The sequence below is a fragment of the Podarcis filfolensis genome (assembly GCF_964270895.1).
Source record: "Podarcis filfolensis genome assembly, chromosome: 2".
Lineage (NCBI taxonomy): Eukaryota > Metazoa > Chordata > Lepidosauria > Squamata > Lacertidae > Podarcis > Podarcis filfolensis.
This window is the reverse complement of record NC_139605.1, coordinates 38,182,259-38,254,347: the sequence shown is the minus strand read 5'-3', so window position 1 is coordinate 38,254,347 and position 72,089 is coordinate 38,182,259. Positions and strand designations below refer to the sequence as shown.

General features: G+C 44.3%; 1 protein-coding gene across 3 annotated transcripts; it reads right to left on the bottom strand.

Annotated features, from left to right (window-relative positions):
- Nucleotides 1-45,345: 45,345 nt before the first annotated feature.
- On the bottom strand, nt 45,346-70,525 carry KLF15 (KLF transcription factor 15). Of its 3 annotated transcripts, none has more exons than XM_083602783.1 (3): nt 70,180-70,525; nt 56,930-58,018; nt 45,346-48,491 (listed from the first exon to the last, which is right to left on the bottom strand). In XM_083602783.1, exons 2-3 carry the CDS (start codon nt 57,961-57,963, stop codon nt 48,323-48,325), a joined length of 1,203 nt encoding a protein of 400 aa, XP_083458909.1. In that variant the 5' UTR covers nt 57,964-58,018; nt 70,180-70,525; the 3' UTR covers nt 45,346-48,322. The 3 variants fall into 3 exon arrangements, with proteins under 3 accessions (XP_083458909.1, XP_083458910.1, XP_083458911.1); XM_083602784.1 differs by lacking the exon at nt 70,180-70,525 and adding an exon at nt 61,574-62,675; XM_083602785.1 differs by lacking the exon at nt 70,180-70,525 and adding an exon at nt 59,701-60,452.
- Nucleotides 70,526-72,089: the final 1,564 nt, after the last annotated feature.

Below are 72,089 nucleotides of genomic sequence, written 5' to 3'. Positions count from 1 at the left end.
GGCCTAGGACCATCCAATGGCGCAAGGGCTATCCCACCCCATGCGCATAGGGAGGGTTTACTCCCAGCCCACAACGTCATCTCCACAGGAACGGGAAATGGCTTTATCAATTACATGAAACCCCCAGAGTTGGGGCACCTGCAGCTACAGACCAGTTAGTCCAAGGTACCATCATACGTTTTGGGTTTAAATCAAGGAAGCAGAGGGAAAGTCATCCTGTGTGCTGTTCTCTAAAGCAGATGTCTATGAATTGTTTTATTTTTAGGTGGGAGAGTTTTAGTCCATTTAAAACTGGCATAAACCTGAATAGCAATGAGAGGAAATAAAATGGGCCATTAGATTTATAGGCATGCAGTTTCTTGGGTTCCTCCCTTTGAGATCATCAAGCACATGCCAGTGATCCAGAGATCGCCCCGCTCCATTGACTGTGCACCCCTGAATAGTGAGGGATGCCAAACAAGCTCTCTTTATGCTTGGGAAGGCTCAAACCTTTGACTTTGAGGAGGCTCATCGTGACAATACATTTGCCAATCAAGCGGCGGATATGATATTTAAGCTGCAATTGGGGACTGGGGAAAACTGTAGGCTTCCAGTGTTGTTGGACTCTAACTCCCATCATCCCTGACCATTGGCCATGCTGCCTTGGAATGATGAGAATTGGAGGCCAGCAGCATCAGGACAGGTTCCCAATCCCTGCTTTACACACTTACTTAAGAGTAGGGATGGAAGAGAACTTCAGTTCCCATTCAACAGCAAACCTATCTAAAGTGCACTTTCCAAAACACTATGTGAACCAAAACACAGCCACACTTAGAAATTCACACTTCTTTGGATTTTGCAATGCAGTTCTCTAGCCAGGTAATGCGTACAAAATGGCCGCTCATCCGGTCAGAAGGTTGCGGTTGTGCAGCAGCCCCACACAGCCCCAGAGGGCCAAATGTCTTCGCCGTGTCAGCCAGCTGTTGGAACACCTCCCTGGCCAACCGCCATCCCGACGTTCAAATGTGCCCTATCAGGGGCAAGCTGAGGGGTGGAGCCTGGAGGAGGATAAAGGCCAAATGCACAACCCTGCTTAAACATCAGCCCTCTATATGGAGGCTGAAAATGGATATATACCCAGTGCTTGAGCCAAAGCCTACCTACATCTGTAACCAATAAAAGCTGCAGACAGAATGTTGCTTTTGGGGGGGCACTGTGGGTGTATATGCAAATGCATATACTAAGGTGAAGTGTTGGGGAGATATGCTTTGCAAAAATGTGTGTCTCAGGCAAAACTGCCTAACAAAAATGTGTGCATTAGGAGAAACCCACACTAAGATGAATTTTTCTTCAAAAAAGAATTTGCAAACTGATGTGGAGAATGGAATTTAAGATTGAAAAAATAAGAAACAACCATTTTGTTCTGTTTGTTCTGCAAGAAACAAGGAACTCATATTAAAGTTGATTCATAAATGGTGCTGAACGCCACACAGACTATCTTACATGAGTCCTGGTTCCTTGCCAAAGTGTTGGCAGAGGATGACAAGCCCTCGGGATGGATTTGCACGTATGGTGGAAATGCCCAAATGCTTTGGGGATACAATATGCCACGAAACTAGAACTTTTATAACATGCCAGGTGACACCTTCTCCACTCCTTGTTGTATTTACAGAGGATGACACTATCGTAGCAAGAAATTAGTTGGACCCTCTCTTATTGAGGGTCACAGCTGCAAATTTCTGGAGGGATTTGGCAGGAGATAATCTGGATTATTAGTATGCTAAATAAGGTTTGGGATATTGCAGTACTTGAAAAATTGACATTCAAATTAAGAGTCTTTAGAGGCCAAAGTAAAAGAGATAAATTTATTTTGGTATGATATGATTTTGTGACACATTTTAATGTACGGGAACTTGGATTCTCCTCATCTCCAGCTTTTAAACAGATATGTATGAGCTGAATTCTGTCAGTGCTCACACTTCCTTTACGGTATTTTCTGGTTTTTTACTCCTATTCCCTGAAATGGGGAAAAAAATGAAAGGAAAAACCTTTTTAAAAAAATGATGATGATGATGCTGCAGGAGTTTGTTTAATGCGGTTACCTGAGTAGATCACTTAATAAAGATGTTTATTGTGCACCTACACAGAAATTCAACTTTAATCCAAATTTTATTTGTTGTGATTAAGTTTTGTCTTTTTTATATTAAAATGTATCTTATTTTCCTGCATGTTAAAAATCAATAAAAAGTTATTTCAAATAAGAAAATATGAGAAACGGAGTGAAAGCAACTTTGACAGAGTCTCCCATCCCTGCTCAGGAGCAGGCCCCATTGAACTCAAATCTGAATTGACACACGTAGGAAGGATTGTGCTGTAACATGCTAATGCTTCCAAAGCCTGCCTGATAAATCCTGCCCCCATCTTCCTCAGTTGCAGTAATTTGTGCACACTGACAGACTTTCTTTATTCTCCTAATTTGCTTGTTGAGCTGATATTTCACAGAACCACAGATAACTCCTCCAAAATCTTTAACAGCTGGGGCGAAGATTCAGAGAAGGGGCCCTGTATTCCTACAGTGGGGCAGCCAAGGGCTTACGCAAGTTACTTTAAATGGTCTTCTGGGATTCTGCCTCGCCAGTTCAAGTGAAGTGGCAGACATCCCTCTACGTGTGAGGAGAATCAGCCCTCGCAAGAGGCTGTTTTGTTTTGTTTCCCTCCCTTGCGTCAAGTTCTTTTGAAATCCTTTATTGGTTGGCTGTCATACGTTGTGGAGTCCATGTTTCATCCCTAGAGGTTGTGCTCCCTCAACATACAGCAGTTCTCCCAACCAAGGCTCGTATCCCCTAGTCTCCTGACATGGTCCCCCAGTACTCCGAAATATAATGCTTTGCTCTTTTCTAGTATTTGAGGCTGATGCTTTACCACATCGCCTCAGCTAGACACTGTGGCTACAAAAACACAAAATAATCTATACAGGGCCTTAGGGACTCCTCCTCTGGAACAGAAATACTTTTTTTTTTTTTTTAGTTAAAGAAGGCTTAGGAGCAGTGTGATCAATCCTTTTCTGTGACTGGTTGCCACTGGGAAACCCTGGAGCCTCTTAAAGCAAACTGTTCATTGTCCATGTGAAACTGAAGTTCGTACATTAGGTAAGTGCTCTCTCACTGCAACAGCTGGTGCAATAGAATCCTCGGTCAGCTATAAGACTGGAGGGAGTTTATTTATTTATGTATATCCATTTCTGTGTTGCTCTTCACTATCACTATTTCTAGGGTAGTTCACAATTTCTGAAGATATCACGAACCTGTCAGACATGTTTTTTCAGGACAAAGCTACACCTGCTGAAACTGCCCCTTCTGCATGATTGTTAGATGTGCATGAGCCTTCTCCTTTTTTACATCTGGCCACTCTAGTAGTGCGGGTGGCACTGTGGGTTAAACCACAGAGCCTAGGACTTGCCAATCAGAAGGTTGGCAGTTCGAATCCCCGCAACGGGGTGAGCTCCTGGTGCTCGGTCCCTGCTCCTGCCAACCTAGCAGTTTGAAAGCACATCAAAGTGCAAGTAGATCAACAGGTATTGCTCCGGCGGGAAGGTAAACGGCGTTTCCGTGCGCTGCTCTGGTTTGCCAGAAGTGGCTTAGTCATGACCCAGAAGCTGTACGCCGGCTCCCTCGGCCAATAAAGTGAGATGAGCGCCGCAATAGAAAAGATACATACAATTTCAGGACCAAGGAAGAAAAAAAGAGACATGCAATATAGCCCACTGCTGTCATGAGCTCAAAAGCATGGATGAAATGCCAGAAACTGGTAAAGAGGTAATCCATAACACGAAGCAACCATAGCTTCCCAAGGCGCTGAAAAAGAATGCTTTGAAGCCCCAGCAAAGTATTGAGAGCAAGAATTCTCAATTCAGTGTTGATCATTAATCAGTTGGTCCTGGTCCTGTTCCAGTTGGATCTGTTTGCTCGATTTTCAACTTAACATGATCTGTTTATACCCACCATCCAATCATTTGCCACACTTGCAAAATTAAACCAGACTCCTCATTAGCCAAGGACGGAACTTGGCCTTGTAGCCAAAATTTTGCATTTTCGAGACTCATGTCTTCTTTGCTCCAACCTTTGGGCTAGACGTCTAGCTGATATATTTAGAAGCAACTTTCCATGAACCCCGACTCAAATGAATCAGTGTGTCCAGTGTTAATGAACTTGGAGAATTACTGCTCTGCAGACAGTTCCACTGGCAATTGCAAAATGGCCTTTTCTTTTCACTTTTGGAAATTTCACAATTGCCACTTTGACAAATGCCAAGCTAAGAGTCGGTATCTTGCAACACCGCTTATCAGGGCAACTGAAAAACACATCTGCCGCGTCATGCCCTTCATTGAGCCACCATGCTGGGTCGTGGCCCAGAGTTTGTCATGGAATAGCCAAGATAAACAAAGTGAAAGCAGTATCTCTGTATTAGCTAGGACCCATCGTTGCGCTTTGAGAGCCACTTATAAGAATTTAGCAAAAACTTTGCTCTTTCAGCAATCTTTTAAGTTGGTGCTTAAGCTATTGAGTATTATTTATTGGCTGGTTTTTAAATTCCCCATTCCCAGAGCGGCTTGTAGTTGCAATTGTGCAGAGCTCCAAAAGTTTCTCTCCAAATTGGGTGAATGGGTGGTTCAGTGTATGTATGAAGTGATGCGCAATTGGGCAAAAATATCCTAACTGCACATGTACATTAATGGGGTGTAAATTGGCAGTGACTGACCAGAAAGGAGAATGTGCTCAAGTGATGGCCAGCTCAATGAAAATGTTTGCCCAGTGTGCAGCAGCTGTGAAAGAAGGCAAATCATATATCATTAGCAGTGGGATTGAAAATAAATCTGTCAGTATCCTAATGCTGATATACAAATCTGGTCAGTAATGGTCACCACACCTCAAAAAGGATGTTGTAAAGTTTGAAACACTTCAGAAACGGGCTGCCCAAATGATCAGTGGGATAGAGCAACTCCCCAGTGTGGAAAGGTAACAATATTTGGGGCATTTTTGTGGCAAAAAGGCAAGAAAGGTTGGACCTGACTGAGGTATATGTGATTATGCATAATCTGGAGAAAGGGGATTGGGAGAAGTTTTCCTCCCTCTCTCTTAATACTAGAATTAGGGGGTCGTCCCATGAAGCTGAACATTGGAAGAAGAAGGTCAGACAAAAGATGGTCAGACATATAGTTAAACGATGGTGATTTTTCCCACTAGAGGTAGTAAAGGCCAACAACCTGGATGGCTTCAAAAGAGGATTATGCAAATTAATGGAATGTGTAAGGCTATCAATCCCAACAAAACTTCTGGAAAACTTCTGGGCAGCAAGGTCTCTCTCATGCCATTTTCAAGGCACTTAAACTTGTCTGTCTACACAGCATAATGTTAAAGTCGATAAGGTTGTGCACCAGATCTGACTGCAAACCCAACCAAACTGAATGGATTCAGGTCGACCAGGGATATCTTCTGGAATGGCTCTCCTAACATGAACCCTTAGATCATCACCTGAGCCCCTTCTCTGGATCCTTCCTCTGAGGGAGATTTTGAGGCCTTTTTAGTTGTGGCTCCCCATCTACGGAATGCCCTCTGCAGTGAGGTCCATCTGCTGCCTTCAGTGGCATATTTTCAGTGTCAGGTAATGACTTTCCCCCCAGGCCTTTGACAGACTGAGTGGAGTTTGCCTTGCTATGTTGTTAGTGTGTTGCCAAAGAATCTTATCACAGTTATGGTGGGTGGCTGTTTTCTGTTATATATATATATATATATATATATATATATATATATATATATATTCCAGGGGTGCCAACTTGAAGAAAATGTCGGAACAGGAAATGATTTATTCACTAGGTGTCGGGGAGTAGAAATGTAGACCATTATTAGTAGCAGTATTCCTGTTATTATTGTTGTTTTATTTGGGTAATGGCTGCTTGCTAAATACAATAAGCCAAACTGAGCTGAACAGTGATTTGAGGGAGGGATGTTGACATAAATAAAAGCATTTGGTTTCCCCGTGATTATTCTGTGAGTGCTGCCTGGGGAAGCAAGGAACTTAGAAGAGCGGGAGGCTACTGGCATCCTTCCCAATCACTTCCCAAACAAGTAATTAAAACCAATACTTAATCCTCTTCTTTTCATTCCTGTTTTTCCTCCCCCTCCCCCTCCCTGTCCCGTTTGTGTTAGTTGGGTTTTTTATTTTGCAAATATTTAGGAGAGCTCAGTATAAGGTCACCCTACTTCTGTGCTTTCTTGGTTCACTTGCAGAGCTTTCTCTGTGATCGATTTGTTCCTTTCTGTTTTCCAACAAACAATAACCTGCTGCTGCTGCTGCCAGTGGCAGAACAGGCCGATCTGGCGCCTGGGGCAGCGCACTCCCTACAGCTGAGCGGGAGGCGGTGGGCAGACCGTTTGGGGCAGCGTGGAGCCTGCGGGTGCCCAAGCCACCGCATCACTCCCCACTGTGAGTGCCACCCAGCATTTTGTCACCACCTCAGTGGGGACACCTGGGGCGGACCACACCTACCCCGCACCCCTTGCAACACCTCTGGCTGCTGCATGTTACTTGTTATTCATTTCCAGTTGCTGTTTTTTCCTCTCCTGGCTTTCATTGGCTTGTTCGAAGTCTCAAACTCCTCTCTTCAGTTTAAAGGTGCCAAAGATTTCATTACGCTGAATTCTTGCTGTCCAGTATTATCAATATTTTTATTACAATTTTCTCTGCTTCCCCCCTCTAGGCTTGATTCTTCTCCTGCCCTTCAGATAAACCTGGTCCCTTTAGTAAGTTCCCAGTTGCATAACCAATTGCTACTCAGTTTACCAGAGGCACCTTCCTCAGGTTTCAGACTGAGTGCTCAGAAAGCACTTCGGGGGAGCTTCAGTGATTTCAGTTTAGCCCAGCCCAAAATGGCAACATCTGTCTTTGTGGGAGAACCACGGCACCTGTCATTCTGAAAGTTGGCAGGCATCATCCCTTCAGAAGGGGCAACCATGCCTCCAAATAGCATCAAATTCTGGAATAAAATGCAGTTGTTCAGCTAAGCAATGTGTGCAAAAATGCATGTGCGGGGGTAAAGTGTGCCTATAAACGTGTATATTACAGAAAAAGGCATACAAAATGCATTCTGTTAGGGGGAGTCACTTTGAGGGGAGATGCATATATCAGGGGGAAATGCATTAAAATGTATATATTGGGAGAAATTCTCACTAAAATGCTTGTGAAGTGCATGAATTCTTTTTTTAAAAAAATTGCAGACCAATGTGGAAATGTGGATAACTGAACTTAAGATTGGTAAAATGAGAAACTGAAGGAAACCAAGATTGACAGATTCACTCACCCCTGCTCTTGGCTCACCACAGTTTCAGTCCCCTTCATGCATACAGTGCAAATAGGGTGTTGTCTACACCACAGTAAATCAGTCATCCAGCACATCTTTTCTTTATATTCCAGCACACATATATTCTTTATATGTGTGAGAGAATTAATCCTGCATTCAGAACCTAGAGAGATCCTACTATTGGTACAAAGTGTCTCTAACAACCACACTGGGAGCACTTCCTTCCTCTTAGTACATTTCAGGGATCTGGACTCGCTCCATAATCCAGAAATCACTTACTGTCAGAATGCGCAGTGGAGCATGAAGCACCGAGAGTTCCCACTTTACAGCAATAAAGCTGCAGTGTGCTCACAGCATATTTACTGCTGATTCTCTTTTTTTCTATCCTTCCTGCAGCTCCATCAATGACCCCTGAAACACTGACAGTCAAAGAGACAGGTCTCTAACAGGGTGGCCTTCCCTGAGCAAGCATAAGCAGCCACAAGCTTGCAGAGTCGGAGTGTGCCTGGAGAACTTTAACCCTTGGATTCCTGCAATTGTACCTGGTTTGCCCTGCATATCCTTCAGAAGCAGTGTGCTGTCAGTACTTAACAACTCAGTAGGTTTTAGCTCCACTTGACATTTCTACATACCATGTAGAACATTGTGTCTGTTGACATAGTATCTGTTGACAGGGGGGGGGCTAACTTGCACTTGTTTTTGCATCCTACGAGCACAGTTTTACAGTTCTGGGAAAGTGTGGGTTCTACATGGAAACATCTCAGCAAAAGGCAGTGGAAGCTCTTCCCAAGTACCCTGAGTCTATGGTAGAGCATGCGTGTTGCATGCAGAAGGTTTCAGGTTCAGTCCCTGCATCTTTCTGGGGGCAAGGATCAGGTTGTACATGGCAGGTAAGACCTCTCCTCAAGACCGTAGAACAGGCATGTAGAACCTTTGGCTCTCCAAATGTGGTTGGACTACAACTTCCACCATCCCTGCCCTTTGGCCATACTGGCTGATGGCAAATGGAGGGCCAGAGGAACCCCACAACTGCATTTGGAAGGTAGGGGGACCGTTTTCAACCAGAAGGCTGCAGTCCCTTCTCAACAAACTTCAGAAAGACACATATCAGAGGTGAGTTGGTACAGAGGTTAAAAAGAAGGTGCAAAAATGGATGTGACTTTTACATTTGCCTGCCAGCCGTTCATACATTACAGCAGGGTTTTCCAGCTGTTTTTGGACTACAACCATCATCCCTGGCTAGCAGGACCAGTAGTCAGGGATGATGGGAACAGTAGTCCAAAAACAGCTGAAGACCTAAGTTTGGGAAACTGTGTTAGAGGTATCTGCGTCCACCCATCTCTCCATCCTGCATCCAGGCAAGCAAGAGAATTGGCTTTGTACACACTATACCTTTAAGCACATTTGAAGCACATTTCACCCCTCAAAGAATTCTGGTTGCCTACCACAAAGCTACAAGTCCTAGCAACCCTTAAGGAACAGCAGTACCCAGAATTCTTTGAGTGGGGGGAATGGGTTTCCTATGTGCTTTAAATACATAATATGTACACTATATGTTTTGATCCTCAACCCAGTATTCAGCAATGACAAATGTCCTTGAGCCAGCATCAAATCCAAGACTCACAGCACAGAGAGGAGGTGCACATTTTTACTAGATTCTGCATTACTGCTTAGAAATCAGGCGGTTTCTGTGGTTTCTTTCCTTCCTCATATTGACACCATTGCTTGTTTTTCTAAGTAGGAACGGCCACGCCATGTGTCCCTTTTGGCACGATATGGCACAAGTTGTCCCTCGACTCATGGCATTCTCTGAATTTGCTGCAAAACAAGGCCTCCCCCCCCCCATTGTAAAAGAACGTGTCAGAAACAAGGGCATTTTACATAACACCTTTTCTGCTAGAACAGGCTTTGAAAACTGCACAGGGATGATGTTTCAAGGGCTCTCTTATTAGGGTATATCGTGCTGAAGAAGAGGATGAAGCAGCGCCTTCTCTTTCTGGAACCTCTTCCTCTTTTCCTAGAAATAAGCTAAGTCACATGCACTTGTTTTGCTGCTCTTCAGGAATTCCAGTTCCTACTTTGGATAGATTGTAAACAAGGAAACCTGATCCCTCCAAGGACATAAACAGAGAGGGAACAAGATGTCCATAGAAAGATACTGGAGTGGTTTCAAACACCACACTGCTTTGTATTTACATATGCCATAATTTCATACCCAGTTGCATTCCTAAATGCCTTGCAGAGAGAGGAGGGAAGGAGAGGCAGGGCTGGAGGAGAAAGAGCCTTCAAAGCAGAAGACAGAGATTGCTTTCCGAGGCACTGCAAATGAATGGTGTGTGTCTGTACTTGTGCCTTTAAGAACATGTGTACATACATTTCTGCAGGCATAACATCTCTGTCAATGCTGCTGCAAAGGTTATTTATTTTATCTGAACCGTCCTTCCACAGTTGACAGTTCCACAGCACTTGACAAAACGAGAAGCAAAGCAATAATGTACAACATCAAACCCAAATGTGGCAGAAAGAGGAACGAGTGAAAACACAGTAGGTACAAACAGATTACAAAGAAAGGGCAAGAAAATGAAAAGGTCTTTTTATGGAGTTGAAATGGCACCAGAGTAGGCACAAAGCTCCTTTGGAAGAGCCTTCTGTACCCAGACAAGCTAGTGAAACAGTTTCAGCAGGGGCACAATATGGCCCTTCACCCCCAATTCTTGTTAGCAGATATGAGCACTGCTTTTTCCTGGTTTTCAATTCCAGTTCAGTTTCACCTGCACCTCAAGTAGACTAATAGAATTGTAGAGTTGGAAGGGACCATGAGGATCATCTAGTCCAACCCCCCGCCCAACGTGGGGTTCAAACCCACAGCCTGTGTGCCTAGATAAGAACTTACAGTGCTTAAATATTGTTCCAAAATGGATTGTCTTCAGGTTAACATTTCTTCATTTACCTTTGACTTTCTGCTCTTGACCTTCATTAGCAGGCCAATAATGTGAAGTCACGTTTTGATTCAACTTGTGGCCCTCTTCAGCCGTAGACCTTCTAATGTGGCCCCCATGTGCCAGAAGGTTGTGGACCTCTGCTGTAAAGCATCACAAATGTAGTACAGAATGATTTGATTCCAGCACTCTTCTAAAGCTCTGGCATGTTATTTGGCTGTTGCTGGTCATTTGCACATCAGCGCTTAGCTGATACACAACCAGTTTTTCAAAGGGTATCAGTCTGTGTAAAGACATTGCATAACTGACCTTGCAGCAGGTCCTCGCTGATGCAGAAACAAGGAATATTCTCTCCCTCTCTCTCTCTCTCTCTCTCTCTCTCTCTCTCTCACTCTCTCTCTCTCTTTCTCTCTCTATGTGGGATGAGTTTATAGCCATTCAAGTTCCAAGGGAAAACATGTAGGCAGTTTGTGCTAAAGGCCTAGAAACCACAGGAATTCTGGGTGGGTCTTCTTGTTTTGGGAGCCCTGCCAATGTATTATGGTATGCAATGCACTGTGCAGGATCAAATTTTCTAGACTACAGTCTGGTGGCAAGAGTCATATAACAACAAACAATTAACATCTAATGTTCCTGTAACTTCATATTGATAATGGTTTTTTTACTCGGATTTGGTGTACATGTTTTCTTTATAGAAACTTTAAATCATGACTGAGAAGCTGAGAACGCCTGGGAGAACAGTGAAATTCAGGGGCAAGAATGGAAAACTCCTCGGCACACCAAGCTTATGGAATAACAGTGCTAGACAGAAGCTCTCATACAATTCTTGCATTGCTGTTGTGCCATGTTTATGTGGCAAAGCTCCCTGCTGCAGGGGAAACGTTTGTAACAATATGGTTGAATGGACAGACAATGTGATTGTAAGGTAAAGGTAAAGGGACCCCTGACCATTAGGTCCAGTCGTGGCCGACTCTGGGGTTGCGGCGCTCATCTTGCTTTACTGGCCGAGGGAGCTGGCGTACAGCTTCCAGGTCATGTGGCCAGCAGGACTAAGCCACTTCTGGCGAACCAGAGCAGCGCATGGAAACGCCGCTTACCTTCCCGCCGGAGTGGTACCTATTTATCTACTTGTACTTTGATGTGCTTTTGAACTGCTAGGCTGGCAGGAGCTGGGACCGAGCAACGGGAACTCACCCCAACGGGAGCAGTGGGGATTCGAACCACCGACCTTCTGATCGGCAAGTCCTAGGCTCTATAGTTTAATGCTGCTAGTCCTCAAGTAGGTAAGGAAAGGAACCATATCATCTGCACATCTTACAGGGCCAACCCAAGTTATTTTTGCTGCTTGAGGCAAAGGACAAAATGCTCTTCCTGTTTCACATATAGAAGGCAACTGGATTGGCAGCTGAATCTCAGTTCAGCACTGGCATCTGAGGAGAGCAGACTGGTTAAGGGTTGCAGAACAACCTGGGGGGGGGGGGAGAGAAATCTGATTTAGTTGGCACTGAAAAGCAAATCTTTCCAGTTTGCACTTTCTGAAACAATATGCAAACCAAAGCACAGCCATCCTTCTAAATTTGCAGCTACCCTAATTTTGCGATGCAGTTCTCCAACCAATGTTTACAAAAAGGCATATGCGTACTAGGAAAACGTGCACTAAAAATAGCATACAAAATGCATTATATTAAGGGAAATTGCTTGCAAAAATGTGTAAATTAGTCAAAACTGCAAAAAAAATGTATTTATAAGGCAAAAATTCACACTAAAATGCTAATTCATTTTTATGAGGATTTCTTATTTAAAAAAAACAAGATCACAAATGGCTGCAAAACACGCAGAACTGAAATTAAGATTAGAAAAATGGGAAACAGAGAGAACTGAAATGGACAGTTCCTTCCATCCCTAAGAGCAAGTCCTGTATCACACCCCGTTCTATCTCCTCCAACACCTCACCTTTGCTCTCTGTCTGCCTGAGGCAGTTGCCTTATATGTCTAATAGTAGGGCCAAGTGCTGTGCAACACCTCCTGGTATGAATTTGGCTTAGCTTCAGCCCTGTACTCTTGGCCACCCATGATGGACTTTCGATCCTGAAGCAATGCTGCAGCAAAGATTCTAGCCTCCACAGAGGGTCAGTGGGAAGCTTTATGCTGCATATGCATTGTCCCTTGCTAGTTGCTGTTGTTTAGTCATTTAGTCATGTCTGACTCTTCATGACCCCATGGACCAGAGCACGCCAGGCCCTCCTGTCTTTCACTGCCTCCCGCAGTTTGGTCAAACTCATGCTGGTAGCTTTGAGAACACTGTCCAACCATCTCGTCCTCTGTCATCCCCTTCTCCTTGTGCCCTCAATCTTTCCCAACATCAGGGTCTTTTCCAGGGAGTCTTCTCTTCTCATGAGGAGGCCAAAGTATTGGAGCCTCAGCTTCACGATGCATATGCATTGTCCCTTGCTAGTATGATCTCTCAATGATACAACTGTACACCTTTTGCTGGCACGCTCACATTTGCCCTTCAGAGCAGTGCTAGATCACTGGAGCTGATTGCGCCGATAAAGTTGTGATGGATGATGATGCAACACTGCTGAGTTAAGACATCTGGGAGTGGTTAATTGCCTCCCCTTCCCATCTGGACCATTATTTTTCTCTGTACCAAGAATGTGCTCTGCACTTTTTTTGCAGCTCCAGTTCATTCTTTCAATTGGTGCTAGCATCAAGATATTTGGGGGAATGACACCATCATTTTTGATTGCTCGAACAACAGTCATGGAAAGCACACTTTCCAAACATTGACAGACAAGCCAGGAGAAAGGCTGAAATGTTAGATTCTTTTTGGTTACATCTCTTTTTAAATAGATGCTTTCTCTCCACCTTCAGTACTACCTATCGCAGATGAAGAACACATTTATTGGTAGCAGGCTGAATACTTGGATGGACGGGCAGATCAGTCTGTTTCTTTCTCCTGTCCATTTCTCATCTGTTCACTCATACGCTCATGGCATCCCATTTCCACAACAATCTGCAATAAGAAAATCATCAGGCTGCGTTCTTAAGATCTGTCCTCCTGATCCAAATGTCTGACTCTCATCTTCAACCTCCCCCATTCCTTGAATCTATTTACAAACACACACATGTATGCACATCATATCCTACACATTTACGTGTATAAAGCCTTCAAAGAAGTAAGAACCCATACCGAAAGGTGCTGAGATGTGTGTGCATATAGTCACAGCATGATTCTATTGAATGAAGAGCTCTTGAGCATATTTGTCCCAGCTCAAGGACTAAGCCCTCAAGGTTAAGTACTGAACGAGAAGGATTCTGAACAGTGCTGCTATATTCTTTCACTCGGTCAGATGCCAGTGAATGCTCCAGTCCCTTCTTGACAGCTAATACATTGTACAGGGCCATTTCTTACAGAGTATACAGTAATACCTCAGGTTGAAGTAGCTTCGGGTTGAGCGTTTTCGGGTTGCGCTCCGTGGTGACCCGGAAGTAACCGAATGTGTTACTTCCGGGTTTCGTAGCTTGCGCATGCGCAGACACTCCAAATGACGTCACGTGCATGTGTGGAAGTGGCAAATCGTGACATGTGCAGCTGAGCAGACATGGGTTGCATTCGCTTCAGGATGCGAACGGAGCTCTGGAACGGATCCTGTTCGCATCCAGAGGTACCACTGTATATACATTGTGGGAATTTCTATGTGAAAGTGTGAATGGGCGTCAGTCAGATATTTTTGAAAAATAGCAATATATTGAAATCATTGGAGGAGTTTATCAGCTGTCCTAGATTGGGAGTGGGGAACTATGGTCTGGTGGGCCTTCCCCAAGCCCAAAGGCCAACTATGGATAGGTTGGTGGAAGCACCGACATATCAGTCACCTGACGTCATGATGATGTCAGGAGCCTGATAGGTGTGAGTTTCCAACCCTTGTCAAAGTTGACCTCTGGGGTGGGGGAAGGTTGTCTTTCAACAGCGGACTCTCTCGTAACACTAAGTCTTGTGGGAATCCAGTGAGGATGAATGTTGGAAGATTCAGGTCAGATAAAAGAAAGTACTTTCCCCCCAGCCATCAGTTAAATTATGTATCTTGCTCCCAGGGGATAGCCACCAGCCTAGACAGCTTTAAGAGGGTTAGACAAATGTTAGTTGCTGGAAACCACAGGAAGGGAGAGGGCTCTTGTGCTCGGGTCCTGCTTACAGGTTTGCCATGAGCATCTGGTTGGCCACTGTGAGAACAAGATGCTGGACTAGATGGGCCATTGGTCTGACCCAGCAGACTCTTCTTAAATTCTTCTTACCTCTTCACATACTCCCAAACTGGTGAGTATTTGATTGCATCTTAAATCCCCTTGAACTCTGAAGGACTTTCTTCTGAGTAAGAATGCTTAGGATCACACTGCGCAAGAGTCAGTACTCTTGGAAATAGCTTTGTAACTTAAACATCTAGTTGCCATGGAGATCTTTGATCTCTTTGTGAAGCCAAGCATATATCAGGAGTGGCTGGTGCAAAATGTAGGAGTTGCTGATGGGCGGAAGGGAGATGTTAGAGCCAAAGTTAAGCATTCTATAATCCAGCTGATTTGGAGTGAGTGAAACATGTCCCGTTGTAATCGACAGGACTTAAGAGTGCTTAACTTTGACTGCATTGTATAAGAAGCAAGAAGAAGGCTGAATTGAGAAAGCGAAATTTAGGCTCTGGAGCAAAGCTGGAAAAGTATGCGGTGTTTGTTTAAAGAATTATATGGTGTTTCAAGTCTCGTTGAAGATATCAAACAATGCAGCAGAAAACTGGCAGCAATTCAAGCAGGTGTTTGACTTGTTCATGAAAGCATGTGGTCGTAATGGAAAAAATGTGTACAAAATATGGTTGTATTTTAAACTGTAGCTGGCCCTGCAAGATGTAATTGCTTTGAGATCATTTTCACGAGGCTGCTAAGAATTTGTATTGGCATGTTTGCGTGTGTAGCTTTTGGTACAGCCTGTTCTTGTAAGCCCTTATGTGTTGTTGGTGCAGCAAATATTAAAGATCCGACTGTAAGATCATAAGCGGAGGAAGAAAAGTGATGTTTTTAAGGAGAAAAGCGGACCATTATTTGTGAAAAGTTAATGAGGCATTTGAACATGTGGAATTCCATTCAGGAAACTTGATCAATAAGCAGAGTGTTGGAACTGAAACCATAGAGTAAATTTTCAACTGTGACCATCTTACACATTCTTTTATCAGAGATCAAATTGCATTTGCCACTAGTAAAAAAAATTACGTGTGTGTGTGCGTTGTGCAAGAATTTAATCTGAATTTGGAAAAGGCATTCAGAATCTGTCAGGTTACAGGGCTGAGTCAGCAAGGTTTCAGATCTATGAAGCAAAAGAGGTGACTACCAATGAGTCATGAGTGAAGCTTGCAGTGTCTGTAAACCTGGGACCTTGGAGGCTGTCATCTTGAGTATTTGTGTGCTTCAGCCCTCAAGAGTCTGTTCTAGACATTTGCTTGGGTCACCGTTCTACAAGGTGTATGCAAATTAACTCATCGACGCAACAAAGTACATTAAAATGATGCATTTAATAAAATGTAACAATCACATTGCAAATTGCCACGGGAGCGGCAGTGATGGCAGTGATCAGTAGCGTCATGTGATTAAATTTCCAGAACTCACGTGGAGAACCATTTCAACCAAAGCAGTTGGTCACATAGAGCTGCTTCCCTGAACATTCCCTGAATGTTGTAGTGTCCTTGAGAGGTTGGTGGTGTATGTTTCACAAGCCACATTTTATGTGTCGTCATCCCCATGCAACACCAGTGTAAATGTGGTGTGCTTGTCTGCTGCCATCAAGTGTGCACCGTTGCATCTGATAAATCACGACTTCCGGGTTGGCGCCTCCGGCAATGGCAGAGCTCCTCCGATCGGGAGGAACTTGCTCCGTGGAAAGCAGGGTCTGACCGCCACGGCGAAGGTGGAGACCCTCTGAAATCACAAGCGGGAGAAGCTTGTGAACTTGGGATTCGGCTGGCACCTTCTGCGCCTCCCCTACTCGTGGGGAAACCCTGTTTTGGGGATCCGGAGCGATGTGGGGTGAGTGACGCGGTGCTTCGATCTGACTGCTTCTTTCACGGAGTGAAGCCGCATTGCTGTTGCCGGAGAGCGCTGACTTTTTCCTGTGGACAATTGGATTTTAAACAACTACCCATGAGTAGAACGGAAAATTGGATCTTTAAATACCTTAATTTGGCACCGAAACGGGGAAGGTCTTAAACAGGAAGTCCTTCCTCTTTTGTAAATAGATTGAAGCAAAGACGTTATAAGCTAAAGTCTTTGAAAGCTTTTGGCAAAGGATTAAATTTCCATCGGTTAAAACTACAAAACCCCCCTTGGAAGCAGGAGAAGAGGGGGGGAATTTTGGACTTAGCGAGCCTGCAGGAGAGAGTGAAAAACCAAATTACCACTGCTCTGAACCTGGAAAAGGGCTGCCAGAAAGCGTGAAGTTTTGGGAGAGTTCATTGACTGCGAACAGAACATTTTTGACAGCTAGTTAAATAAGAGAAAGATACTGTTTCCATTGTCCTCTTCTGCGTTTTAAAAGGAGGAAAAGTAACTGAAACTATCTTTATTGCTTGAGTTGTGTTTGAAAGGATTGATACAAGTGGAGACTGTTTTCCTCTAGAGGGAGCCTTTGAAACTGTTACAGGAGTGTAACTGGGGAATCGCCACCTGCAAGATAAGAAATTGTGAGAACCAGAGATTGACCTTGGACCATTTAAAATGTTGACAGGAGAAGCCATTGTGACGGTATTATGTAAGATAAGCTATTCGCTGGAACAGCTTCATAAGAAGACGGATGACATGTCTTTTAAAATTGACAACTTGGAACAAAAAGTGACTAATTGGAGACAAAAAGTGAGCACCAATACAGAAATAATTCAGGATTTGGTACAAGAATCTACTTTGGCAGGACAAATTGTGGAGGAGAAAGAGAAAGCTGTGGCTGTTGAGCCTAAAGTAATACAAGCGGGATCCTCAGTCTTACAGAAGCAAATTGAGGATTACAAGTTGAGGCCTTCTATGATTGAATCTAGAAAAAGCCAGATTTTGAGGATTGGATCCCGGCTTGGACGGAAGAAGGAAAGTTGGAAAGATCCCTCTATGCAGGGATTAACTGACTTTTGGGACATGGACTTGGGTCTGGAGGAGATTGGAGTTCTGGGGGCCTTTGGATTTGGAGGAATTTTGAAACATGTCATGAAACACCTCATAGACCTTAGCTTCAACTATGGAAACTTGGCTGACCTGTCCAGAAGGAATAAAAGCATTGTTAGGTTGGAGCCTTCCCGAGATCTGCTCTTTGGCATTAAAGAATATGAAGAAGATCTGCAGAAGGGACCTGGAAAAGAGTTAAGAGCCTTGGACATAAGATCTCCAGGTTGATGGACTATATGGAATTGACGGAAAGGACTGGCAGAATCCGAAACCAGGGAGAGGAGATGGTGGAAGAAGATTGGAGAATTTAAAGTTTATATATAGAAATACTGTAAAATTAATGAGTGATAGAAAAATGGTGGCAAGAAATTTTATGGCCTTAGCAGAAATGTTATAAGGAGTTAAGCATATATAAGTATTTTAGTTTTAATGAAAAATAAGGTTAAAAAATATGTTAAGATATTTATAATATGATAGAAAATAGAGAAAAATGGAAAGGATTTGCTGAAACAATTAATAGAAGTGGAATACAAAAAGGGAGGTGAGAGGAAGTCGAGGAAACAAGGGAATGAAAGATAGAGTATGGAAAAGGTGTGATGTATGTTTTTAAATGGTTTTTGTTTTGTTTTGTTTAGGGTTAGGGTGGGTTAGGGTTTTGTTTAGTTTAGTTTAATGTGTTTAGTTTAATGTGTTTAGGTTGTGTTTTGTATTGTTTATATATTGTATTGTATTGTTTCTTTTCTTTTTTTGTTTTTCCTCTCTTGTCTTTTTTCTTTTTTTCCCCTTTTCTGTAATCTTTAAAAGTAATAAATATTATTTTTTTTAAAAAAGCATCTGATAAATCACATACCCTCCACCCAAAGGAATACTGCTGCTGATAGGCTATTGTTTTTTCCCCAAACACACATACTGTGTACTGCACATTGCTTCAGCTCAGCTTAAGAGCACACACCAATGAATGTGAATCTGGAGGTAAGTATAAAACATTTCAAAACCTCTCTTCATTTTGTATCACTATAAAGCTCATAGAAAAGTGTGGCTGAAATGGTAAGACAAGAAATAGCCCCTCATAGTGAAAAAGCTCTTTCTTCCTAAGATATGACAGGAGTGGGGGAATAAACTTTTATAGCAAGGATGGGGAACCTCAGGCCTGGGCGGGGAGGGGGGATGTGACCTCCAGATCTCTCTATCTGGCTCTTGGGAGTCCCCCTACACCACACACTCTACTGAGCCAGACCCTTACCATCCCTGCTTTGCATCTTCAAGTTTTTTCCCCTAGCTGGAATGCATCGGATAACGCTTCTTGCTAGCCTGGTTAGAAGACAGAGAGGGATGCTTGTGTTTGTGTACGTAACAGCCCTGTTGTACAAAGGTAAAATTGTGTCTTTAGCACCACCCACTTTGCTTCTGGCCCCACCCACCACTGAGATTTGGACTCCAAGTGGTTGTCAGGAATGGAATGTGGCCCTCTGGAGGAGGTGGACTCTCCTTCATTGGAGATTTTCAAGCAGAGGCTGGATGGCTATCTGTCATGGATGCTTTAGCTGAGATTCCTGCAATGCAGGGGGCTGGACTAGATGATCCAGCTCTACTATTCTCTGATTCTATGATATATATCTGAACAAAGTTGGGAAACAGTCAACAATACATTTGTACATAATAACCTTTCATTTCCCGTCATGTGCTCATTAACACAGTTTGCAGAGCTAGCAGCCACCCCCTGCTCCAGCTTCAGATCTTCCACAGTTCACCAGAGTCACATGTATCGTTGTTGACTTTGGCCTCCAACGTGATGCCGCTGAAGCGTGGGCGCATCTCAAGAGACCCATTTCTAGGAAACCGATGTCCTTCACCCTTGGTGTCCTGCACACCACAGTGGAGACCTTAACCCTTTCATCAGTGTTGTCCTTATTTACCTGACCTTTAGTAGATGGTATATACAGTATTGAGAAGAGTATTGAGCAGACAGAAGATGTGTTGTTGTGGAGTGGGTTTATCTTATTTTTTAAAAAGCAGATTAGTGCAAGTGTACTGCTTGAGCGCTCTGGTTAAAATGAAAATCCTTCTAACCAATTATGGGGTCCAAACAAGACAGCAATGGAGAGTCATGGTTCCAACTCAATGAACTGAGTCAACTGTTCCAGGACAGTGAGTTGTTTGGCGGAACTAAGTAGGAATCAATGTACATTGCTGAGATTTTTTTCCAGAGGTAAGGAACTTGGTTGCCCAATTCCTATTAATTTTAACTGGATTAAAATGTCCCAGTTCCCTTGTGGAAACATCAGCATAGAAAGCATTTTTTAAAAAGAAAAAAGAGCAATACTGTAGGCCCCCATAGGAACAATTTAATGATACAATGATAGATTAGCATGAGATTGAATCCACTGAGACATCAGTGGCTACAGTTCTACTACAAGTTATACATATGCATGCAAAACTCGCCGCAGCCGAGCAAAACAGGCCAATGAGTGATGAATTTGGCCTCTTTCATTATGCAAGCATTCTGAAAAGGGTTGTGTGGGTCAGCATGTGAAAGCAACGGTGGAGATACGGTAGGCAACACGTATCTGAACAACAGACCCAAAGGTCTTATTTAAAGCTGCAAATTTGCAAAATTATTAACTATTGCTGTAGGAGTTTACGCTAAAGGTTGAGAATGTATACAAGAGAAAGGAGAAAGAGAAATAAGAGCCTCCTTCTTCTGGGAACCCATTAGAGAAAGGAGGATTTCATCTAGAAGCCTGGCCTTTATTCGTTTTTTAAAAGTTTTACACATTTTGCAATCAGATAAAGTATGACAACGGGCAGGAGATTGGTTTTTTCCCCTCTCCCTCACCTCATATTAGTCCAGTGATTAAAAACCAGTTTTGTAGAATTTTTCATGCCATAAAATCACATAGCTAAAAAAGTCCACAAGGCCAGCTAACTCAGTGCTGTACAGCAAAGCAGGGTGCCTCAGCATCAATGCCAACTATGTAGATTTCTATATGCACTCCTCAATGGGCACTTTTAACAGGGTGTGATCCAAACCACCATTATATGGAAGTTGATTTCATTTTTTTATGCATGTTTTTCTGCAAGAGGTACACTTATTAAAATTAGATCCATCAGCTCTGACCTGCCATCTTACATGGCCATTTACAGGACTACAGCTAACTACAATTCGCATATTGTTTTGCGCTTCTTTCCCCTTAATGATGGCGATAAAGGTACAGAATCCCATATCTTTTCCCCAGTGGGTGGGAAAAGTAGCTGAGGGGAGGGGTAATTTTGACAAATGGTAGGAAAGGATTATGCAGTCTCTCTGCTATTCTTTACTGATGCTTCCAGGGCTGCTTTTCAGTGGAGGAAAAAATCCTGTCAAGGTAGAGAAACACACAACTGTATGTAACACACAGTTTGGCCTAGAGAATAGCTTTCTTGTCATGACTGCCAAAATGAGCAACCACCGCAAGCCAGCCAAACTATTGGAAATTTCTTGCCACTTAGTTTAAACCACAGTTTTCCCATTTGTCATCCTCACTGGCTTTCTATGTTCATTCAAGAGTGCAGTCCCCCCCCCCCAACATATGGTATTACTCTGCCTGGAGCACAATAAATTGATTTCTCAATAGCAACTACAGTTACAAAATACCAGCAAAGAACAATGTGTTAAGACACGGACTACAAGATGCTCTGCCTTAGCCACCGATTGCACCTTAGTGGGATTCCACCCCCCACCCCCCACCGCACGCTCTCTAAGCATCATTTACTCGCCCTTTTGAGCAATTTCCTTGTCATCAGTGATTGCATTCGTTTTTGTAAGAGTTGGAGCTGCAACATTACCTTCCTGACTCCTAATACAGATGTGCCTTCAGCCCTTTTTCTGTGTGGTGCTGCTCTCATTGCAGCAGTGGCAAGGCGGGGGCAGGAGGAGAATATCCCCTGTAATGGAAGCTCTCATAGATGGACACAGATTCAAAGGGGATGTCAGAAGTAATAAGCATGTGCTGATGATGGAGCCAATCCAGAGACCAGTGAATTCACAAGAGGAAGCTCCCACATAATTTGGCCCAAGCTAGTGCTTCATTTTGGCTGGGGGGTGGTGGTTTAGTTGACATAAGAGTTGAGAGGCCTTGTCACCATGACTGTTGACTTTGGGTTCAAGTCACTGGTCACTATATTCAAAGTTTGGAAATAATGTTCTTCCTCACTGCCACTTCTACATAATACATAATGGTGGTCTTGAGGATTAACACATTTGATGAGAAGCTCTGGGTGCAATGGTACTTGGGTTTGGTTTCCTTTGCTTGAGGGAGCAGTTCTGTACTATTTGCTCTGTTTTAAGAAGCAAAACAAGAAAAGCATACATGGAGACACAAAAATATTTATTCCCAGGGCCAGATTTAGGTTTGATGAGGCCCTAAACTACTGAAGGTAATGGGGCCCTTATATGTCCAGCTTTCCTTTGTCAACAACAAATTGTCACTGTTTTCTGTGTTGAATATATGCTATATGGTAATTTATGGACCAAACAGGTATCTAAAGTCATTTGCACATAACAAAATATGTATTTTATCAAAGTAATTGTTGAACTGAAATACAATTAAGAAGTATGTTAATGTTGTTGTTTAGTCGTTTAGTCGTGTCTGACTCTTCATGACCCCATGGACCAGAGCATGTTAATAGTGAGATACAATTAAGAAGAAGTATATTAATAGTGAAATAATTATTAATAACTAACTGTATGTAGGTTTTATTTTATTTGTTTTTTATCCTATATTTTGGAAAAGTACATCCAGGTTTTTTTCCTAGATGCTGTGGAAAACCTTTTATGCATGAGCAGCACCAAATCCACAAAAAACTGAAACGCAGAAGAATCTGACCCCTCAGGAATGTTACTCAGAAGTAAGCTTCACTGAGCTCACCAGGACTTCCTGCTTCTGAGTAATCCTGTGCATAGGACTGAAGCCTTATTCTTCACCACATGTACACTCTGTGACACATCTGTCTGAAGGAAGCTCTGTGGCCATTGTCTTCCTATTATTTCAGAGCGTTCTTACTCTGTTGCCATACATCCAAGCCTGCAAACAGACTTATCTGCCGTAACAATACAGCAAAAGGATATACTGACACACAGCTTGTCATCAAGGCTGTGCTTCATCAGCAACAGCGAGGGAGTTCAGAGAATGTGATTGGTTTAGCAGGAGGGTTGTGCAAGGAAAGTGAGGGCAAAGAACGCATGTGGCAACTTCTCTTTAAGACGATGCAGAAAGCAAAAGGAGAAAGGAAGCGGGAAAGGGAGCTGTTCTAGGAGGTTATATGTGGTGTGTGTTTCAGGGGCAGAGCAATACGCAATCAAGCCACTTCTTGATGAAATACTCTAATAAAGAGGGTAAAGTGCCAGGATGTCCATTCAAGTTGCAATCGCTAGACAATTACTTTTGTGACACTGTTTATTTTTTTTGGACAACTGCAGATTTTCTCTATATGGAAGGATTTCTATTAAAGGAACACAAAACCGCAGGTCTGTCCTGCTTGTGGGGAATGATATAATGATCCCTAGTGCTGGTCAGCTTCTTGTAATTGAAGCAACACTGTATGGCATTGTTAAATCCCAAAGTGTTTATATCTAACCCTTCTAATGTTTGTGGAAGCTCCTTCAACTTTATGCTGCCAACATCTTCTCATGGTGGTGAACATCCAGTCCCCAATGCTGCAGGTTTCAAAAACGAGAGCAGCCGGGACCAAACTGGCAATTGGGCATTTGTCTCGGGTGTTGACCTTGTGGAAGTCAATAAACAGTTTGCTGATGGGCACTCCTGTTTCTCTTGAATGCCAAGGACGACTGCATAATTTTTTTGGAGGCTGTTTCTGTCAGCTGGGGTTAAAAGGGGATAAAATGCTCTATGGCTTTCTGATATTAATGGGATATATTTTCCAGGTTCCTTACCATCTCCACAGAATGAGGCAAGAGGGAAGAGAGATAAAGGCATTCAGTTCTCCACATTCATTTGCAATTTTTCACACAAAAAAGTCCTCATGAAAATTCACCAGCATTTTACCCCAATCTGTCCTAATACACAATTTTTTTGTATACAATTTTGCCTAGGATACAAGCAATTTCCCCTCATAGAATGTATTTTTATATGGTACTGTCACTAATGCGGGCATTTGAAGGGAAGCTTTTCCAAATACACAGATTTTTGTCCACATTTCTGGGTTGAAGCGCTGCATTTCAAAAGTCAGAGAAATGCAAATTTAGGGTGGTTGTGTTTCAATTAACGTATCGGTTCAGCAAGTGTGAGTTAGGTAGCTCTGCCTTTAAGTGCAAACTGAGCCAATTTTCTCCCCTCAAAATGTCTTGAGACCGCCCTGCGGCCTACTTTTTCCTTAGCTGCTTCAGCTCCATACCTCAGCTCCCACCATTGTTTCTCTAGGTCCTGAAGTAACCGAAATGCAGCCTGCAGGTCCCTTCTGATTTGGATCGTCTTCCTAGTTAGGATCTGCGGAGAGCTATTATGGAATCATGAAGCTTTTATGGAATTCTTTTAGAGAAGACATGGTTCCTGTTTTCTACAATCACATAACTAGCTTTTCGTTGCCTTCTAATTCAACACACATGGAGAATTTTGCACAGTGACAACAAAGTGTGTTTTGTTCTGTGTCACCCGATAAATAATTCGCCATCAGAAGGCTTGGATGCTGTTCTTAGAGTCGAGGATCATTGTTCCGCTCGGTTCAGGAAGTTGGCAGCCTTCCTTTTCCTTCTTCCCAAGAGAATTGGGTCACTTGAAACACTGAGTAACAGTCAGCCTAGTACCCCCAACAAGATGTTCACAAAATGCCGCTGACTGGCGGGGAGGGAGAGGAGAGCGGTGGCTTAATTTGCTATTCGGCAAATGTTTACAGACAGCAGCTATTTCTTATTTTTTGCAATAGGTTTGTAACTGTTACTGCTGCATTCCTCCCAGTCTTATCGCTCGTAATCATAACACAATCACTCATGTGATTAGTGCCTGGCTAAACGTCTTGGGTTTTGATGGAGTAATATGTGTAAATATGTGTAAACACCTGTCTGAAGGAGAAGTCTAATCACTGCAGAAGTTGACATGCTGTTACACCGGCTGTTTAACACTATTTAATAGATATGCCTCAAAGTCAAGGCTGAACTGTCAAATCTTCACGGAACCTAGGGTCTCCTAATGCTCCCAAGGAGCTCATCTTAAATCTCAAAGTCAGGCTTATCCACCTAGATTCCCCCCCCCCATTCCAATCCCTCTCCTTCATCTCAAACAGAAGCGAGTTCTCCCCCTGTTCCGCTAAACATATGAACAGCTACTGCATATTACATGAATTATGACCTGCATTATTGTATATTTAATATTATATGCACACTGACGCGTAATATTCTCCAGGTTTCCCAGGGCAAACAGCACATAATCAGATACATGCAAAATGAATACACAGGGTGGTAGCCAATTAAGTTTTACTCAGAGTAGACCCATCGAAATTAATGACCCTCTGAGTAAACCTCTGCTGAATACCACCCACTTCTATTCACATTCTTCTAAAATTACGCAGCAGAAATATGGCACAGCATGGGGCTTGACTCCTTTATGTGGCTTTTTTTCATATAATTTTGCACATAATTAGTCAGCCTTTTTATCTATAACTGGCAGAGTGACAGATAAAAGCATATAATCAAAATGGAATGGGTGTCGGTGGGTGGTAGCCAGATAGTATCAAACAGCATTCAGGTCAAATGGCAGCAATAACAGCAGCAGCAACAACATATTCATGTGGCAGCAGGATATCACCAAAAAAAGGTCCGAATGAAATTACCAGGGCAGGGAGTTCCAAAGACTCTCTGATTTAAATGACAAACATAAGTCTGGGTGGAAAAAAAGAGAGGTTCTACTGTGTTTTCATATTTCGTTTTTCAGAAACTGACCTCTCCTCTTCAGGGTTCTTGTTTTTAATCAATTATGTCTATATCTTTTAAAAACAAACGCCTGTTCATTGTTCTTTGATAGACAATTCGTGATCCTCTGTGCTTTGCAGTGCGTTTCTAATGTGGCTGTGGATTTCCTCAGTGTGCTGAGTTAGAGGCCGTATTTTGAATAAATCTTTTATCCGAAATGTAGCCTGTTCCACACAGTAGGCATATTCATTAGTATCATTGACAGTATACATAAGACTGGATATACCCTGGTGCTTTAGATCAAGGGTGGCATGGTTGGACTTCAGTTCCCATCAGCCTCAGCCAAAATGGCTGATGGTTAGGGGTGATGTGTGTTAGTCCATCAACTTCAACACAGAATGCCGCCGTGGCTGCTTCAGATGCTGCTGGTGAACCAACAATTGCGCTCTGTTGCATAACGATATCACAAATGCTAAGTCACTTGGCAAGTATTCTTACTTTTTCTTTTCTTTTTTTTACATCAAACATGCAAGTTAGCATATAGTTTTGTTTGTTTGCATGCCGGCTTGGGCCCCTGGTGAGCCTAGGAGGTGATATTGTGCAACAGTTGCGTTAAAACATCCAGTACATTTCTGATAGCTCTGGCTCTTGTTTGCCAGAACAATTGACTCTGAGCGCAGACACTTATCGGCAAAGGCCTAAACAAATTAACTTTATTATTTTTCGCTGACTGAACGTCAAGGTCTTCCAGGGCTGCGGTTGCTGTAGCGACACAAGGGCGCACGCATTAAATGATCAACATCAATGCCAAAGCTATCAGAGTTGAAATGGCCAAAAGTTAAATGTTAACTTCAATCTTCTGTTTGCTTTTTTTTAAAAAAAAAAAGAGGGAGAGAGAGAGAGAGTCCAGATTCATTTAGTTATCAATTGCTCGATGGAACCACTTTGGAAAGAGCTGTGGAAAACATGACCATAGGAATTTTTATATGAACGACTAACCGCTGACTATACTACTCAGGTATCTTCTCTGTGACAGTAACCAGATACTGCATGGCAAGGTGCAAAAAATAGCCATAATGGACTGTTATGCAATAAAAATGAAACGTGAGAATTATGACAGCTATGCCCTATAGCACAAGCCGGGGATTTCATAATGTTCTATCTTAGGAGCATTTCTGTGAGGGATTTGAGAATGACAGCTATATGAAGAAACATAATCCCTTCCTTATCTTCTATGGAGGCCTCACATCTTCTCAGGATCAGTTGATTACCTGCAGATCCTGCTAAGCGAAAGGGCATTGCTGATGTTTCCAGCACCATATGGTGTGCATTGCTAGAGCTATATGCACGGTAAACAGTTAGGGACACTACCAGCACTGCTATAACCACTGCTAGCACTCCCATAGCGCTGTCACAAACTTTATCGTGCATACAGCTCCATCAATGTGCCGTACATGGCAAGGTAGCTGACAGGAAAGGGTATAGGTTCATCCTGGGCTTGTTTGCTTACTCAATAATCGAAAGGCCTTTCATCTCCTGATTCTCAGGGTTATCATTTATTTAGAGGCAGTTGCAGCCTCATTGCAAGGCCATGTAGAAATCCAAACTTCCCCCCATACAAAATCAGGGTCAGCAGCACAGGGCCAATCAATGCTTGCGCACTGCAGTGTCATGTAGGAATCCAACCCTTAATAAGAGATACATGAAGGTGGTTGGCACCATTTTGAAGGGTGTGTTTTGTAAGCCTCCACACATATGCTGAGTGGTTGCCTGCTTTCTTGTCAAAGACCATCTCTTAGTCAGTACAACGTCCATGGAGATGTCACTCCACGGTATTGTCAAGCTGAGGGCTAAGCCCCATACCACACCTTGACCATTAGGTCTATTTGCGTGTGAAGCTGGGTCCTCACAAAACAAGATAGTGGGTTATTCTCATGTTAGGTTTTGTAGTTGCCTCCTCTGAAGGAGGAGGTTAGTAGTTTATGGGTGCTCCTTGCTCTAGCATTGTCACTGGTAGCAATGTGAGGTGAGAATATTATCCGGAGAATATTCTCAAGAATATTCCCTGCTAGAAAATTCTCCAGAGAACATTCCCCACAAACTGTAAATTCTGTGTTGTCTACACAGCTGCTTTAAATGTACACACCTCATTAATTGAGAATATTCTCCAAAAGATTATTCTCGAGAATTTAACATCACTAGTCACTGGAACCCAGGAGGCCTCAGTGGCAATGCCTGTTTCCACGTACAGCTGGTTCACCAGGGGCTGAAATGGTCTTGTGACACTGGTTCATGATCTCAAGTAACTTCACATTTAGACTACTGCAATGTGTACTGCGCAGGGCTATCCTTGGAGACAAGCAACTCACTTAGAGACTTATAAACAGGCCATGCTGGTCTATGGCCATAATAAAGAACTGAATTGGATTGGATTATAAACAAGCTGGTGGCAGTGCTACCTAAGGGTCAGTACTGTGGATGTTCCCAGATGGTTCCTGACAGTAAGGTCATAAAAACCAGCTTTCCATCAACTCTGATAAAGCAGCACTATTTGAATTAGTCTGCAAACAATCTACAATGCAAAATAATTTGTGGAGAAGCAAGGCTGTGAGACTCAGCTTGGTGCAATTTAGCTTACACTGCTGAGTAAACAGACCAGAGCAAAGGCAAAAGCCAGCTTTCTTCAGTGGGAATGAGGGAGATGTGCCTTTTAAGTCAGGTGTCCCCACTTAGAGAAGGAGGGTTGGAAAGTATGCCTGTTCCAACCTAGCAGTTCAGTCCAGCATTTTTAGGCAGTCTGCTGCCAACGCCCATCAGTTTCAAATCAAGAAAGAAAAGAGAGGTCTTCCTTCTGCTGCTGTGGTACTCTCCTCATGCCCTGTCCATGGTTCTCATTTTAGCACTGCACATCCAACACGTTCAGCTTAGCAGCCCGACAAACAGATGTGCCCTTATCAGCTGTTGGCTCTTCCTTTTCTCATAAAACTAGGGAGAAATGTTTAGCTGATAAGTTATGAGACCACCCTCCTTCCCAGCACTAAAACTCTGTTTACATGGGTGTTGTTGTTTTTTAAAGGACATAGCTAGAACCCAGGACTTCCAAATTTCATATCTCCATCTAGTTAAGACTGTTTCATATAGGAAGTATAAAATAATCTGTGGTGCTTTTTGGAAGAAGAACCAAGAAGCAGCCTACTGTTTACAAAGATATCCATTCCTGGAACCCATTTTTTTAAAGAAAGAAAAAGGAGAGAAGTGCCAAGAGTTCAGTGCCTCTCCATTCCAAAGAAGCACTAAATATAGAGGGTTTTTTAAAAACTATGTTCACAAATAAAACTAGCTATAACTGGTAAAAAGCCATTATTTATCACCCATGTTCTGATGTGAATGACTGCATTTAAAAGTTCTGTGAATCCTAAAAGTTTTACAGGTGAAACACAGATGTGGAATTGTTCGCTGAAAATGACTTGCTCTTTGCTCTTTATACCTTGGTCTCCTATTCAGCAATGCCTCAGACATGCAGTCTAGAAGCAAAAACAAGAACATGACCTCAGCTGTACAGTCTTGTTTTATTTTTTAGAGTAACAGAAGATGTGTAGCCAAGTGCAGCCATCTTCTCTAGCAGACATTTCAACAGTTTTTGTTAGCTCCAGTGGATGCAGAAATTTCTCACAACTCCTCCACCCGCATTTTAGTGCAAATTGGCCCCAATAAACACTTTTTTTATACTTCGATTTTAACTAGTGTACACATTTTCCCCAATATAATTCATTTTTGTATGACAGTTTCACGAAAATCTTCATTTTTAATTTCACTTCTCCCTAATGTATGCATTTTTGTAAACACTGGTTACTCAGACAACTGCAGCGCAAAATTCGGCGATGTGCAAATTTCGAAGGGTAGCTGGGAGGTGCAAATTTGATAGATTCAACTTTAAATGTGTGTTGAATCAGATGTCTCCTCCATCCCTATCTCCAACTTAACACCAGAAGCAGCAGCGGAGTCTTAGCGCCTGCTTCTACCTCCCTCTGCATTTTGAAAGCAACCCTCACTCAGCAAACACAAAATATGTTTACTGCAGAAACTTTGCACTTCAACCACTGCACTCAGTGCCCTGCCATGTGTTTGTTCTTTTTATACCTCCACAAGGAACAGATCCTTGCTCTTCTGAGATCGTAGCGGTATAGGGCATTTATTTAAGGCAGATGGAGGGATACTTAAACCCGCTGTCTCATTAGGCTGATTTATTCACTTATTTTTAGATGGGTTGGAAAGACGACATGTGAGCTAGCAGGATCAGGAGGCAAGCCAGAGTGCCATTCATATGACATGGCCTCGGAGGTGCTAAGGGCTTCCCTATCTGCTGCAGGCAGAGAGCTCTGAATTCTGAGCACCTCTAGGCTGGCCACCACGAGCTCCCAACCCCAGGGCCTGCTTTTTGTTGCAACGTGCAACAGAATATTCAGTGAAAATTTGCAATGAAGAGCAGATCATAAATGCTCAAATAATAACAACCACCCCACTGAGTTGATTTCCCAGCTGCAGAATTTGCACCATTTACATGCAGAAGAGGATCAGAAGCAGTAGGAAGGGCACTGAATGAGCTCGTCCACACTTTTGCTTGTCCCATGTCAGATGTCAAAGAGATAAACAACTACCTGACATTTAGAAGACATCTAGAAGACACCTGAAGGCAGCCCTGTTCAGGGAAGTTTTAATGTGTGACATTTTGATGTATTTTTAATGTATTTTTAATCTTTGTTGGAAGCCACCCAGAGTGGCTGGTGAAGCCCAGCCAGATGGGCGGGGTACAAATAATAAATTATTATTATTATTATTATTATTATTATTATTATTATTATTATTAAGCATGGGTCTGAGAGGTTTTCTGCTTGACCCACACTGCTGAGGCATGGGTCCAAGTGGTTTCCCCCCTTCCCCGCTCCTTTCCCATGGAAAACCCACTGTTTAGTGCCAAACTGGAGGATACGTCAATCTGGAGAAAACCCAAATTGCTGTTTGCTCTGATTGAACGCTAAAGAGCAGTTTTCCCCCGAGGAAGAGCAGCAGGACAAGAGGAAGTGTAAGTGTCTCTGAATGCCAGCTGCTGGGGAGAGTGCTGTTACACTCATGTCCGGCTTAGAGGCCTCTCACAGGCATCTGGTTGTCCACCGTGACAATAGTATGCTGGACTAGATGGCCCATTGACTTGATCTAGCAGGACCTTCATATATTCCTAGTTTCAGAATGCCTGTTGCAAGGCTGCCTGGTTAGAGCAGAATCCCTCTAGGAATGTGGGAGCTGCTTTTATGGGCCAGATCAAATGTCCATGCGCTCTGTCCTGGACCCTGAGCACTTCCAGGCAAACTGTTTACTGAGCATTCGTCCTGATTTAGCTGTCACTGACCCTGTCACCCTCCAACTTGTGGAGGTTGACAGGGTGGAGGGGATTCTCTTTCTCATTCTCCCTGCTTCCAAGCTCATTTTACACTAGAGTATGATGCCTGAATATGATTTTACTAGGGAATAAGCTACACTGGACACAGTGGTACCTAAAGCACCTTTGGACTATCACAATTTTCAGATGGGAGTAAACAGTAATACAGGGAAATACAGGTTGTGCAATTAAAGGTGATTTGGAGCTCTTGCGCAACAAACCTACTTCCCCTGAAGATCAGACTTTTTGCTAGAAGGAAAGGGACAGGGAAATGCAATGTCATCTCAGCAAACGAATCAGAACGGATTCTCAATTAACAGGTCATCCGGAAGCAACATTAGTTCAGAAAATAGTGCTGGATTCACCGCTAATGACTGTTATTTTTTCTTTATCTTGATTGTTTCGTGGATTTATATATACCCTGCCTTTTTAAAAGTCTTATCAGGTTTTTAAAATAAAAGTACATTTTTATAGAAGTATTTCATAGAATGCCAATGAGAATAAACGCAACAATGAAACACATATATAATTAAAATATTGCAGCTAAAAGGATTTTTAAAAGCCGGTCAGTATATACATAGTTGTTTTTGGGAGGGGGGGTTATAAAAAAAAATCAAATCATAAAAGGCTTTCCCAACTATTAAATAAGTTTTCAAAGTGTGCTTCAAAGCACACAGAGAGGGGAACAGTTTCCCCAGGGAAATGGTTGTAAACAATTAAGTGCGTGAGTGTAAGAGGTATACATTCCAAAGGCCAAAAAAAAAAATCCCTTTGCTTGAAAACAAACAAGCATAGGGCAACTATTTGACCTGTGCTGTTGAAATTGCTATAATTATAAGGTACAAAAAAAGGAACCACAAAAATGTTCTTAAAATACAGTGGTGGTTCTTCCCCTACCCTGGATTTAAACTTGGAGATTTTCAAGAATGGATGCTTAAACCCAAGACACTCACAGCCAAGAAGAAAGCTATTCTCTCTCATTTGATCTGGTTATCAGCAGCAGAGTATCGCAGAAGTAAGTGGGCATTCCATTTACATACTATAGCTAATAGTAGCCATTGACAGATACTCCCTCCAGGAACTTGTGTAATTCCTTAAAAACAGTCTAAGCTAGTAGCCAACCAAGGGTGCCAACTTGAATAAACTATGGGGAGCCCATCCTAAATAAATGATCACAAGACACAGTCCATGCACACCAGTTGAATGACAATGTGCAGACAATGTCTGGGGAGCTGAAGGGACCTTGGCCCCTAGGAGTTGGCTCCTATGTAGCCAAATGAAGCTATGTGTGAATTCTGTACATTGGTGATGGGGAATCATTTCAGTCTAAGAGCTACATCCCCTAAATCCCCAGTGGGGGGCAGGACAAGAGTCAAGAGTGGGTGGAGCAATACATGTGAATTGCATTCTTATTATTAGTTGCTTTTTTGTTGCAAAAGTAAACTCAAAGAGACTTGCAATCTCATGCAAAAAACCAAAAAACAAAACAAATATAAAGCAAAATCCTGCTGTTATGATAAGGCAGGCCCTGGACCAAACTCCTATCCCGGTTGCATTCACTCAGCCAGCAATCAAAGCCTAACCCACGCGACAAGGAGAACAAACACTCTGACCTGCAGCCAGATATTCCACAGGTCAAACAACTGCTGCAGTGTAAAGCACACACACTTGCTGGCTGGGAGAACAGACCAGGCAAGGACCAGGATGGTTCAAAGCCAGTTCAAAGCCAGGAGACTGTACTGTACAATCCTTGGGCCGCTTCTTGGATACAGTGGTGAAATGGATGAGGAAAAACAAGCTGAGGTTGAACCCTGGCAAGATGGAGGCACTGTGGGTAAGTAGTCCAGTGTCCCAGAAATTGGGACACATCCTACCCACTAGAGAACACAATATCCAAGACTAGGGGTCAGCAAACTTTTTCAACCGGGGGCTGGTCCACTGTCCCTCAGACCTTGTGGGGGGGAGACTATATTTTGAAAAAAAAAATATGAACAAATTCCTATGCCCCACAAATAACCCAGAGATGCATTTTAAATAAAAGCATACATTCTATTCATGTAAAAACACCAGGCAGGCCCCACAAATAACCCAGAGATGAATTTTAAATAATAGGACACATTCTACTCATGTAAAAACATGCTGGTTCCCGGATCGTCCGTGGGCTGGATTTAGAAGGTGATTCGGCCAGATCCGGCCCCCGGGCCTTAGTTTGCCTACCCATGTCTAAGACTCCCCAAGTCTTGGCTTGGCTGAAAAGAAACATTTTGCATGGCTCCAGGCATGCCTCCCCAGGGAAAACATCCCATAAATGGGAAGCTACTACTGAAAAGGCCCAGTCTCGTGTTGCCACCCTCTGCACCTCCCTCAGAGACATTTCATATGATATTATTCATATTATTTACAGTGCCTAACTGCCCTAGACCTAACTGATCTGCTTGCACCTACTCTTACAAGCCACAGAGCAACCTATCACCACATCTTGACAAGGCAGCACATTGCAGTAATCCAGCCTGGATGTTACTGAGCCACATGTGACAGTGACCACATTAGCCTTCAGGCTCCTGAATGGTACAATGGGAGCCAATGTGGTGTAGTGGTTAAGAGCGGTGGACTCGTAATCTGGTGAACCGGGTTCGCTTCCCCACTCCTCCACTTGCAGCTGCTGGGTGACCTTGGGCTAGTCATACTTCTCTGAAGTCTCTCAGCCTCACTCACCTCACAGAGTGTTTGTTGTTGGGGAGGAAGGGAAAGGAGATTGTTAGTTGCTTTGAGACTCCTTAAGGGGAGTGAAAGGCAGGATATCAAGTCCAAACTCCTCCTCTTCTTCTTCTTCTTCTTCTTCTTCTTCTTCTTCTTCTTCCTCTTCCTCTTCCTCTTCCTCTTCCTCTTCTTACCACTCCTCCTCCTCCTCTTCTTCTTCTTCTTCTTCTTCTTCTTCTTCTTCTTCTTCTCCAAGCATGTCCTTGAAGCCAGCCTGACATTACATGGAGAGCCAGTGTCAAGGAGATAAAGTGGACACACACCCCTAATTACACTGGGCACATTCCCTCTGTGATTGGCAGTTGTAAAGATTGGTAGATGAACAATTGGACATGCAAGTGATTCTGTGTAACTCATAGAAAAATATGGCCAATTCCTCTGGATACAGTAGTTAGTGTAAGTGCTATGCAGGACGGCTCAGAGCTGCGGTTCCCCCTTCCCCAAATTGCTCTCCAGAGAGGCGTGATCATTAGCCTTTTTGGCACCAGTGTTCCTGTATCTTTTGAGGTTAAAGAGGATTTAAATGGTCCGCATTGCTTGCTGTCATTATTACTGTTATGCTATTGAAGCAAGCCAATCTGCATAGGGGATTTCAGCCAAATAAGCCCAACAGCCAACAAAACAAAGCATTACATACATCTCTCGCCTGGAAGTTGCTTTTATTTATGTTATTGGAAGTTGTCAGGGTGATGTCTGGGCTCAAGCCCCAAGGTGGAAAAATCTGGAGGTTGCTACACAGTGGATCTCTTTCCAGTTGGGCGGACTCACGCCTGTTATGCTGAACTGCAGGCTGGGTTGCCTCACAACACCACACATGTTTGGAAAGAGACGGAGGGTTGTCTGGTGCCCTGTGCTTCATGGTGCCAAGGGCACCAGCCATCGCTCTTCATGAGGAGAAAATAGATGATGGCTTTTCATAAGAAAAACTTAAGTCAACCCTGCCCACTTTTCAAATGGGCACATAATATTTTGGGTTCCCTTGGTACCAGAACAGAGTAATGAATAGTATGTTAAAAGCACATGTTTTTATGTTCTTATAAGAAGAGGCCCACTGGATTATACTAAAGGCCTATCATGCTTCCTGTTCCCCACAGTGGACCAACAGTTGCCTTTGAGAGTGGCTGGGGAAACTCAGCCAGATGTGTGGGGTATAAATAATAAATTATTTTTATTGATATTGATATTATTATTTGAGAAGTCTTTAAGCAGATGAAGGCAATAGTCCTCCACCACTGTTGACCCAGAGAGTGGTATTCAGTAGTAGTATATTGACTTTGAGGTTCCATAACCACCAAGGCTAGGAGCCATTGGTAGAGCAGAGATGAAATGTGATGTGAGAGACATAGGTTGATAACTCAGACCAGTCACTTGTTCACAGAGTGGCTCCAAACAAGCTGAAGTCTCTGCGCCTTGTTTCCATATTTATAAAGCATGAGGTCCAAGTCCATGCTTCCAGTGAAGAAGAAGAAGAAGAAGAAGAGGAAGAGGAAGAGGAAGAGGAAGAGAAAGAGGAAGAAGAAGAAGAAGAAGAAGAAGAAGAAGAATTTTATTATTTATACCTTGACAGCCAAAACAGCATCTTTTGCTAGAGAACTAGCACAGTAATTTCCCTAGCCTAGAGAAAGTGAAGACTTTTAAAGGAAGATTAGGCACATTTACACAAGATAGGCCTAGCAATGAGCATTAGCCATAAGAGTTAAAAATGGAAGGCCCCTCTTTAGAAGCTGTATACCTCTGAGTATCAGAAGCCAAAGGGTATGGTCATTACTGTGGTGCCTTTATGGGAGGGGAGCTTTCTCACAATCTTGGATGGCCACCACTGAAAGTAGATGATGTTTTCACTCACTGAAAACCTTTGATGGTTCCCCTCCCATACAAAATTCAGCACTACACATAAGCATTGAATCCATTGCCAGTCTGGTGGCTCATTTGGAACATATGAAAGAGAGCCAGTGTAGTGGTTAGACTCTAGGAAGCCAGAGTTCAAATTCCCACTCAGCCATAAAGCTCACTGCATGATCTTGAGCCAGTCACTGCCTCTCAGCCTCACCAACTTCACAGGGGTGTCGTGGGGATTATAAACAAGGAGGGGGAGAACCATGTTCACCACCTTGATCTCCTTGGAGAACAAGGTAGGACAAAAATACAACAAATGCAATAAGTAAGATGTTCCACAAGGCCTTTCTCTCAGCATAATGAAAGCGGAATTGAAACTCTACCTGAATTTTCAGTTCTCATACAGCCTTTGGGTTATTGCTTTAATTCTTAAATCACACAGAGCCACCATCTGCCTTGTTTACTGGGCAGTTTGCCAGATCAATAAATAAACTAATAAATAAACACATGTTTTATTGTTTATACTAAGAAACTCATGGCCAACTGGCAAGCTGCTGCACTCTGCAGGCCCTTTTGGAGCGGAAAAGTTGTTCAAACTGGACTTCAAATGCAGCAAACACACCAAATCCCAATTCAGATCTAGGTTCTGCTTCTCAAAGTTGCTTCCAGTGAGATGCCTGCCAGCTGAATTTTTCACTGAGAAGAAGTCACACTCGCATGAGCGCTCTACTTGTCTAAGCAGTGCAGTGTCAAAACCATAAACTCACAAAAATCTCAGTTTTCCCTCTCACTCTCTGCAAAGGAAAAAAGAGCCTCCACAATCCACAGTAAAGCTGTATTGAAAGGAGGGAGGTTGGTTATTTAGCAGCCACCCCCACATCTAGTGGAATAAAATTCCATTTTTTAGTTACACACTGTGTGAAAAAGTTAAATACTCTAGTATTAGGTTGATTAAATGCAGTGTGGGTGCCAAACCTCTGTGTTTCAGGCATAACGGTTTCAGCAAACTCCCTCAAAAGACCCCTTTTGACCCCTACTCAGTACCTCGCCTCTTTCCTTAAAAAAATTATTAATCAAAATTGTATTATTATTATTATTCAGGTTGTTCTATCTAGTTTGCATAGGGTATTGTTTTGGTCTGTGTTATATCCCCAACAATCTCTTCAACCACTAATCCATTTATCCCACTGAAGAAAGAAAGTAGGTTAATTGCACATAATTTGCTTTTCACAAGTCTCTGTTGACCAACTGCAGTCTTTAAGCCGTACAGTCAAATCCTGTGGTCTGCTATGGATGACGAAAAATAAGATCTGTGTAATATTACACATATCAAATAATGCCACAGATATTGTATTGGTGTAGCAGCCTAGAATGGTGAAATTGAGTTTGTGCAATTGCAGCATGAACCATTGCAAAAGGGAGCTTATAGTCTTCACAGAGTCTCCACAGAGGATTGTAGTAGGCACCCAAATGGGAACGTTGTTCTATGCACAAACACTATGTGAAATAGCTACGTTACTAGGCATTGCCGTAGATCCCATCCAGCTGAAATATTCACAGGCCTGGATAGAGAAAGCACATCAAACAAGAGGACAAGTCTGCAAGACCCGTTGTGAACCATTAAATGATAAGCTGGATCCCTACAGATATTGAGACAAGTTTCTTTCAAAACTGAACAGCAGCTTATCACATCGGGGTTATTTTCTGTGGTGTAAAAAAGCTCCAAAAGGAACATTCACTCCACGCATGCATGCACAGGTGATATTTTTGGAGCTCAGCCATAATCAAGCTGCAAAAATGCCACACTAGTAAATCGATTTAAATTGTGCATTTCTAAACGATTCTGTCACATAAAGCAATGCCCCAGAATCTTTCCTTGAAAATGATAAATGCGTACTTTCCTGTGAAAAACCTGTAATTTACGGACAAAACAATTGGTTCTAATGGACTGAACATTATTCCTGTTAACAAACCAGAGCTACATTGTATTATAATAGCAGATATTAGTCTCACAAGGAATGGGGGGGGACTATTAAAGAAGAGAGAATAAAGCATCTAAATTTAGCAGTGACTATTCCAAGAACACAGAGGTGCAAAGCATCTGGATAAATCCCAGTGGAGTTTTCTGCTACACAGCTCATCACCAGGACATTTGCAGAAGACTGGAACAGATGGGGTAGTTTATGTGCTGCCCTCTAGCTGTTCACCCCTAAATGGTTAAGTCCAGTCAAAGGCGACTATGGGGTGCGGCGCTCATCTCGCTTTCAAACCAAGAGAGTCGGCGATTGTCCACAGACAGCTTTCCGGGACGTGGCTAGCATTACTAAACCACTACTGGCATATGGAGGACTGTGACTAGTGCCAGCATGCATGGAAACGCCATTTACCTTCCCACCATAGCGGTATCTATTTATCAACTTGCACTGGTGTGCTTTCGAACTGCTAGGTTGGAAGGAGCTGAGACAGAGCAACGGGAGTTCACCCATTGCTGGGATTTGAACTGTTGACCTTCTGATTGGCAAGCCCAAGAGGTTTATACTACAATGCCACCCGTGGCCTGACAGCACATGAGGCCACTACTCTGCTGAAGCTGAGCAAATTTTATATTCTTATATACATACCTATATACTATATACCTTTTATACATACCGTATTTTTTGCTCTATAAGACTCACTTTTTCCATCTTAAAAAGTATGGGGAAATGTGTGTGCGTCTTATGGAGCGAATGCAGGCTGCGCAGCTATCCCAGAAGCCAGAACAGCAAGAGGGATTGCTGCTTTCACTGCGTAGCAATCCCTCTTGCTGTTCTGGCTTCTGAGATTCAGAATATTTTTTTTCCTGTTTTCCTCCTCCAAAAACCAGGTGCGTCTTGTGGTCTGGTGCGTCTTATAGAGCGAAAAATACGGTAATTTAGTGTACCTATTCCCAGAGAGTTTGCAACACTCCATGCTACAGAAATGGAAAGGACTTTTAACTTGAGAACTGTGAAACAGATGGAACAGAAAACCAGAAATCCATCCCAGTTCCCAAACAGGGCAATACTCTGCCTAAATAGGTTTATTGGCTCTAAGTTAAATTTTGCTCCTCAACGATTCAGTGATCCACTAAACCTGCTGAAAAACAGAACCCTTCAAACTAAAAGGACAGAATGTTGAGCATTTTAACATACCCTGTTTAATTCCAGAGGTCTGGGGGGAAATTAATGAATGACTAAATGAACAGGAACAGACCAAATGAGGACCACTTTACAACTAGCTTCCAGAAATAGGAAGCCAACCCTATTCAGACACAGCATCCTATATTAATGGGTGACAGTTTCAGTCACTAGATGTAGTGAATGAATGACCACTGCTTCTGTTCTAAAGATATGTGTTTTTGAGAGTTTCCAGTTATGCAAAGACAGTAGGCTGGAAATGATTGGCAGACTAAAAGGAAGGATGAGTGAACTATAAGAGCTTGTCCAGGCGATCAAAACTTGCCTTATCCATCTCCTGTGCCACCTGACATTTTAGCCTTCGGGTGATGGTTGTACACACATCCAGTCTACCAAAAATGGTTTGGGCTGCATGCATCTCCTGAGCACAGAATACAGACCTATTACAGTGTCCATCATTTCTTCTTTTTTAAAAAAATGAACAAGATTTGCACTCCAAAGCTAGATACAGAAACCATATAAAGAACTAGATAAAACAAAAGGATTTAAAGGAAATCAATAACCCGGTCTTTTTTTATACAGTGTTTGAGGGAGGCAGGGTTCATGAACACAGGTGACCACATAGAAAGGGGCAGGCATAAAACCACACTGGAATGCGGTCACATTGTCTAGAGAACTCCACCACACACCTGCAAACAAACAAAAACCTGAGTCAATAGAGACATGGTCAAGTCCTCCTCACCACATGGGCGATTCCTACAAGCAACCAAGTTCCTCACCCAGTTGAGGGCCCACCACAGGAAGTTCCTGTCTGGTACACAGTCCCTGTATTGGCACATGTCTCCAATTTCAATATGCAAGCTTGAGGTCTGGTACCTTGCACGGGATTTGACATGGTGAAACATGTGATTTTAAAGTTCTAGTTATGGCTTCAGATAACTCCCTGGGTAAGTAGTACCCACAAAGTCTGGGAAAGATATGTTTGTTGGATTGCCTCAGTCTATATGGTTGCATTGAGATGGGGAGTTGGTTATAGAATAGGTACTGCCCTGGCACATAAGTGTGGCATCCCCATGGCTTCATTGTCATCAAATTACCCACAATACTTCTTTTTGTAACAATATTTAATCTGAATTTCTCTTTATTGTGGGAAATCTGATAACTAACATGGGCAGTTACTGCCTGTGTGAAAACACATTGGGAGGGTAGATTTTAACAGGCGTGGGTGGCATTTTGGTGGGTGGCATCTCATATCACACCTCTACATTTGCTCCTCACCTGGACACAATCGGCTAGTTATGTTGCTGACACAAACCATAAAAAAAATTCCTCCCAGTAGCACCTCAGAGACCAACTAAGAGGGTTGTGAAGATGCTCTAACTCAGGACGAAAGGGAGAAACGCGCTAAGAGGAAGGCGTGTTTGGCAAACCCTCACCACGATCAACTCCTGCCCAGAAACCTATGTCCCTACTGTGGAAGGATGTGTGGATCCAGAATTGGCCTCCACAGTCACTTATGAACTCACTGTTAAAACCGTGTTTATGGAAGACAATCTTACTCGGCTACGAGTGATCGCCAAGGAAGAAGAAGAAGAAGAAGAAGAAGAAGAAGAAGAAGAAGAAGAAGAAGGAAGAAGAAGAAGAAGAAGAAGAAGAAGAAGAAGAAGAAGAAGAAGAAGAAGAAGAAGCAGCAGCAGCAGCAGCAGCTAAGGCTGGTAATTAGTCCCCCATCTAGAAGCACCTTCTATCTCTGCCTCTTATAGCATAAGAACATAAGAGCTTAATTGATCAGGCCAATGTCCTATTTAGTCCATCATCCTGTTCTCACAATGGCCAACCAGATGCCTGTGGGAAACCCTCAGCACAAGAGAATTGCTCCCCAGCTGCAGTTCCAAGTCACTGGTGAAGACTGAAGGACATCTTCAGCAAAAAAAGAGATAGCTCCCGGCATCAAGGAACTTAAGTTTAACACCACTATTTTCAGGTGGGATTCAATCTCATACCAGCAAATTCAGGTTGTGTGATTCTAGTTAATTTGGAGGTCGTGTGCAAACAACCCCACTTCCCCTGAAAGATCAGGCTTCTTGCATTCAGGGAAGCAACAGGGAACTGCCCTGGACAGTGTGGGAGAACACTTGCTTCAAATCAGAAGCAAATCAGAATGGATGCTCAATAAACAGGTTGTCTGCAGGTGCCCAAAGGGAGGGAGGAATGTGAGCAAGAACCTTTTCATGTACCTAAGCTTGCTCAGTTTGGAATGAGAATGAAGGGGTGCTGCTAATGACCTTGAGGAAAATGTGACTTTCATGGAGGGATTGGGTGGGAGCAGGAGAAGGGGCACCCCATCCGTGCTGTGCTAGGGGGTTCCTCACACCAGAAACCATCATGGGCCAAACACCCGGCGGCCAGAGAATGAGCACTCATGGCCTTAAAAACCCTCTGCATGTTTCTTCCATGCACAACTCCCTGCTCCCCCATAGGTGCTGGCTTCCATTTCTTCCTGACTCCTGTCCCCACTTACTTTACCCCCAAACCTCCCATTCTTATCAATGGATCCCCTATAGCATAAGAGCAAATTATGCAAAGAAGGAAGCCCCAGGATGCAAAGACAATTAATTTGCATGATTTATAGGGAGCCCAGATTTATACTGGGCGGAGAGGGTTATTTTGGTCCAGAGCACATACAGATCCAACTGTGTGCTCTCAGCTTGTAAACGACAGGGGGTTGGCACCTCTCCCAGCTGCTGGGTCTTTTCTCTTTCCAACCAGCACAGACCCACTCTTCAGTCTGAACTGGTGGACCTGTGTTTGTCATCCCTTGGCATAATAATATTTGCAAAACACTTTGTTCCCCTCCCCCCCCTTCAACCCAGGCGGCCACCAGGGACCATCTCTCTGTTTTCCGCTCAGTAAGGCCTGGGACATGCTGTCCATGGAAAAATCACACTCATCAGAGAAAGAGAGAGAGAAAGAGGGAGAGAGAGAGAGAGAGAGAGAGAGAGCAGGAGAGAAAACGAGGCGACTACCTGGCTGCCATTTATAGAATCCTGAATAAGTGCCAATTTGAAAGCAGCCAACCCCTGGTGTTTATGTCCCTCTTACATTTGCTACGGGATGGTTGATTAAATGCCTGGCGTCCATTTGGCACAATCCCCTGATATTGTAATTATGCTCCAGGGCCTCAGCCAAGCTGCGGCTGAAGACAATGGGGGCAGTGGATGCTGACAAACAAGGTGCTTGAGGTTTGGGGGTTGTTGTTGTTTCACTGTGTGAAAACCAATGAGAAAAGAGAAACACTGTGCAACTGTAGTGCTCAGCTCTATGGATGTCCAGGAAGCTCAGAATGTTCTGTGAGGTGTTCGTTATGTTCTGTAGGAAGAGTGAGCAGCACGAAATCCATGTGTGTCAAAAGGATGTTGCCTAGTTTGCTCTCGTTCGTTGCAGTGTGATTAGGCTGCAATCCTAGGCACCATTATTTGCCCTCAAGTGTAATTGAAAGCACTGTCCCATTATCACTGTTAAAGGGAGATTCAGTTGCCAGCCCAGTCAGCTTCTGACCATGGAATGAGAGAGGACGCCATCTTGACCTTTGCCTCAGGCAGCAAAATGTCATGGATCAGCCCTGGTTCTTAGTCTGCCCTCAAGGGCAAGGTGGTAGTGATGGAATGGGACAAGAATTGGAAAAAAAAAAACACTAAAAGAAGGTTATTTTAGAATGATTACTTTTCTCCATGGCACCTTCACAAAGGCAAACACAGAAAATTATTCCCAAACAGGTGCCAATTTTTTCAAAAAATTAAGTGGCCCAAAGTTTCAAATTGTGGTCTTGGTTTTTTTTAAAAAGTCATTACAAGAGACAAATTTGCTTGTGGCAAAAAGTGCTCCCAAAAGCATTCAAGCCAGCACATTCTGGCCCACAAGCATTCTGGCCCACAACATTCAACTTAAAGGTAAAGGTAAAGGGACCCCTGACCATTATGTCCAGTCATGGCCGACTCTTTTTCAGCAGGGGGCCGGTCCACTGCCCCTCAGGCCTTGTGGGGGGGGGCGGACTATATTTTGAAGGAAAAAATGAACGAATTCCTATGCCCCACAAATAACCCAGAGATGCATTTTAAATAAAAGGACACATTCTACTCATGTAAAAACACGCTGATTCCTGGACCGTCCACAGGCCAGATTTAGAAGGCGATTGGGCTGAATCTGGCCCCCCGGGCCTTAGTTTGCCTACCCATGCACTAGGGGCTGCAGTTTTAGTCTCGATTGCGAGTTCTATATCATGAACCATTTCCGCACTTAACATACAACAAGGGTACCTCTGTCAGCTTGCTAAGGTCTTATAAAACCCCAAGGCTTCAGCTTGCATAACACAGCAAAGGGTCAGAGTAATCATTAACCTTGCCCCTTTTCTAGTTCACTTTGTTCTCAAGTAACCTGTTTGCCTGGATTAAACATATAGCAATATGTTAAGAGAAGGAGAAGCAGCTCCACAGTGTTCTTCCTACTATTGACCAGGCATGGAATTTGAGGGAGGAAGGACAGGCATTCCCAGGAAAGGTGGCTTAAAAAAAAAAAAAGGACCAAGATCCACTTTCTTCCCTTCCAATGGTTTCAATATGCCTGGATACGTTCCCCAGGAAATTACCTTAATAAAGAAAAGCTGCATCACTGGAAAGATCGGAAACGCTCATTAGCAACATTTAAGCAAGAACAGGAATGTTGTTGGCATTTGATTGGCATCCTATTCATGTGTGTGTGTTGCTAGTCAAGGCATGGGTCATAGAGTAAGGATAGGAAACTGCAACTACCGTAATCCAGAATGCTGCAGCTAGACTGGTGGCTGGGAGTGGGCACCAAGACCACATAACACCAGTCCTGAAAGACCTACATTGGCTCCCAGTACGTTTCCAAGCACAATTCAAAGTGTTGGTGCTGACCTTTAAAGCCCTAAAAGGACTCAGCCCAGTATACCTGAAGGAGCGTCTCTACCCCCATCGTTCAGCCCAGGCACTGAGGTCCAGCGCCGAGGGCCTTCTGGTGGTTCTCTCACTGTGAGAAGTGAAGCTACAGGGAACCAGGCAGAGGGCCTTCTCGGCAGTGGCACCCGCCCTGTGGAATGCCCTTCCAGCAGATGTCCAGGAAATAAACAACTACCTGACTTTTAGAAGACATTTGAAGGCAGCCCTGTTTAGGGACGTTTTTAATTTTTGAAGTTTTATTCTGTTTTTAATGTTCTGTTTATTCTGTTTTTAATGAAAGCCGTCCAAAGTATCTGGGGAAACCCAGTCAGATGGGGAGGGGTAGGGGAAAATATATTATTATTATTATTATTATTATTATTATTATTATTATTATTATTATGAAAAACGATGTTTGATGAAAAGGCAACTGCCAATAGGCTGCTGTTGGAGCCAATTTGTACGAAGAGTAGCAGTAGTAATTTTTTAAGTTCTGGTCTGTGCCCCTACAAGAAGATGTAAGTTTTTAATGTGTCCTCCTGGGCAAGGTGGGTGGGTGAGGAGGAAACTCACTTTGTATTCTGAACAAGAATGCCCTGGAGAAAACTCGCAGTTCAGATGTGATTCTTTCTTCTCAAGACATCGCTATGCTGATATGCTCGGGATATTATTGTTGCCCGCCACCCCAATCTCTGGGTGGTACAAGATTCCAGGGGTTCCGGACTCTTACCCAGGCCTTGTGTTTCCTTCTGGAAATGAGGCACAGCGGAGACTGCAGTGTCTTTATGAGATATGGTTTACTTGCACATATTTACAACCTGAGCCTACGATGGAGGGGTTCACAGTGTCAATACCCCAAGAGCGTCTTGCTTCCTCCATAGGCGCAGCCTAGGATTCCAGCAGAGATCCAATATGGTGCTGCCTGCTGCTTTGCTTCTCAGTCGCATCACTCAGTCACATCACCTCTCTAAGCTAAGCTCTGATTTCATCTTCTAACTCTGAGCTGAGGGAGGTGTCCCAACCATATGCCATCTCGCACTGAGTTCCTTTGACCCTTTGTAGTCTTAATGACTTGTCTCCCATGCGATTTCCTGGACATGGGAAACTTAGCCCTGACATGCATCATCTTATGCTTGTCTACCTTGTATTGTTATAGTTTTGCTTTCTGTGCAAATGCCAGTGCTAGCCAGTGGCCATACCAGCACACTCAAAGGGGAATGGGCTGTAGCATTTGCTTAGCATGCAGAAGGTCAATCACTGGCATCTCCAGGTATGGCTGGGAAAGTTCCCTGTCTGAAACCCAGAAGAGCTGCAGCCAGTCAGTAGAAACATTAAATAAGATGGACCAATGGCTTGTGCCGGAAGTGAAACAGCAAAGATCATTCTGTGTGCAAATTAATGGTTAATTTTGTTTAATGTTAAAGTCAGCTAGCCAAGAGGGGAGTGGGTGGAGGTGTTACTTGGAAACCATTCAGAACGACATGTTTACCAAGGTTGCATGTGCTCTGATTGTCTGTGTGGTCCTGAGGGATTTTTCCTCTGTATGTTTGGTTGTATGTCTCCCTGCTATGCACAAGTCCTGAAGTAAGAAAGACAAAACCTCTCTGTTCTTGTTCAATTTTCTCAGTAACGTGTAATCAGGATTTCTTTTCTCTCTGGATTTTGCATCATTTAAGTTAGTTTCCTAGCAGCTCGGCTCAGTATAAGGCAGCTTCCTATGTTTCAAAATGCTAGACGTTACTATTCTTTCCCATCCACACTGCCAAGGGGCTCCATGGACTCCTGAAGAATATGATTGTGAAAAGCAAGAAAAGCGCATCACATCACTTGTAAAATTTCAATTTTCTTTTTATTGTCAAAGTAAATATATTTTATGAAGAACAAAAGAAAAAATATACAGGATTGTAACTTATGTACACTGGCTTTAAAGATATTCTTTTGTTTCAAATTTACACAATTTCCTCATACGTTATTAAAAGATATTTTATATAGATATGCAATATGTACAGTTTTATTTACATACATTCATAGGATGTGAGATAAAAACCAGTCAATAGAAGAAAGATTTGTTTACACTTGTTTCTTAGACGACAAAAGGAATGCATTCCTAGATGAAGGTAGTGAGTGGAGCTCTTGCTCGAGCGTGGCGACGTGGTCTGCATTTTGACCTGGTACGAACGCTAGAATTGCAGTGTTTTATTTCCCATTTGGCTAACAAAAAAGTCGACAAGACAGACAAGGCTTAATCCTACAGAAGTTAATTGCAACCAAGTCCCATTGAAACCAATGGATCTTCAGGTAGGAGCTACTAATCCCGTCCCATTGCTTTCAGAGGGGTTGAGTCACGGCTAACGTTTGCTCAGTTGTGCTGATGGACACAGGCACCATCTATGATCAGAGAAGAGATGCAACACGCTCAACTGTATTTTACTTTAAACAAATATTCTCTAATTACCAGATTCTATTTTGCTAGAAAGCTTCCTACGATCAGCTGAGTACATAAATAAAGGAAAAAGAGGGGGTGCAGGGGAAAATGTTTCCTAACACAATAATTTTGCTGCCAGCATTGCATTATAAGTATATATATATATATATATTGATATATATATGTATGTACGCATTCCCTTTTTGTTGTTGTTGTTGTTTAGCCCTTGAGACAGCTGGCTAAAATGCACAATGCCCCAGTTGCATTGCTCTCTGAATAGCAGCCCATGAGGATACTCCACATTTGAGGGGCGCTTGCCACCAACAGCTCAAAAAAAGTGCTTTCACAAAACATTCAATAAGTCTTTTAAGTCCTCCCTCCCCAGTGACTGGGGGGAGGATAAGGATTTCATTCCATGCTGTAATCTGGGGGAAATGAGTCCAGCATTTCTTCACAGATCCATCTGGGAAGATGCAAAGAGCCATCCCAGTTACTTCTGTGCCCATCAAAAGCCACGTGAGGAGGAGGTTGTAACTTTTGGCAGGAGGTACCTTAGGCTCCTGCAGGAATGGTACGTGATGCAGGCTGTATTGCATGGTGAAAACGCAGTGGCCCAACAAGCAGCAAAAACAAGGTATCACTCTTACATCCAGTCCTCCCACATCATGATCACCGGACTATGAATCTTTGCCAAAGAGCAAGCATCATTTCTACAGGCCTGTGAGCATCACTCCTCTCCAGTGAAAAGTCTTTTATAGAGCACATTGGCCTGGCTATATTTTGGGCTCCATAGGAAGCCAACATTCAACGCTCTGCCTTAACACCAGCTACACTCACACACAAACACACTGATCAGCTATTGTACTGTCAGCCTGCTTTGGATTCTGGCTGGACTGTGACTTTGAGACCTATGAAGCAGCAGTCAAGAACTGCTCCCAAAGACTGGAGGGGGGCAGAGTCTGTCGCTGAGATGCACCTCACCCTATACATATTTATCATCCATGAACTGAATAACTAAAAGAGACTGGTGTGTTTTAGTAATCTGGATGATTGGGCAAAGGACATACATTCCACATTTTATCCTTTTGTTTCTTCCTCCTTCGGTTGCCAGCTTTTTTATTTCAAAAATACTGACCTCAGGAGGGGCAAGGGGTGGAACCAATACACACTGGTGGAATAGGAGATAACATGGAAGACTCTTGTCAGCCTGGAAAGGAACCAGGGAGAATTAATTTAGTGGCTTATGAGAACAGGCCCTGACAAGACTCCAGCAAAACTAGGAAGGATCTGGACCTTATGAGTTTTTCAGGCCACAATTCTGGCAGCGGACAGGATATTGTGCAGCTCTGCTCAAGAGCAGCAAAATACCAGCTGGTTTGCAATTTCCCACACAGAAACACAAATACACACATCATACAACCAATATGCTCCTTTTGCCCTTCCTCATTTGATAACCTCTACAGTGGGGCAGCTAGATCATTTTAGAATCTGGTCCTAAGGGTCGCATGAGGCACCCCTCTTTAGGTGGCAGTGTGTATGACTTCAAAATGTGTGCTGCATTTGGAGGCCTTCCTGCTCATAAGAAGAGCCCTGTGGGATCAGGTCCAAGCATCCTGTTCTCACAGTGGCCAACCAGATGCCTGTGGGAAACCCTCAAGGAGGACCGGAGTGCAAAAGCACTCTCCCAGCCTGCGAGTCCCAAAACCTGGTATTTGGAGGCATGTGTTAGCTCTAACAGTGGAGATGGAACATGGCCACCATGGCTAATAGTCATTGATGGCTTTATTCTCCATGCTTCTACTGCTGAGTGGGCCTTAGCCATCAAAGGCCTCTGCCCTGACAGGACTACCAGGCCTCTACAAATTCCTAGCTAAGGAACACCATCACCTCAACAAAATATATAAGCCTACCACCCTACCCCAACCTTGCCAAAAAGGCATTGTTTTAATTTTGAAAGGAATTTGCTGTTTCCAAACTGGACAAATAGGCCAACTTAATAATAATGTTTTTTTAAAAAAATAATTACCCCTCACAACGAATAGCCCTGTACATGAGCAAAGCCTTCAGGAATGCCAGAACTATAATTAACTAGGAGCAAGTAGCCCATAAATTATCATGGTGCAGGAGAAAACAGCTAAAAATAAAACACTGTAATTTCAAAAGGAAGAAGCAGCAGCAAAGGAAAGGAAAAGAAATAAGGTAAAGGTGGTGGGTGGTTTTTTTTTTTTTCTTTTTAAAAAAATAGATGTGTGTGAAGTCATGGCATCAGCTGTTACAGGGAGACAAATAAATTATCGTGAGGAGGATACCGAACAAAGTTCTGTCAGTTCCTGTTCGTGGGTGAAGGGGTGGAAAGGAGCAAGTGAGGACCCCCCCCCCTCAGTTCACTGAGCGCATCGAGCGGCTGCTTCTAGGAAACCGGTGGACTTTGACGTGCTTGGACAAATGGTCGCTCCTAGCAAACTTCTTCTCACACACGGGGCACTGGTAGGGCTTCACTCCAGAATGCGAGCGCCTGTGCCGGGATAGTTCATCTGATCGTGAAAACCTGAAAGTCAGTAAGAGGGGAGAGGAAGGATTATCAGAAGGTTGCTGTCTTTGGTTGTCATCAATGCATGAAAAACCAAAGGACGAAGTCACACAATGAAAAGAGGACAAAAAGTGATTTATAAGCAGACAGAACAAAATTGCATGTAAAATAAACATATACATGAATAGCAGAGCTGGTCGCTGTTGTGCAATGATTCCAACCGTTTCTCCAAATACCTCAGGTTATTCTCTTATTATGACAAGATCTCCTGGATTTCATCCAGTTTCAACAGAACAAAATGGAGAATTTCTCACAGATGGCAGCTGTAAATCCCCTTTTGAAATCTTTGTTCATATGGTATAGTTCTTCCACAAAAGCTTAACCAAGGTACTTTCTATCCTGTAATCCCTATAATTTTATTTATTTTAGTAGATATCCTGCCTTTCTCCCAACATGGAACTCAACATGATATACATGGATTTCCTGGGCAGTCTCCCCTCGAGGCATTAGGCAGACTCAATCCACCCTACCATTATCAAGGTAACAGTATCATTTGCCTATAAACCACTCCCCTATGGGCCAGGGCTGCCCACTTGTCAGTCACCTGGCATCACAATTACACTCTATGATCTGTTTTTCCATTGCACTGTGTACGGAAACCCCAGTGATCATCAGGGTATGCACACCACAGTGCATGGTGCTTTGCAAGCCCTGATAATCAGCTGATTGACAGGGATCACAGGTAAAGAATCCCTGACAGGTGGCTATCTGTCCTCTGTTAAAAAATTTCCAGGGAAGGAGAGTCCACAGCCTTCTGAGGTAGTCTGTTCCACTGTCAAGCATCTCTTACTGAGTCATTTGTTTAAGCTATGTGTAGACCAATTAATTACCAATGTTTCTAAGTGGTGTACATAAAAATTAAAAAGCATGCAATGGATAGGATTGATTAAAATTAATCGTAAAAACTGAAAAGTTCCCCTTCAATTGCCTGCTAAAGATGAAAGGTCTCGTTTGCCAAACACCTTTGTCAAGCAAATGCAACGGAGCGGAATGAATGAATGAATGAATCAATCAATAAATGCAGTGACTCACATTCGACATCAAGCTATTTCCCACATGCTCTAGCAGACCTGTCCCCAAAATGGTGGCAACATGTGGGAAATTCTCCAATACATTGGGACAAAGTCATTATCCATGAACCACTAGCAGCACAGAGGCAGATGTCGGCCACCAAGCATAGTTAAAAGTAGTCGTTTCATATCCACTGGCACTGATTTCAAAGGAGGAAGAGTGTGATACTGTCTCATACAAATGTTCCTCTCATATCGGAAGGCACAGTACGACGCCATTTTGAACACAACAAGGCTCAGTCAGATTCTGGAGAGTGGAGAAGAGAGAGACCCTCAGCTAGCAATATAACTCTCTGAGCTTATACCTTAGGCAGCTCCTGCCTAACATCAGGAAAAGGGAAAAGAAAAGAAAAACCCTAAATACTGTCAATTCTGAGATGAATTCATAGCGTTGCAAGGCAGGACAATGCTGATTTCTAGCTCCGTATAATGCTGAAACTCCTCTGAAAACCCCAAGTGTTCAGGATGCACAACTGAGACTACTGCCCCTTTCGAAAGATGGTGTCATGAAGTGGGTGTCAGCTGGAACAGTAGCAAAGGTTGGCACTGAAAAGAATTCCTAAGAAGTGCTGTCAGCTGTTTGCTTGTAGTAAATGAATGAAGCCGCAGTCATTTACTAAATGCAAATTGGAAGAGAAAGGAAATCTGTAAAATGTGTTTGCCTGAAAAGAGAGTAGATTGCTGTGTTTAGGTGAATGCATTTTGTTTTGTTTCTAAGCAAAAAATAATAATTCTCAAGAGAAATGAAGGTGTGCCAAATTCCTGTGCCATCATTGTGTGATGCTTGGATTTATTTCTGCACACACACACACACACACACACACAAATGCTGAGTCCATTGGGATGAGTTTTTATTATTAGCAAAATCAGGGGCAGATGCATGAGCACCTCAAAGATATGTGCTATCTGAGCCATGGAAAGCAGCGTGATAAGAATATTCTTTACCTCATGACTAAACCCTGCAGTTGATCAGGTAACAATGTTGCTATGCTGTTGCCCAGCTTGCTGGGAAAGATCAGCTTACTATACCAGCAGAAATACACTCCCTGCTCCCTGCGTGTTTATACAAAAGAAAAGACTCTAAAGGTGAACATGTGAAGCACGTAGAATCCCTTGCGATCGCCACACTAGCCTTACCAACTTTTGTTTGCTCATTTTGGCTGGCCTTCGCGTCATGGTGCGCACATGGAATGATGTAACATATCCTTAAAGAGTTCGATTCAATCACAGGTGGTTCTCGGGTCAAACAAGCAGCAAATGTGACAGATCCTGGAATCATGGTAGCAAGCTGCCTGAGTTTCACAGCAATTAGCTGAGCCCCGAAAGTGAGAAAGGGGGAGATCTTTTCGCATATGTTAATTGCTCAGAAAATCTGGGTAAAAAGTGCTTCAGGGTGATTTAAGCATGCTTCAGTGGAGGGTTGCTGGCAGAGTGAAGAAGCTGCCTCAGATTGGTTTAGAGGTGTCATAGAAGGGCAGCAATTTGTTAGTTATTTAATTGGATGTTGTGCCTTTACTCCCAGGGAGAGGTACTTGTGGATTTTCTGTCTCAAGTGCCTCGGATACTATGCACCTTGACTCAGAGAGGGGAACCCTCTGGAACTGCACATCAAGAGACACAATTTGCTTTGTGTCAGTTAATTGCACCTTCATATTATGCACCGTCAGTCCAGCTTCCTTGTTTTTCAAAAACCCACCCACATTTTCTTATGTGATGGCGGGTGCTTTAGAAGTGTGCAGACTGCAGCTAATGGACTATATCTGCTTTCTAGTGTAGCTGTGCTGAATGCCTTGCATAAAAGAAAAGGTACAAGAAGTAGCCAATAGGCACTGCTGTGCCTCCATATGTCCTACATCAGTATTCTTCAACCTCGAATCCCAGGCATTTGTTAGACTACACCTCCCAGCATCCCAAGTCAGGTTAGCCAATGGCTAACCTGGGAGTTGTAGTTTGACAGCGTCTGAGGACCCAGGTTCAAATGCTTCTCAGTTAAAACGATTATCATTTCCCACCCTTGAATTATAGCACCCTGATTGACAAACATTATTTTATTTTTATTTACTTATCAGATTTATATACACACAAAGGAATGGTATTCTGAAGGAAAAGCTGGTATGTTTCAAGTTCCAAGGACTGATATATAGAATTTCAGGTATCACACATCCTAAAATATCAAAGATGGGGGGTTAAATATCGATTTCATAGGTCAAATACCAACCCAGGAATTGGATATCTGCATTCAGCATGAAATCTGAGTTCAACTATGTGAACCGTAGCAGATTCCAAATTGGATTTTTGAATGAAAAATGCATTTCGGAGTTAATTATGGCGGTCCAGCCATTATAAGTGTATTGATGGCTTTCCAAATTATAAGTCCATAGCTCACTTACATTTTGTGTTTGCCGATTGCTTCATCCCAAGTTCTGGTAACACTCAACTCTTGCTAACCACATACTGCCAGTTTTAAATTGTTTTTAATGATAATTTGAATGTTTTATTTTATATTTTTTTGTAAACTGCATAAGAGGTTTTCTTACAATCATGTGGTATATAAATTTTGTGAAATAAAATAAATAAGCAAACAAACACCTTGAACTGCATTCATAGAGGAGATGCAGTGTAATCGTGGGGAGGCGTCCGTTCCAATGGGAGATATTTGTCATTTGCCTGCAGGGCTTGTTTGATTGCTTTACACAACAGGTTATTTATTTTGTAGGCTCTCATAATGGTACAACAGTGACAAAGACGATAAATGGTCCCAGGGTATGGTCTGAAGGCAAGGGAGGCCACCACCCTGGTGAAGCGAAACTGGTCTGGCTCAAAATATAGGAAGCTGCCTTATTTTGAGTCAGACCAATGTTTTGCCTAGCTCATTATTATCTACTCTTGACTGGCAGAAGATATCCAGGGTTTCAGGCAACACCTTTCGGTTGCCTTGCATCAGGTCAGACCATATATTTATCCTACCAGTTTGGCATTGTCTGGCTAGCAGTGACTCTCTCTCTCTCTCTCTCTCTCTCTCTCTCTCTCTCTCTCTCTCTCTGGGTCTCCAAGACACAGACCTTTCCCATCACCTGATGAGTCTTAACTGGAGGTGCCAGGCACTAAACTTGGCTCCTTCAGCATCTACTTGACTCTACTTAGGTTTGGTCCTTCCCCATGGAGAAGGAGCAGAGAAAGATCCATTTGATTCTGCCTTGCCTACTTTAAATGTGTTTTTATGTTATACTACGGTAGTAATGCACTACTGTAAGATGAGCAACTGTGGTTAGATAACAGCCTGTGAAGCAAAGTCATTGCTGTTGCTGCAGCCATCATACTACAGACAGAAGGAGGGTTGTACCACACAGCAGCATGGGGTAGCCAACATGGTGGCTCCCAGGCATTGCAAGACTCCAGTTCCCAACTTCCCTGAGCACTGGCCAGACTGACTGGGGCTGATGGGAAATGGTGTCCAAGAACATCTGCAAGGCACAACACTGACTACCCCTGCAACAGAAGAATGGAGAAATGGAGAAGCCAATCTGTAGTAGATGTATTAGAATATAGGCACATCAGATTTCCTGGTGCATTTTGAATACCCAGGTTCTCCTTTGAGGGAAGCTATTCAGCAGCATGACATTTTGTTTTTAACCTCACTGTCTCATCTAAAAGAAGGAGCAGCTTTAGTGCTGTCCATAGCTAAGTTATAAGAAAGGAGATTCCGACCAAACTTCAGAAAAAACCTTCTGACAGTAGGAGCTGTTTGACAGCGCAACAGACTCCCTCAGGAGGTTGTGGTCTCTCCTTTCTTGGAGGTTTTTAAGCAGAGGTTAGATGGCCATCTGTCATGGATGCCTTAGGCCCTTCAGGTCCCTTCTAACTCTACAGTTCTTTGATTCTAAGTTTTGTGTTTCCATTTACACAGACCAGGGCAATTTTCTTTAATTACTCTTGATGCAAACAAACACCTGAAATGCATCTGTTTGGAAAAAGGAATCCTACACAAAGAGGAAAAGAAAACAACTAAAGGAAAAATACCAGAAGTGTATCTCTTGGGCCTGTGTGTTCAATACAGGGCGATAAAGGAAAATGGAAAAGAACAGAAGCTCCAGGTGTACTCAGCACACACAAGTCATGTGAGGTCCCAGCTCTCTCTGAACTTCTGGAAAGTAAACATTCTCTGCTGATAAAAGGAAAGCTGTGCAATTTTGGGCTCAGTTACCTCCAGCCACTTGCCAATCTCACTTTGATGGCCAAAAACACCACATAAGTGTGCACTGAAATTCTGGACTAATCCTAGAGAGGTATACTGGAAGAAACAAACTCCTTAGAAAATGGGCGGCCGCCTCTTCCTTTCTTTTAATAACAAATGCCCATTGCAAATGTGGGGTGGGAAACCCTGAGCCCTCTCTGGCCCTCAAGACTCTCTGAAAGCTATGTTCCACGCAAGCCCTGCCCTTCACACGCAATCCACACCCTGCAGTGGCCGTACTCTGCCATCTCCTTGAATAATCTTGCCTACCTGCAATCTGCCTCTGATCTGTTGATCTGCTGTCTTCCATAAGTCTCCTCCTCATACTGACCATGAGCTAGAGCTGTCAAATGTACATATCAGCTGATGCAGTTAACGAAGACACTGCCTCAAAATAATAGCTCCCACCCAAAAAGATTAAAGGGCATAAGGATCTGCAGGATGTGTAGTTTCTCGAGTAAAGAAAGGGGAAGACCTCTGGTGATGTATGTTATTGATCTCCACAGCACTTAGACCCTGGATGCCACAGTACCAGGCCTACACAACTCACAATGCACCAAAGCAGATCACAGCTGTGCACTGTGGCCTACGAGGTGCATGCTGTCCCTTCCCCTGGTTTTTGCAGAGGCAGCAAAAACATGAGAGGTCTATCAAACCTCTGGTAGACAATCATCCATGGCTGGTGTACATCACTCATGTTAGTCAGCTGTTACTCACAAGGACGCAGACAGTCATCAGTGCAAGCACATTCCCCATCCCAGTAATGCAACATATCGCCTGGGCCATATCCACTGCCCTCTCTCTTGTGATAACTGTACAGCTGCCATTTTCTGAACTTTGTGACATTCCACAAAGCCGAACCTCATAAAGAAGGTATCTTAGATAATAGTTCTTATTCTGTTTAAGGGTTGGGCACTCCAGGCCTCTCTCTCTAGCCCTCAGGCCACATGTCCTGCCCTAGCCACAAGCCATCACTGGCCCATCTTCTCATGAGTGCTTTTGCATGGCTGGAAAGCATCCTTGAATTCTGTCAATGCCCCTTGCTTGTCTGGACGGAGGATAGATTGTGCTGTGTAAGTGGGTGTAGAAACTCACTTACTGCACAAAGCTAACATTTGCATTTGTTGCTCCACCCAATTTGCTTCCAGACTCACCCAACACTTGCATGTGGCCTCTGAACAGTGGCCAAGAAGAGAATGTGGCCCTCAAGCTGAAAAGGGTTCCTCACTCTTGCTGTAAAGCAGGGGTGTGGAACTTTGGGCTCTCTGGGTGTTGCTGAGCTACAACTCCCATCAGCCCCAGCTCAAGGCTTACGGGAGCTGCAGTACAACAACATTTGGAGGCCAAAGGTCCCCTACCTATGCCCTAAAGCAGAGTTTCCCAAACTTGGGTCTCCAGCAGTTTTTGGACTACAATTCCTGTCATACCTGACTACTTATCCTGCTAACTAGGGAAGATGGGAGTTGTAGTCTGAAAACAGCCAAGTTTGAGAAACCCTGTCCTAAAGCATACTAAAAATAAATTTAAAAAATTGGTGATTTCAGGCTCTTCTCTATGACTTGTGACAGTTTCACCCACTGCCCTCTTGACATCTTCTGCTCATGCTATCCATGCTCACTTCCCTTGAAGTTAGGGAAATGACATACATTTGTGGCTTTCATAAAATACATCCTCAGAAGAAAGGATGGAAAAGCAAAGAGGACTGGAGTCCTCAGATAGGCTTGCTGGGATTTCAAGTCCATTGGCTACAGAATACCAAAATCATTTTCCTTCACCAGCATTTTCAAAAAATCTGAACATTTGTCATAATTTCCTCACATCCCCCGCTCACAGAAACAAAATTTTCCACAAAAATATTTGCATTAGGGTTCACTGTTAGGGAGAGCAAATATTCTAAATGCCATGACAGGAAGCCATCAGGACGGGAGGCCAACTGCGTAGTTAATAATCAACTATTTCCCTAAAAACCACGAGTGAGAAATGTTATGAGTCGCTCCTTGCAGGCATAGGGCAATCAACCTAGGGAAGTGTCACAAATATGGAAATTGAAGAACATAAATACTGAGTCAAGCCAAATGTCCAACCGAGAATCTCATGCCTCCAGGCATGACCAACATTGGATCCTACGCCATAGGAAAACCACAGCGATTACACAGCGATTCATCTGCCTAGTGTCTCTATTACTTACAGCCTGCGGAAAACAGAGGGTTTGGAGGCATTTTGACTAAGCCTTCCCCATCCTGAAAAGAAGCATGCCTATTTCATCCTCAAGTATCCATGCCCAACTGCAACATGTAGTAGGCACCACCCACTGCAAGATGGCATTTGACGTCGCCTCACAAGTGCAGGGGTGGAAGCCGCAACAAAGATCTCACATGGATGAGATGCAGGTCAACAGACATTTAGCAGACCAGACTTGCAATGTCTTGAGGAATTTGTGTTGATTCAGTCAGAAGGAGTGTCAAGCCATTCAGAAAGCAGAGATTTCCATGGGCCTGATTGTATGCATTCACTTAAAGATAGTGAATATGGATTATAATTAATAATTCTCCCCCTCCCTCTTTTGTCACTAACTGCAATTATAGGAACATATGAAGCTGTCAAAATACTTTGCCCATCCAGCCTAGTACTGTCATCTCACCTGCCACCCAACCATCCAACTGGAGAGGACTGAGCCTGGGACATTTTTGTATTCAAATCCTGTGCTTCACCACTGAACTCTTCTTGGCACCTATCCTTTCCTTTGGTGCTGATTGCGGGAAATGAATCGCAACCAAGCCCATAGTATACAGCTCGCAATGCCTGTTCTGACAAGTTCCATCTCTCTTTTATGAGCTGAGATGACAACTGTTTTTGTTGAAAAACAAAACCTTTTCTGCCACTAAAGCCCAAGAGGTTGTGCCATTTGATTCGTAGATGTTCCTAGCGTCATCTCATTTTGAGAGAACGTGCTTAAATTCTAATGATCGCCAGGTACTAGAGAAGAAGGCACATCCTTCAATTAATTTGGTTCAAAATCACCGGCTGGCAAATAACGTGGAAAGAATGGCAGTATTATGCGACCCAGCCTGCCACCACACCCCAATACTGACCTCCATCCGCAACCGGGCCATGTACACGCAAAGGGCTTCTCCCCCGTGTGCCTCCTCAGGTGGGCTTTCAAGTGGCTGCTTTTGGTGTACATCTTGGTACATCCGGGGAAAGTACATTTGTGCATTTTAATGAGTTCTGCCGCAGGGTTCTTTTGAAACTTTTGACCCATGATGACCCCCGTTTGCCCCTGGATCGTACCACCAGGCCCGATTGGTTTTGCAGCGATCGGAACTGGGGCTATGCGGACAAATTTGGAGGAGGAGTTCAAGTTGGATGACGGAACAAGCTGTGGCACAAGTGCAAACGTTTGCCCTTGGATGTTGACCAGGAGCTGTGCAATTTTAATGTTCTCTTGTGCAGGTCCCTGTGAACTAGGGCTTGTGTTTGATGCTTGCTTAACTTGCACTGGTTGGATTTGGAGCATGACTGGGATCCCCCCATCAAGGGACATGGCTCCATTTGATGCATCCATCGTGCCGCTTGACTGTTCGCTTTTGCTATCTTTTAAACTATTACTGGGTACCATGTGATCTTTGGGCTGCATGGAAGCCACAGTTATCTGGCCACAAGCTCTCATGTCTTTGGTCTCGCTTTTGGGTCCTTCCTTGAGCTCTGTCTCCATGTTCTCTTCCAGAAACTCCTCAATTTCCTCCAGGGTGGGCTGAAATGGTCCCGAATCCTCCATCTCCACTGTGAATTCGGGCATCCTATAATGCTCCTCCTTCACAATAGGCTGAAGTCTCCTTTTGTCCCACCAAGAGGCATGGCCATTCCCCAAGGATGCCTGAGACAACAAGTAGTCCAAGATGCTGTCCTGACTCTCGGCACTTGACGAGCTCCCGCAGCTTGAGCTAAGGACCTGGGAATCAGGACTGGAACAAGAGCAAAAACTCGAAGAGTCGCTGTCATCTTCCGACAAGGGGGACGGCAGCATGTGGTACGACCTGCCGATTGCTGTCATGTCCCCAAAGTATCCGAGAAGAGGCCTTGCAGATGAGAAGGACTCATCCGCAGGAAGCAAGTGATCCACCATCCCGGGATAATCTCTTTATAGGTCTCCCACCAGCATGTACCAACAGAGCGAAAGCCTGGATATGGGAAACACAAACACCAAGAGTCAGAAGTCAGGTTTAATCATTCATCTCAATGCACTAAAACTACAAAGCTTTCTCTAGCCTGGCCCACAATCCTTGCTGCGTGCTCATGTTGCTACATGTTTTGATATTGCCTGTTATCACCCAAGAGGATTTCTTGAGCGCTCTTTTTCCAAGATTGCACCACATGCTTGCAAAAGAATTCTCTCTGAAACGCCATTTCACAACTATGTGTTCTGGAGATTTACAACAGCCTACTTATTTCCAAAGGATTGCTGGTGAGGAGAAATATGTCCTTCAATGTCCTCTTCCTTAGCCGTGGATCTTGCAGCCAATGCTAAAGGGTAGAGAGAGCTGGGAATGAGGCCGAGGGAGGAGAACTGTTGAAACTTTTACCATTCCCAAACCTCCATATCAAGCAGAGTGTTTATTACTAGGTTGCCGCTTTCCACTGGCTTTATTTTTAACTTTCTCACATATACAAATATAGGCTAATCAGCGTAATGCAAAGCTTGGGGCGGCAGGAGCTAAAAATATTGCCTAGACTTTGACAGTGAGGATTTTCCTCTCCGGGTTAATGATTCAAATTTTCTACTGCCATTATCTGTTGTGCTGCTCTTGATACAGGCTTGAACCAAGCCGGATTATTTAATTGCCATACCTTGGCAAAGAGGGGGCCGTTCCCCACCCCTCAAAGAAAGATTACTAGCACATTTTAGCTCTGGTCTACATGCCCACAAGTCCAGTGTAAAAACTTCTCTCCAGCATATTCTCCTGCCTTTCATTTGAAGCACTGCTTTGGGATGAACTGAAGCATGTGACAGCTTCTAAATTTGGAAGACTCCAGTCAGAATTAGCATCTCAATTCTGGCTTTGGATTTCAAAGCATTGTGACCAGCCTCATTGTGCCATGTTCCTGACAAGCACCATCAACTCACTTAGCCTCAGGAAGGCCTGGGAGTGAATTTCCTACAGAAGTGCATCTGGTTGAGGGGGGGGGGAGAAATCATGTGCAGGCCTTTCCCGCTCTAGCTGCCCCAAGCAAAATTCTCACAGCAAAACACCCAAAGCTTATGCTCTCAGTTGTGAAAGGGAAAAGATACAGTCTCGGGCAGACAATTATTTGCTCTTCCAGTCAAGGCAAACCTACTTTGCCTTGGGGGAGGGTATATGAATTGTGGGGGCAGATCCTTTAAGAGCCAGTGCTGGTGTAGTGGTTAGAGTGTTGGACTAAGACCTGGGAGATCAGGGTTCAAACCCCACTTGGCCATGAAGCTCACTGGGTATTCTTGGGTCTGTCACGGCCTCTCAAACCTATCCTACCTCACAGGGTTGTTGTGGGTATGAAATGAGAAGAGGGAGAACCTCTTGGAGGAAAAGGTGCAATATAAATGCAATAAACTTATAAAACCTGGGTTTGGAAGAAAGAGTGAGAGCGTGAGAAGGGGCAATGGAAAACAAAGGAGATCTCAAACACACCTTTTGCAAAGTCATTTCTAGCATGCTCGTCTAGTATTGTTGCCGCAGCTGCTTTGCCACAATCTGTTGCTGATATTGTCCAGGGGTAGGCAAAAGATGCTTACTATTCCCTGTATAATCTGTGCTTTTACTGCATCTTTTAACTCGCCCCATCTTTGTCTCATTCCGCTCAAAGAAATAAAATCCAAAGCACGCACCGCACAGCTGAGATGGCAAAAGATGGATTTTGCACACATCTTCCATCAGCACCAGCCCACTGACATTCCACAGGAAGCCTGAACAAGCGAAAGTACATTTCTTTGAAAAGCAGCTTCCTGACTGATGCAAGGCTGGGGACGTGGATGGCGAGTCCTGAAGCAAAAAAAGCATGTGTTGGCTTCCCAAGCTGCATACTTTCCTAGTTTACACACAAACGCCAGTCATCTCTTCTTGTCAAATGACTACACTTATGAAATGCTCACATGTGCTGAACGGGAGGAAGTTCAATCAAAGGTTAGGCTTCACGGTGCAAAAAAAAGAGGAAGGCGAACAAAGTTATTATGACATAAGCTTTCATGGGCGACTATCATTAAATGCTATGCAGAATTCTAGATACATATGTGGTTGCAGCAGAATGGTATACTGTGAGATCAGAAGGAAAGGTAATGCCCCAAAAAAGGACATTTTATTAACAATGATCATTCACACATATAAATACAGTAGTTAAATAATGCATGTAGGGTGATTTATTTATTTTTTAATCCATTGTGTTGGTTCACTTCACAAGAGATAGCTTTGACCCTCTCAGTGTATGGTAATTTATCCATTCCACAATGCATTTTCACCTCTTTTTGCATAATAATCACTTTGAATAGTAAAGGGGATTCTTCACCTACACAGGTTAATTACCTAAGGATGCTGCAGATCAGATCTGAACCTCCAGAGTTTTCTCCTTTGTACTGCTCTAGGTTTATAGTTTAACCCTGTTCATGTCTACTGATAAGTGAGTTCCATTGAATCAAATGGGATTTGCACCCCAAGACTGCAGGTTTAATCAGTTTGATAGATTAATCAACTAAAGCTTTAGCTGATTAACCAGCAGGGAAAGGTGAGCATACATGTGTTTATTCAGGCTGTGGTATATTGGTGTAATAGGGATATTGGGGGGGGGATACAAAAGATGGCATTTCCTTATAAAATTATAATCTCATACTCCCTTTAATATTGTGGGGGACAAGGAATCGCCCTGATAATGGGCATAAGAAAGGTATTCTGAGTAATATCCTCCTTATTCCCTGACAGAAGTTTTGATAATACGCCGTCAATGAATTGATCAAATCAGTCAACAAGCAGGTGATTGACCAACTAGGGATTTCTGGGCACAATTCGTACAAGGGATTGTCTTAATCTATGATGTCCTAAGGGAACTTTGCCAGCATACACAAGTGAGTGCACACACCAGTTCAGTATGTTCAGATCTTTGGAAGACACCCTGCTCTGAGTGCCATGCTTTCTGGCGTAAGGAAGGTCTTCTGAGTAATAGCATCCTCCTTACAGAATCTCCTCCCCAGAGACGCCCAGCAAGCTGCCAGCTTGTTCTTTTCCTCGTTTTGAATCAAAGCTTGTTGGGAGGGAAACACATCAAAATGCAGCGCTAGGCATTTTAATATGATCTTCATTAGCTCCTCTGCAGGCATTCGAGTGCCACGTGGTGGGATGAAGCATTTCAAAGCAGAGATGCATTAATGAATCCTGCCCCAGTTTGGTCACGGTCCAAAGCTGCAACCTTACCAGGGAGAGAGCCCCGCACTGAAGCTAAGGGCACTTGCTTCCAAGCAGAAACGCACAGTTCACAAGTTCCACTGGGGTGTGCTGCAGATGGCATGCAGGAGGGAGGGGGGAAATGGGAAACATATGTCTCCAAAAATGCAGGGAATGCATGCTGGGGCGCCTTAACTCTCAAATGGCAGTCTATGCCTCACCAAAGGAGGGCACGCATTTGCTTTGCATAAAATCTGCATGAATTCAATTAATATGCATAGATACAAAGTAATAAACCATTGTACTATAATTTAAGTAGAAATACAGTACCTTTTACTACAGTGGGGAAGGTGGCCTGTTTGCCTGCCCAGCCTGCTGTCTAGGCATTCCCTGTTGACGGGCAACTTCAAGGCTCTTCCTGCTCTTCCTTCTGATGGGTTCTTTATCTTTAAACTTGACTCGGACGCCTTCAACAGAGGGCTGTCCTCCGTAGGACACGTGGACTCCCTAATATTTCCTGGCAAGGGCCTACGATGTGTCCCAGGGTATTTGGCTTGCACGTCTCTCTTTTAGACTTCCATGCTTATGCCCATTCATGCAAATGGACTGAAATCTTACCTAACTCTGTGCTGGACTATGACCAAAGTGCAGAAAACAGCACTGTATACAGGTTGCTATGCAGAGGGCCAGGAAAAAGGAGCATTTTAGAAGGAAAGTGTGCATGCCAAACATACAGGAAATGGAACAAAGCTGAATGGAATGGACAGGGAAATAGGTAGAAAAACAGGCAGAAACTATCAGGTTTGCAAATCCTGGGAGCTAATGCTGTAGGGCTTAGTCCTGAACAGATATGTATAGGATTGCACCTTCAGGGCACATTTTAAACCATGAATGGCTGATTTGTGGCCCTCCATATGTTGCTAGACTACAGCTCCCACAGCATCCCTGACCATTGGCCATGCTGGCAGGAACTGAGGGTACTTGGAAGCCAACCACATCTGGAGAATCGTCAGCCAACGCTGTTTCGAACTGTCCTTGTCAGCTCAGGAGCTAGCATTTCAAGCAGTGATAAGGGCAATGTTAATATCCGTGATTTCATCAGAATGCAGGGTCCTTGAATCAGGTTCTGGGGTGGGGGAGAGGGAGGGGGAGGAATGACATGAGAGTCGGCAGATGACGAGAATGCTTTCTAGCGCAGGGCCAGCTGCTATTCATCTTATATTCCCATATCCATATGGCGCAAATCAGTGCTCTCTCCTCCAGTGAGAGAAGAAATGCCAACAGGAGGCAGAAGGGTGAAACCCTAAAGGCACAGAGGTCAGTAGGCAGATGTGAGAACTTATACCACTTTCCTTGCCCTATCAGAGCTGCCACTGGAGCCAAAGGGAATTCTGGGTATGGAGGAACATGCTGGATTCATCACTTGCCTGCTAATGATCAAATCCTTCTTTTTTTTTTTCGTTTTCTCTTTTGGAAATTTTTTAAGAAGTACCGTATTTTTCGCCCTATAGGACGCACTTTTTCCCCTCCAAAAATGAAGGGGAAATGTGTGTGCATCCTATGGGGCGAATGCAGGCTTTCGCTGAAGCCTGGAGAATGAGAGGGGTCAGTGCGCACCGAGAGCCCCAGCGCCAGCCCCACAGGCTCGGGGGACAGCGGGGAGGCAGAACGCCGCCATCCTGCTGTCTCCCGATGTGGTTTGGAGGCTGACGGCGGGGAGACGCGTGCTTCTCCCTGCCGCCAGCCCCGCAAGCTCGGGGGACAGCGGGGAGGCGCAGCACGCCATCCCGCTGTCTCCCGATGTGGTTTGGAGGCTGACGGCGGGGAGAAGAGCGCTTCTCCCCGCTGCCGGCCCCACAAGCTCCGGGGACAGCGGGGAGGCACAGTGCACTTTCCCACTGTCCCCGGACCTGGTCTGAAGGCTGGCGGCGGGGAGAAAAGCGCTTCTCCCCCGCTGCCGGCCCCACAAGCGCCTGGGGGGAAAATCATTTTTTCCCTTTATTTCCCCCCCAAAAAACCAGGTGCGTCCTATGGGCCAGTGCATCCTATGGGACGAAAAATACGGTATGTAATAGTAATGTTAGAGTCATGGGGAAAATACATAGCTGTATTTTCATTTACTGAGGCCTGCCCACTTTCAACAGTTTATCCATGAATAAGTTTTGTGGGGGTTATTGCTATGGTTTGGTTTGGTTTGGTTTGGTTTGGTTTGGTTTGGTTTGGTTTGGTTTGGTTTGTTCTTGTTCTTATTATGTATTTTTATAAGGTTTTTTCCCCCTCTGCAACTGAAATGCAGTCAGCTCTGGGGTGAAGCACATTGACTCTCCCACAGTACTCCAAACCTCCGCAATATCCTCACAATATTGTTTTCTTGCTACTGATCTTTCAGAGCTGCCTTGTTTTGGGAACAACAGTTGCCTGTTTAGGTCACCAGCTAAATATTAAAAGGGCAGCAAATGTACTGCATGCCTGTGCACTGCTGTATTTCAGAGTAAGCATTCAGAGGAGAATGCAGAAAGCTATGCAAAACTTGAGCTGCTTGTCACTCCAGGGAACATTAGAGGACGACTGGGGAGCAGGGAGATGTTGCTGCTAACAGTATAATCCGATTTGGTGCCTTTTAAACAGCTGTGGATATGCTGACAGCTACTTTCCAGGGTTGCCAACATCTCCTCTCTTTGATGCAACGTAATCCCCTAAACCTATGTTCTCCCTACTACAACCGATTGCACCAAGAGGGATACCTGCTGATGGAATGCACAAGTCCCATTGGGACATCATCAATGCACCTTCAAGAAAGTCCTTGCATCAGGGCATTGGAATGCCACAGCCCAGGAATCCCAATAAACAGCAGAATTACTTTGCATGCAAATGTCATTGCTTCTGTATAGGGAAAGTGCCAAGTCAAGAAGCCAGTGTGGACCAATGCTGGATCTGTTTCCACCAAGGGAACTCAAGTCCCAGCCTCTGCTTGACTGTAGGGGGGTAGACCTAACTCCCTCCATCCCTTGTGATCTAAGGATGCTGCATTGCTAGCTCTGCTTCCTTCCACTGCCCTAACTGGACCCTAATATCTGTGCACAGGTGAACATCCACAGGGCTCTTTCATGTGAGGATTTTCCCTCACATGGAGAAGACCTATGTGTGTAGCTCTGCATGCACAAAAGGGCCTATTATCATTCTACATGGCCTGTAGGATACCTGTGATCTACGCCCTTAGACCACATCCCAGTCTCAATTCTTTCTCTGCCTTCTCATACATGCTCTGTATATATATAAAACATATATAAAAATATAATAAAACATTAAGCATTAAAAAAACTTCCCTATATAGGATTGCCTTCAGACAGCTCAGGGGTCAGAAAACTCCATACCCTCCAATGTTTCTCCAATGAAAATAATATAATAATTATTTATTATTTATTCCCCAGCCACTCTGAGCAGCTCCCAACCAAATATTAAAAACACAATAAAGCATTAAACATTAAAAACTTCCCTAAACAGCGCTGCCTTCAGGTGTCTTTTAAAAGTAAGATAGTTGCTTATTTCCTTGATATCTGATGGGAGGACGTTCCACAGGGCAGGTGCTACTACTGAGAACACCCTCTGCCTGGTTCCCTGCAACCTCACTTCTCACAATGAGGGAACCGCCAGAAGGCCCTTGCAGCTGGACCTTGATGTCCAGGCTGAACAATGGGGGTGGAGACGCTCCTTCAGGTATATTGAACTGAGACCGTTTAGGGCTTTAAAGGTCAGCACCAATACTTTGAATTGTGCTTGGAAATGTACTGGGAGCCAATGTAGGTCTCTCAGGACACCCTAAGGAAAAGCGGGACATTCTGGGACCAGATCAGAACTGGAACAGCTTCTCTAAATGAGGGACATCCCTGGAAAATAGGGTTATTTGGAGGGATATCTGCAGCATGACCAAGATGCAAACATTTGGATGGAAATATGTAAATGAGGAGGCGGGACCAGGCAAACAAAAGTAGGCTCAATTTCCAAAGATGGCATCACCAGCAGCAGGAAACAGTTATAGTCCTGTGCACACCAAACACCAATGTACCCTGGAGTGCTATTCTTCAGTAGCTACCAGTTTCCTTCTAGAGACACCTGAACTGCTGCACTTGCATGGCAGTAAGAACCAAAGCTCTCTTCCGCTGTTGCACCTGGATGGCTGAGATCCTACAGATTCCTTGGGGAGCAGGCACACAGTGGCAAGCGTGCGTGCATAGGCACATGTGTTCATGTATGACACAAGGACAGAGTGGACCTCTTAGGAATCTTTCCAAACACAGACCTTCTAGAAATAATCTTGCCTTTGATAACGTATTTTATTAGCAGCTATTGTAATGCTCTGTAGGATTTTACGACCTTGAGAAAAAGCCTACAGATCAAAGTGCAGAATGGAGGAGTACTGGACTACCAGCAATGAAGAAATGCAACAGGATAGAAGAGTTGCAGCAACTGCGAATGATGAGCCAGTTTTAATTCCTTGATTTGTATCCCGGCCTTATTCCCATCAGCTCAGGGCAGCAAACATGAGGTTATCCCATTCTATCTTCACAGTGCCCCTGAAAGGTAGGTTTGTCTGAGCAATACTGACATGTTCTGGGGGTACTCAAGGATGAGTAGTACCGGCACCTCCCCCTCCCATGTTAAAAGCGGGGCAGTTACTATAGCAACGTCATGGTAAGTACCGGCACCTTTTGTTTCTTTAAAAAAGAGACTGGACATGCCTCAAACCACCCAGAGAACTTCACAGCTGAGCAGAGCTTTGAGCCAAAGTCTTTTTGTTGTTGTTGTTGTTCCAAATTGAACTTCCCAGACTACAGATTGGGTTGTTTTTAAACCTAGCTGACAATCTGGCATCAAAAGAGGTATGTTTACAGCCCCATCATACGCTCTGCTGTGTGCACTGGGTCAGCATAAAGGGATGAAGGAGATGCATATAGCATCTAATCATCATCCGCGTTGTCGTCATCCTTTACTGTCATCTGCCGTCAGGCTGGTTTAAAAATACGCTTGCTGTTAAATGCGGCAAGAAAGGTTTCCTGATTAAGGAGCCTCCAGCCTGCATAGCACATGACTGCTTGGTGGTGCCAGTTAAATGCTTAAGAGAAAAGGCACATTGGGCAGCGCACAGCAACAACTTCAGGGTCTGCTCTCACTGCACACGGTTGCAGCCGCACAGAGTGCCAAGGGCAGCTTCTCGATTCTGGCCAGCACCAAATATCATTTTACAACACAGGGCAAGTTTCTAGATCTCATGGCTGGAAAGATTAAAAAAAAACACAACCCAAAACAAACAAAACCAGGAGCACATCTGCAAATTGAGTTGTATGAAGTGTTGGTCCTACTTAGAGTAGACCCATTGGAATTAATGGATATGGCTAACGTAGGTCCATTAATTCCAATGGATCTACTCTGAGATAGCTGGGTATAAGAAATAGTTCCTTGCACACACAAAAAGGTTCAAAGTATTTCCTTTATCTCCATGGAAAACCCTCCCAGAACCTTTATCTCACCTTACTGCCCACCAAAGAATCATAGAATTTTAGAGTTGGAAGGGACCACAAGGGTCATCTAGTCCAACCCCCTGCAATGCAGGAATCTTTTGCCCAACGTAGGAGTCTCATGCTCTACCAGCTGAGTGCACTCTGTCTCTCTCTCTGGGACCTCTTCCCTTCTCCTGATTCCCTCTATTCCCAATTAGACATTAAGAATACATAACTTATCTATAGGCTGGTAGCCTTGCAGTACGTCAAGATCCCTGATAATAAAGGAGAGGAAGGTGCTCCAGTATATGAGATCAAAACATGCTCCAGTTAGCCATGTTTACACACACACACACACACACACACACCTCTTTTTCACAGCCTTGTCAAAATTTCTGCAGGAGCAGAGGAGGATGGGGGGGGGGCAAGAAATCCCCTTTCTCTCCAAAAGCCAACTGGCTTTAAACCGCATCCATTCTCCTTTGTTTTCCAGAGGAGGAAAGACTTTGTTTACAGCAATAATGGCCAAAGACTTTAATCCGGGCTGTAGATTGTGTACATTCCGCTTTGACATTCATGCTGGTCACACACACATGGAGTCCCAAGCCTGTCTGTGCTAATCTGTCAAGAGGTGAATGGATAAAAGCTCCGGGATTCATTGCACTAAGCATGGGAGGGGGGCGGCACAGAAAGGGAGAAGGGATACATTTCATATCCCTTCAAGAACCAGGCTGTGGTTTTAGTGCGAGGAGTCGCGGGGGGGGGGTTGTTTTTGCTTCCTCTAAATAGCCGAGTGTGTTTAACCCAACCTCAGCTTCACAAGGCTGGGTATTAAAGAGGCTGACTGAACACACTGTGACTGGTGGAGTTCTCCCTCCCTTTGGCCTCTGAAGTTTGCAATGACCGACAGTAACCCTGCAACCATCTCTCTCTCTCTCTCTCTCCTTTCTTTCAACATTACCATAACAGCCATAGCAGAGCAAAGCGCACAGCTGCCTCCTCCTGTTGCTGCTGCAGGAGGTTGCTTCCCCAACATTACATCCTCACAAGCCACTCAAAAGTTGCTCAGGGAAACCAGTAAACAGAACCGTGCTGTGTGCCGCAGAACTTCTGTCTCTCTCTCTCTCTCTCTCTCTCTCTCTCTCTCTCTCTCTCTCTCTCTCTCTCCAGTATGTCAAATATCTCACACCCTCAAGTTGAGAACATAGGAAGCTGCCTTGTATTCCAAGCCCATCCAGCTCAGCACTGGCCACACAGACTGGCAGCAGCTCTCCAGGGTTTTCAGAGACGGGGTGTTCCCATTTCCACCTGGAAATGCCAAGGATTGAAGCTGGGTTGCAAAGCAGATGCCCCTTCGCTGTTCGAAAGAGGGTGGCAGAAGAGGCAGAACGTTGCAAGTGAAGGGGAAACATTTCCTAATTCTGACGGCAGTTCGGGAACAGAACTGCACCCTTCGTCCCCATTAGAGTCATGCTCTCCTCCAGTCACCCAAACAGCTGTTTGGCAGGCTGGGAGGAGCATGGGCTATACATGAGGAGGATGCATGTTTCAAACTGGACAGCTCCACTGGTAAGAGACTCGGAATCTCGGGGTTGTGGGTTTGAGCCCCACGTCCGGCAAAAGATTCCTGCATTGCAGGGGTTGGACTAGATTGGCCCTCATGGTCCCTTCCTACTCAACAATTCTATGATTTCACATCACACTCACGCTCTCAAGCAATTTGTGGCATTTTTGGGGAGGGGGTTGGCAGTGGGAGCAGCTGGGGCATGCACATCATGTAGTGCTGAAGGCCTTCCAGGGCCACATCATGTGGCCCCTGGGATACCCACATGTGCCTCAGAGGCAAAACAAGGGAAGTTTTTCGATTCACCATCATGCGCTAAAAGTCAACGTGTCTTTTTTGCCATCTGCTTGAAAGCCACGCCATGGACATGTGGCCCAAATGAACCCATGATTTTCTCACATGATGGCATACAGTGGTCTCACATACCCATGCCCTGCACTCTCCATGGAGAAGTTCCATATGGGAAACAGTCCTGGACTTCCTAAGAAGGGTGTGCAGTATCTTTTTGTAAGATGCACTGAAGGGGAGGGGTACTCAATAGGTATGTGTTGGGATACAGCTGCTCCAACTTTGCCTACTCCTAAGGCAGGATTTGGGACTGACTACAGGACATGGAGCCCCTTCCAGCTGTCAGGTTGCATGCTTTGCTTCCCAGTGAGAAAATGTGGCCTCTTTTCTTGATTCGGTTATACCAATATTGATGTCAGACTGTGCAAGCTTTGGAATCGCACAGAATCCTTCATCCAACGAAAGGTTCTTTGCAGCTCGGAAGCTGCTGCCCTACCACGACACAAATTAGCTCCACGTACAAAGACAGCCTCCTGCTGGTTTCGTCATCTCTGCCCTGTTCTCGACTTAACACCGCAACCACAGCTGTCTTGTCCTGTCTAGGCGCTCCACGTTAACATAAGTTCCGAAGCCACCGCCATCTGCAGCGCCCATCCATTTGTCCCATAGCCATGCATTTGCGTTTCACCCCCTGGGGGAGCGGGAGGGGGGTCCAGAGAGAAAGCCAGCGGTGAAGCTTTGAAACAAACCGGAGTCGCTTAAAAAAACCAACACCTGCTGGAAGGAGTCAAGCGTGCAAGTTAAAGGCAAAGCGGGGTTTGGGGGGGGCGAAAAGGAGGGCATCCCTAACAGTACAGGAGGAAGGATCAGTAACCGGATCTTTTCCAGCGTGGCAAGCGCAATGCACGCCGTGGGCTAAGAGAGGAAGCGGGGAAGTCCCTGCACATTTATTTCTTATTAAAGGGAAAGCGCTGGCCGCATGTTGCCTTGCTGCTGAAACTCCTCAGCCAGGCAGCCTTCGCATATGGTGGGGAGCGCCGCCTCTTTCCAGCGCCAGGAGCGGAGATCGGGATCCGCACAGGCGAGGATCTCTCGCCCTTCACGGCCAGGATCCGGAATAGGAGTCTCTGCCCTCTCTCCCTCCCGCCCCCGATCACTGTAAACATCTGAAGGCGCGCACACGCGCCCAGGCACCCACACGCACCCCGTCCTGCCTCCATCTGCTGCCGCAAAGAGGACTCGCCTCGCCTCCCTTCCGTCCACATTCCTCGAATTCTGCGCGCAAGTCGCCCCGGCGGCCAAGCCAGCTAATCGATCCTTCGATCCGGCGGCCCTCTATATTGATCCGCCAGGCTAGAGCCGCCGCCGACCGATCGCCTTCTTGCTTAGCGTTTCCTGCACGCGCAGAATAAAGCAAGCATGCTGCCCGGTTCCTTGACTAGAAACTGGCTGCTTCTTCGTTTTCTTCCACTGAGGTTTACCCCCGCCCCCGCCCCGTTCTCCTTTCCTTCTCCCCCCACTCCCGTCCCGCATCGTGCACCACCAACCACTTATTATGGGTCACAATCGTGTCATTTGCTTCTTACCTGAATTTATTCAGTCAACCCCCGAGGGTGAGCGTGAGGAGGGGGACAGCACACACCCCACAATTTAAACTGCAAAAAGATCCCAGTAGGCAGCAGCTCCTCTTGACATTTAATTCTTTCTTTTTTTTTTTAAGGAGATGGGTGGGGGAGGAGAGAGAGAAGCAAAAAATAAAACGGATGGATTAAACCCCTCCAAGGAGATGATGGGCTGGGTGGCAAGCGGCGTCCTTGAGAATCGCCCGCAGGCAAACAGGGTCCCGATGGGCGGCCAGCAACCCGGCCGGCGATGTGTCCTTTCGCTCTCCTCGCGTAGTACTATATCCCCATCACATGACTGCCAGGGAGGTTATCACAGTAAAAGGCAGGGGAAGGCTTGAAGGAGGCTCGACCCAAAGTGGCGCCCTCATTGGCTGAGGGAAAGGCAAGGGGCGGGCCTGAGGTTTTGTCGTCAATGGAAGTATCTGGTATCTGGTATGCTCGCTCGGTTCGCCTTCCCTCTCCCTGGTCCCCCCCCCCGCTCCTCTCCCTCCACTCCCCCCCTCCCCACCGCGCGGTCCATTTTTGTATCAAAGCCCAGGCAGGAATGTTTGGCTTCTGCTCCCCTCTGCTTACTCTCTCTCAGCCATGACAAAGAAGATCATGTGAAGGCGAGGTAGAAATCCCTCAGGCGTATATTTAGAAGGCTGTTCTAACTTGGAAGAAGCACCCCGCCCGGGGGACAAATGTCCTTCTGACAATAGTTTGGCATTTGAATTGGTCTTGTTATAGGAAAGGGCTGTAGCATCTGCCTCTTCCCAGGTTCGATTCCTGATGTCACCAAGTAAAGCTGGGAGTGATCCCCGCACCTGCTAGAGGAGCCCCAGCTAGATAATACTGTTGCAGGCCACCCCAGTCTCCCAGGGGTGAAAGATTCCAGGGGTTCCAGGTACTTACCAGGGTTTGGTCTCCTTGGAATGAAGGGCAGCAGAGACGGTGGTGTCTTGATGATATATGGTTTATTTGCACGTATATGCAACCTGAGTCTGCGATGGAGGGGTTTGCAGCATAAACTTCCCAAGAGGGTCTTGTTTCTCCCCTAGCTGCAGGCTTGGATACAAACAGATCTCAGCCATGGCTCTCCCTCCACCTTTTCCAGCCTGCCACTTTTGAACCCATCTTCTAGCTCAGATCATCCACTCTGGCCTCTGTCTTTCTAACTAAGCAAGGAGGGAAGCCCACCCATTTGCCCTCTGGCACAGAGCCACTTCCTGGCTGGTCTGGCTATTCCTGCAGTTGAATCTGTGCTAGATCAGGGAATTAGAAGGAGGTCTCAGGTATTATAAGGGTCTCCACTTACAGCCTACCCCCCCCCCCAACTCATAACACTACTGAGGTAGAAGGACCTGGGGTCTAACTCAGCAGGAGGCCGCTTCCAGGATGGGTGACCATACTTCACTGTTATGAAGACCTGTACAGGTGGCTTTTCCTTTGTTAAAACCCAGTGCTTTCTCTTTTTGGCTTTTGATTCACCTTGGCTTCTTCACAGTCATTTTCTTTGGCTTAGAAAACCCCATATCATCCCTGGATGAGACATAATGTTGGAAAAAGCATGCTCATTTGAAATCCTAAAGCTTGCATATTTTTTTAATATATATATATATATATAGAGAGAGAGAGAGAGAGAGAGAGAGAGAGAGAGTGGTACCTCGCTTGCATATAATATATATACACACACAGTGGTACCTCGGGTTAAGAAGAAGAAGAAGAAGAGTTTGGATTTGATATCCCGCCTTTCACTCCCTTTAAGGAGTCTCAAAGCGGCTAACATTCTCCTTTCCCTTCCTCCCCCACAACAAACACTCTGTGAGGTGAGTGGGGCTGAGAGACTTCAAAGAAGTGTGACTGGCCCAAGGTCACCCAGCAGCTGCATG

Excerpts from the sequence above, each read along its gene's own strand:
- KLF15 (XM_083602783.1), bottom strand. The coding sequence starts at position 57,963 with ATGGTGGATCACTTGCTTCCTGCGGATGAGTCCTTCTCATCTGCAAGG. Across the intron at positions 48,492-56,929 it reads TGGCCCGGTTGCGGATGGAG|GTTTTCACGATCAGATGAAC; the intron begins GTCAGTATTGGG and ends ACTGACTTTCAG.